The following is a 72,089-nucleotide window of genomic DNA, read 5'->3' as shown; positions in this document are numbered from 1 at the left end:
ACCCCTTCTTCCACAAAGTGCTAAGTCATTGTGATGCCTGATCATGGAAGGGCTCACCCTCAGGTTCACTGCTCACGATGCCAGCAAGTGACAGTCACCAGCGACCTAATTCTTGACTTTGAAAAAAAGATTGTTCAAGGAAAGCTGAAAGCTGTTTAGTGCTAATTGTTTCTAACAAGGCAAACAACAATTTTATGTGCACGTGGCTATGGCTATGGACATAAACTGTTCACATTCTGTTAATGGGAGAGGATCCTAGTCAGTTGTTATTTCACCATTTACATAAGTATGACTTACTTTTCTCATGCTGTGACAAAAGCTCCTGGAGGAAGAAGGGCTTCTTATTTTGAATGGTCCTTCTCTGCTCCCAACTCCTTTTTTTTTGTCCTCCTCTTCCCAACTCTGGATACCCAGCCCCTACAACATTATCACCCACCTTCTTGGTGCTTTTCTCACCTCAAATAATCTAATCTAGAAATTTCCACACAGGCATACCCAGAGATATTTTTTGCATGTTAGTTTCAAATTTCTTCAAGTTGGCAATCAAGATTAATTGTCACATTATGTATAGTTGTTGAAGATTTTAAGATAAGCAAACTTATATTAGTGATTAATTGGGTGTCTCTAAATGTATAATTGAATTCTGATTATAGCAAATACATACTATAGAAAACATTTTGAGTGTATGAAGTCCATAGGAAGGTACCCATTGGAGATCCTAAAAGACAGGCCCATCAGCTCAAACTGTTTCCAACCAGAGTATACAATAATAAACAAAAAATTCGCTCCTTTTTCCTCAGCCCCATATTTTCTACCCTTTTAGGGTATGTCTCAGAAACCTAGCTGCTGATTTGCATTGGGATACTACCTACTTGAGCCAGAATTTTCAGTTACTAACAGGTTGGGAGCACATCACATGCAGTGATGTATCAACATATAAAAACAGTAAACATAAAATATTATTATTCAACAGAAAGGACAAAAATCCATCTTTTATTAGATTCAGAAAATGTACATGATAAAATTTAGCATCCTTTTATGGTCAAACACCTCAACAAAGTAACCATAGAAAATTGTTCCTCCACACATCAGACTCATAGGCAGCATCATTCTGAATGAGGACATTTGAATTCTGTCCTTTAAGAGAGGACACAAGCCAGGACGTTCACGTCTACTTCTCTCATTTTGTGACATATTGAAAGTCTTATCCAGAGCAGGGGCAAGCGAAAGAAATTATGGGTTTTAAGTAAAAAAAAAAAAAAAAAAAAAAGTAGAAGTCAAATTATCCCTATTTGTGAGCCCTATTTGTGAGTAACAAGATTTTTGTCAATTTCAAAACATAAAGACTTCACACACACACACACACACACACACACACACACACACACACACACACTGAAGTACAAATTCAGTCAAATTACAAGGTAAAAAACCATATGAACATCAGTCGCAACTTTCTATCATAATAAAGTTTCTGGAAAAAAAAATGTATTTACAAGAGTTAGATGATCTCAGACACTTTGGAAACTCACATAGTTACTGATTGCAGCCATTGACCTCTCTAGAAGGTACTATGCTTTCACATCCCTCTGGGTTTAGCAGCGTCAGTAAGCAGATAAACTTTCAGCAGTGCATGGGAACACTTATCAGATGTACTTTTGTGCTCCCTGGTCAGTACATAAACTTAGCTAACCTTTATTGTAAGGGTAATTCTTTTTTTTCATTTAATTTAATTTTATTTTACAATACCATTCAGTTCTACATAACAGCCACAGATTCCCTTGTTCTCCCCCTTCCTGTCCCCCTTCCCCTCCCCCCAGCCCAACCCCCATTCCCAACTCCCCCAGGGCAAAGCCTCCCCCGAGGACTGAGATTGACCTGGTAGACTGAGTCCACGCAGGTCCAGTCCCCTCCTCCCAGATTGAGTCAAGCATCCCTGCATAAGTCCCAGGTTTCAAACAGCTAACTCATGCAATGAGCCCAGGATCTGGTACCACTGCCTAGATGCCTCCCAAACAGATCGAGCCAATCAACTGTCTCACCTATTCAGAGGGCCTGATCCAGTTAGGGGCCCCTCAGCCTTTGGTTCATAGTTCATGTGTTTCCATTCGTTTGGCTATTTGTCCCTATGCTTTATCCAACCTTGGTTTCAACAATTCTCGCTCATATAAACCCTCCTCTTTCTCGCTAATTAGACTCCCGGCGCTCCACTAGGGCCGAGCCATGGATGTCTGCATCCAGATTCCTCAGTCCTTGGATGGGGTTTCTGGCACAACTATTAGGGTGTTTGGCCATCCCCTCACCAGAGTAGGTCAGTCCTGGCCATCTCTCGACCATTGCCAGCAGTCTTTTGTGGGGGTATCTTTGTGGATTTCTGTGGGCCTCCTTAGCACTTTGTTTCTTCCTTTTCTCATGTGGTCTTCATTTACCATGGTCTCCTATTCCTTGTTCTTCCTTTCTGTTCTTGATCCAGGTGGGATCTCCTGCTCTCTTTCCCTCGACCCTTGCCCTTCATTGCTCTCACTCATGTCCAGGTTGTTCATGAAGACCTCAGCCATTTCTCCGTCATTGGGCGATCCTCGTGTCTTTCTTGGGGTCCCATTTTCCAAGTAGCCTCACTGGTGATGTGAGTAGCAGTCTAGTCATCCTTGTTCCACATCTAGTATCCTCCTATGAGTGAGTACATACCATATTTGTATTTCTGAGTCTGGGTTACCTCACTCAGGATGATTTTTTCTAGATCCATCCATTTGCCTGCAAACCTCATGATGTCATTGTTTTTCTCTGCTGAGTAGTATTCCATTGTGTATATGTGCCACATTTTATTTATCCATTCTTCAGTTGAAGGGCATCTAGGTTGTTTCCAGGTTTTGGCTATTACAAACAATGCTGATATGAATATAGCTGAGCAAGTGCTCTTGTGGTATGATTGAGCATTTCTTGGGTATATGCCCAAGAGAGGTATAGCTGGATCCTGGGGGAGATTGATTCCCAATTTTCTAAGAAAGCACTATATTGATTTCCAAAGTGGTTGTACAAGCTTGCATTCCCACCAGCAGTGAAGGAGAGTTCCCCTAGTTCCACATGCTCTCCAGCATAAGGTGTCTTCAGTGTTTTTGATCTTAGCCATTCTGACAGGTGTAAGGTGGTATCTCAGAGTTGTTTTGATTTGCATTTCCCTGATGATTAGGGATGGTGAGCAATTCCTTAAATGTCTTTCAGCCATTTGAGTTTCCTCTGTTGAGAATTCTCTGTTTAGTTCTGTAGCCCATTTCTTAATTGGACTGTTGGTCGTTTTGTTGTCTAATTTCCTGAGTTCCTTATATATTCTGGATATCAGTCCTCTGTCAGATGTGGGGTTGGTGAAGATCTTTTCCCATTCTGTAGGCTGTCGTTTTGCCTTGTTGACCATATCCTTTGCTCTACAAAAGCTTCTCAGTTTCAAGAGATCCCACTGATTGATTGTTTCTCTCAGTGTCTCTGCTATTGGTGTTATATTTAGGAAGTGATCTCCTATGCCAAATGCATTCAAGACTACTTTCTACTTTCTCTTCTAGCAGGTTCAGAGTAGCTGGATTTATGTTGAGGTCCTTGATCCACTTGGACTTAAGTTTTGTGCATGGTGACAGATATGGATCTATTTGCAGCCTTCTACACGTTGATATCCAGTTATTCCAGCACCATTTGTTGAAGATGCTTTCTTTTTTTCCATTGTACACTTTTGGCTTCTTTGTCAAAAATTATATGTTCATAGGTGTGCGGGTTAATATCAGGGTCTTCAATTTGATTCCATTGGTCCACATGTCAGTTTTTATGCCAATACCAAGCTGTTTTTATTACTGTAGCTCTATAGTAGTGCTTGAAGTCAGGGATTGTGATGCCTCCAGTGTTTGTTTTATTGTACAGGATTCTTTTGACTATCCTGGGTTTTTTGTTTTTCTATATGAAGTTGAGTATTATTCTTTCCAGGTCTGTGAAGAATTGTGTTGGTATTTTGATGGGGATTGCATTGAATCTGTAGATTGCTTTTGGTAAAATTGCCATTTTTACTATGTTGGTCCAGCCTATCCATGAGCATGGGATGTCTTTCCATTTTCTGACATCTTCGATTTCTTTTTTCAGGGACTTAAAGTTCTTATCATATAGGTCCTTCATTTGCTTTGTTAGTGTTAACTCAAGGTATTTTATGTCATTTGTGGCTATTGTAAAGAGTGATGTATCTCTAATTGCCTTCTTTGTCCATTGTATATAGGAGGGCTACTGATTTTTTTTAGTTGATCTTGTATCCTGCTATGTTGCTGAAGGTGTTTATAAGCTGTATCAGTTCCTGGGTAGAATCTTTGAGGTCACTCAAGTATAGTATCAAGTCATCTGCAAATAAGTAAAGCTTGACTTCTTCCTTTCCAATTTGTATCCCCTTAATCTCCTTATGTTGTCTTATTGCTCTGGCTAGAAATTCAAGTACTATATTGAATAAGTATGGGGAGAGTGGACAGCCTTGCCTCATTCCTGATTTTAGTGGAATTGCTTTGAGTTTATCTCCATTTAATTTGATGTGGGCTGTTGGCCTGCTGTAAATTGCCTTTATTATGGTTAGGTATGTTCCCTGTATTCCTGATCACTCCAAGACTTTTATCATGAAGGGGTGTTGGATTTTTTTTCAAATGCCTTTTCTGCATCTAGTGAGATGATCATGTGGTATTTTTTTTTCTTTGAGTTTGTTTATATGGTGTATTACATTGACAGACTTTCATATGTTGAACCACCCTTGCATCCCTAGAATGAAGCCTACTTGATCATGGTGGATAATTGTTCTGATGTGTTCTTGGAGTCTGTTTGCCAGTATTTTATTGAGTATTTTTGCATCAATGTTCATGAGGGAGATCAGTCTGTAGTTCTCTTTCTTTGGAACAATTTAGAGAGTATTGGTATTAACTCTTCTTTGAAGATCTGGTAGAATTCTGCACTGAAACCATCTGGTCCTGGGCTTTTTTTGCTTGGGAGACTTTTAATGACTGTTTCTATTTCCTTAGGGGTTATTGGACTATTTAAATAGTTTATCTGGTCTTGATTTAACTTAGGTATGTGGTACCTATCCAGAAAATTGTCCATTTCTTTTAGGTTTTTCAGTTTTGCGGAGTAGAGGTTTTTGAAATATGAACTGATAATTCTCTGGATTTCCTCAATGTCTGTTTCTGATTTTGTTGATTTGGATTCTCTCTCTCTGTCTTTTGGTTAGTTTGGATAAGGGTTTGTCTATCTTGTTGATTTTCTCAAAGAACCAACTCTTTGTTTCATTAATTTTTCGTATTGTTCTCTTAGTTGCTATTTTATTAATTTCACCTCTCACTTTAATAATTTTCTGGCGTCTATTATTCCTGGGAGACTTTGTTTCTTCTTGTTCTAGAGATTTCAGGTGTGCTGTTAAGTCACTAGTGTGAGATTTCTCCAACTTCTTTATGTGGGCATTTAGTGCTATGAATTTCCCTCTTAGCACTGCTTTCATAGTGTCCCATAAGTTTGGGTATGTGGTGTCTTCATTTTCGTTGATCTCTAGGAAGTCTTTAGTTTCTTTCTTTATTTCTTCCTTAACCCATTGATGATTCAGTTGAGCATTATTCAGTTTCCATGAGATTGTAGGTTTTCTGTAGTTTTTGTTGTTGTTGAAATCTAACTTTAAACCATGGTGGTCTGATAGAACACAGGAGGTTATTCCAATTGTTTTGTATCTGTTGAGATTTGCTTTGTGGCCAAGTGTAGATGTAACCAACCGTCTTATTAAATAAGAAACACAGAACCAATGTAAAAGTGAAAGCCAAGAGGTCAGAGCTCAGAGCTAAAATCTTACCCTTCCTCTTGCGTGCTCCTAGCTTCCCAAAAGAGACCTATTTCCTGTGTGTATGTCTTTTCATAGTCTTTTGTTCTGCCTTCTCATTGGTTGTAAATCCAAACATGTGACTGCCTCGTTATCGTCTGTATGTACAACCCTCTAGGTCTTAAAGGTGTATGTCTCCAATGCTGGCTGTATCCCTGAACACACAGAGATCTATGGGATTAAAGGTGTGCACTACCACTGCCACACTCTGTCTATGGCTCTAATAGTTCTGACCCCTGGGCAACTTTATTTATTAACATACAATTAAAATCAAATTTCAGTACAATTAGATTACCACCACAGCCAAGTATGTGGTCGATTTTAGAGGAAGTTCCATGGGGTGCTGAGAAGAAGGTATATTTTTTTTGTTAGGATGGAATGTTCTGTAGATATCTATTAGGTCCAGTTGGGTCATGACATCAGTTAAGTCCTTTATTTCTCTGTTAAGTTTCGATTTGGGAGATCTGTCCAGTGGTGAAAGTGGGATGTTGAGATCTCCCACTATTAATGTGTGGGGTTTTATATGTGGTTTAAGCTTTAGTAATGTTTCTTTTATATGTGTGGGTGCAGCATGTAAAGACTGGTAAGCCACCAGCCACGTGGCAAGGTATAGATTTATAAAAATGGGTTAATTTAAGATAAAAGAACAGTTAGCAAGAAGCCTGCCATGGCCATACAGTTTATAAGTATTATAAGCGTCTGAGTGATTATTTTATAAGTGGATTGTGGGACTACGGGGTTTGGTTGGCTTGTCAAAGTGACTAAGTTGCTTAAAATGAACTTCCTGTTTACTTAGGTAATATTATATCCTTTGGGCTCTTTGATGTAGTTCAAGACTAGATAGTTATAATTATGGTTTTCCTTGGTTATGATAAAAAAGGGAGATATAAAACTTAAGGCTCACAAATATAGAATAGACAATTAAATATTTTCTTTAATTTTGCCAAATATAAATAGACTAGCTATTATAACTATAATCATTGCTTGATACCTGTTTGGTTATATGTAATTTTACTATGTTCAAGTTAAAACCTTCCTTTTAAATAGAAAGAAAAGGGGAAATGATAGGTGATACCACTCTGTATGCTGTGAATGTGTTGTTCTGATTGGTTGATAAATAAAATGCTGATTGACCAGTAGCCAGGCAGGAAGTATAGGCAGGATAAGCAGACTAGAAAAAATCTGGAAAGAGAAAAACTGAGTCAAGGGACACCAGCCCACTGTCCAGGGAGCAGCATGTAATGGCACATAGGTAAACCACGGAACACGTGGCAACATATAGATTAACAAAAATGGGCTGAGTTTAAGTGTAAGAGCTAGTCAGTGGTAGGCCTGAGCTAATGGTCAAGCAGTTATAATTAATATAATCTTCTGAGTGATTATTTTACAAGTGGTTGCAGGGTCCATGGGGCTGGGCATGACTGAAGAAAACTTCAGCTAAAAGTGACTTTCAACCGTCTTTATTGTTTACTCTTGAGAAGGAGGGGCCTGGTGAATCTGGTCAGTTTCAATAACTTCCCGAAGTCATATTGTCAGGTTTATCTTCTGTCTTAAGGAGATTTGAAGGATAGGGTTTCTAATTCACAGAGGAAACTGCTACACAATATCATAGACCAAAGAAAGTCACAAATCAAGGCTTTTTCAAATAAGTTGATGGGTATACCATGTAGGCAGTTGTAGCAAAGAGGGAAAGTGCTGCAATAGGTCTCAAAGCTATCTGATGAAGTTCTGAAATTTGGGTGGTTGGAAGACATAATACATTCTGAAAGATGTTACCTAAAAATTTCAAGACTGCCATGCTGTGGAATAATCCTCTTGTACACTGTAAAGATTTGTCACTTGAATTGGGTTAATAAAATGCTGATTGGCCAGTAGCCAGGCAGAATGTAAAGGCAGGGTGACCAAACTAAGGATGATGAGAAGGAGAAGGGTGGAGTCAGGAGTTGCCAGCTGCAGTGGGTGGCTGTTTGAGCCATGCACTGAAAGCACTATTGTAGCAGGAATCTTAAAAGTTCTTATTAATAAAATCAAACCTGAGGCGAGTTATTGGGGTCCATGCTGGTAGATCAGAGAGACAGAACAAGCCACATCTATTTCACCTCAACGGATCCTCAGCTGGTCTTGTCTCCTCAGACTGGAGGCCTCTGAGTACTCATCCGGAATGGGTCTCAGCTGAATTACTGCTCAAAAGCCTGAATGCTTAACCAGACAATATCTTCTATCTAGTTTCTGGTCCTCACGCCTTATATATCTTTCTGCTTTCTACCACCACTCCCTGGGATTAAAGGCTGGCTTTCTGGGATTAAAGGCATGTGTCACCATGCTTGGCTATTTCCAATGTGGCCTTGAACTCACAAGTAGTTCCTTTTTAAAAGTAGATTCCATAATCTCCCTTTTTATCTTATCATATCCATATTCTTTTTTTCTTTCATAATACATTCAGTAGTCTACCTTTTGTCATTTTTATATCTCCCCCTTTTCTTCAGTGTAGATTCAATGATCTACCTATTTATCTTATTATTTCTTTATCTTTTTTCTCAGAGTAGATTTGATGATCTATCTCACACTATCCCTAGTGAGGCAGCTGTAGCTGTTACACCTGCCTATAACTTTGAGTTACCTGTACCTACGGCATGGCCACAAGAGGAACCCAGGCAGAAGGATTGGGATCCATCCCTGGTGCATCGGCAGGCTTTTGGGAATTTGGTCCCTGTGGTGTGATGCCTTGCACAGCCTTGATGCAGTGGGAAGGGGCTTGGACCTGCCTAGACTCAGTGTGCCAGGCTCTGCTGACTCCCCATGGGAAACCTTGAATAGGGAAATGTGGAAAGGTGGGGTGGCTTGGGAGAGAGGGTTGGGGGGTGGGAGGAGGGATGAGGTGGGATCTGTGGGTGGTATGTAGAGTGAGTAGAAAATTTCTTAATAAAGAAAAATGAAAAAAAAGACTTGGCATACACATATGCAGCTCTCTCTTGGCTAACTCATGGTTTCAATGCTGAGTTCTTGGACCAGGCCAATCAGTATGGGATATAGCTCAGCTTTCCTGGATCCTACAATAAATCTCTCATGGTTGTGAGTTTACCCCCAAATAAATTCCCTTGATCATTAATTTGATTCCATGGATTGATAGTGATTTAATCACATTGACCAGCTAGGTGCAGAGAAAGCAAGATCAGAATGCTGTACTGAGAAGTTGTATTGTTGTGCCCAGGTCACAAGACTCCCAAGCAAGACCACCACAGAGCCATTATCCAATGCAAGCATACTGAAGTTTTTATTAAAAAAAAACAAAAAACAAGCAAGCTTGGTCCACAGTTCAGCATTCAACACAATCGGTAGAGGAGAACAGCCCCGAGCACTCACTTTAAGGAGTTTATATAGGAAAAGTTTACATGCAGCTTGAGATTAGACGAGGGGCTGTTCATTCCAGAAGCTGTTCTATCCTGGGAATCTGAGTCTAGTACTTAATATGTTCTAGCTAAGATATGAGAAGATTGTAACTGTAGCTATTAGTCTTCAACCCCATCAAAGACCTGAGAAAGAATATAATAATACCTGAGAAAATGGGAAATGCATGCAAGCAAATATTGGAAATCTTTTGAGAATAGTCAGAGACAGCTGGCAGCCTGGACAGTCACAAAAAGTTTGTCATCACCATTGGGGCATCCAATTTGGTGACAGGTCTAGAATATCTGACAGACTGTTTTCAAAAGCAGGAATTTTGAAAGGCCATCTTACCCTGCCTTGGCAAAGTTGAGTAGTCCCTTTTCCTTATGTCCTGCTTGTCCAGAAAGGACAACACTCATAGTGACAGCAATTGAAATAAGGGCAGTTCTTTGCCCAGTAGACCATTACACATCAGGAAGAAGACAAACTTCCAAACAGGGTGTCTTAAGTCCAATATTCTCTTGGGATCAGATTGATGCTGCCAGGAGCAATCGTGTCTCACATCAACAGAATTCCCGGTTATTTAAATGCCATATTCTCTAGGTCTATGAAGTGTTTGAAGATTACCTGTCCATCTGACCAATGTATCTGTAAATCTGGACATCTAACTTACATAACAATAGAGCTGAAAAGCATGGATAACTATAAATCTGTAAGTCTTATCTATCTAAATAATCTAAGGACTAAGGCTTCATATAAACAATGTAAACAACCTATAACAAATGCACAGTAAAATGACAATGACCTCAAAATTATGACAATATGAAAAATATCTTAAATGGTAGAAATGTATAGTGCAATATGACAACATGTATCAGTATACAAATATCTTAAACAGAAATAGAACATACATACAGTATGACAAATATCATTTACATTTGCACAAGATATTTTAAATAGGAGTAGAAATACATGCACAATACTCTAGTAGGACAGGCCCATAGGGTTGAGGAAATTGGCTCAGACCAGTAGCCAAGGCATGCACATAATATATTTTTTAAGAGCCAACCTGGAGTCTGCCTGAGGGCCTAGCAATAGGAACTGTCAGAGTTCCTGGTCACTGTCAGAGTTCCTGATTGTACCCTGCCAATGAGGGATGACTACACAGACTGAGTACTGGAAGGAGGTTATACAAGGCTTTCCTTGTTATTGAATAAATAAGTTTGCTATTTGCCTTCAACAGACTCCCAGTGTGTGTGCTGTTAACACTGCACCTTCTCACCCTCTCCCTGAAGGAGCTGTTAGAATCCAAGCCACATCTGGTGCTTAAATGTGGGGTTTCTCTTACTTTGTTTCTCCCAGTCCAGGTTCTGATAGGCTCCCTCTCTTCACTTGTGGTGCTTCATTGAGAAGGGCCCTCAGTGTTGTGTTCTTTTGGTCCCTTTGGCAGGTAAGCATTAGGATCCCCATTTCTTTCCTTCTTTTGTGTTGTCTGTCATGTTTGCCCATCCTGTTAGGAAGACACATTGTTTTTTTTCATTCTGGTTCTTCCAGCACTTCCACATATAAGGATTGATTCCCCTGGGAGGTGGAACCAAGCCTCGGCTTCCAATCACTGTCCCTCATCCAGAGACACAGTGTGGGCATATGGTCATGGCCTAAAAAACCCATGAAAGTCCCCCCACTAAGCACAGTTATAAAGGTCCAATACGAATTTTCATCCCATTGAAAAGATGAGTAATTTTTTTTATCACCCTCAACACTGCCCTGACAGATATCTCTATGATATCCGATCATGAAGGGACAATTTAGGCCCCATGAAATCTGTCAGTTTAAGTCCCAGGAAATTTGTAAAGGAAAAATGTAGCTCTCACTTTGGGCCTTGAGAAATCTGTCAAGGAGAAGGTAACTGTCAGTTTGGGTCCTGAGAAATCTGTCAAGGATTAGGTAATTGTCAGTTTGGACTCCCCGAGATAACTGTCAATTTGGGCCTAGACATATCTGTCCATTTGTGCCCCAGAAAATCTGTCATTTGGGCACTGAGATATCAGTCAGTTTGGGCCCTGAGAAATCTGTCAAGGAGAAAGTAACTGTCAGTTTGGGCCCCCTAAAATCTGTGAAGGTGAACATAGCTTTCAATATGGGCTCCCTAAAATCTGTTAAAAAGAAGGCAGATGTCATTAAGACATGAGCTGATGCCCCCTCTGCTCCACCACCACCACTGGCAGATACCCCTGTACCACAGTATTCTTGGGACAATCTACCCCAATACCAGCCTGCCTCAGGAGATGTCCACTCTTCTGCAGTGCCAGATGTCTTACAACCCTCACAACCTGTGCCACTGTCAGTCCAGAGGCCCATAGAAGGCGGCATGGGTAATATGTCCATCCTGTGTACCAGCCACACATTGGTTTGAATGCCTATTTTCAACATGTCTCAGACATGGCCCTCAAGGCCCTACAAGAAGCTCAGCCTGACCTACAACCACTAGGTGTCTATTCCAAGGAACAAACCTCTGCTCCTAGTGAGATGGAGAGATCCTATCTCCCTCCAGTGGCAGCTGCCAGCCCCTTTGCTAATCCATGAGAGAGAGTATGATTGTGTTTTTCCTCAGAGTGCCACTATGCCAATATGGATCCCAGCAAGAGATGTGTGCTTGGCCATAGATCAGCCTGCTTCCACCAAGGAGAATATCATTCAGGATGGGTAATGTATATACTCCCCTTTCTTGCTCTCATTGTCCCTCTAAAGACTGAAGACTTGTGGAGCCTTGCTTTTCCTCATTTTGTGTGATGCCTTTTGAGATGAGGAACGTTAGTTTAGCAGTCCAGGAACTAGCTAAATATATTAAGGGCCCATGGTCAGGTAAGTTTCTAGATTATCCATTACATCTAACACATGAAATTTTCCAATTAAATCAGACAAAAGCACAGGTTACAGCCTTTGACTCTATTTTTTGAAAAAGTTTGGCATGATATAAAGAGGCTGTTTGGTCCCTCCTGGATTTCACTTACGTTTTGATTGGTGGGGTGTTGCTTTTGGTCTTTCTCCTTTTTAAGTGTCTCCTATAGCACATCCAACAACAACAGGCATCCACTAAGACAACTCTATATGTATTAATGGCCCTTGGAAATCCAACTTATAGCCCTCCACAGGAGGTTATGCATGCCTGGCTTTCTGAAATTCAAAAGGCTATTGCCTGACACTCCCTACCAGGGGTGATTCCTGAGGGACGGATGCTCTTTGAGGGTTGGTGGTCAAAAATGAGTAAGAGCTTGTTTGGCAAGCCAACCTAAGACAGGCACAGTCCAGTTGCTGAGCCCCCCGCTCCCCTCCCCCTCTGTTAAAATGAAAGAGTTTTTTGCTTATTACAATATAAAGCATATTGCAGGTATACCATATAATCCTACAGGTCAACATTTGTAGAAAGATCATACAGAACTCTAAAGGGTTAAGTAAACAGAAAGGGGTAATAAAAACCCCCAGAAATGGACTGCATAATGCTCTATTAAGTTTGAATTTTCTGAATGCCAATGAGAAAGGAACAACAGCTTCAGAGAGTCATTGGATAATAGAAAAAAAACTACAGAATTAAATCAGCCTATATACTTTAAGGATGTGCTGACCTCAGAATGGAAACCAGGGTATGTGTTACATTGGGGATGAGGTTTTGCTTTTGTTTCTACAGGAGAAGATAAGCTGTGGGTACTATCAAAATTGATAAAGTTTTGATTTGAACAAGAGAGACCTCTTAATTAGAGGGGGTGATAGTTCAAACCAACATGAACATCCAATTTAAACTAACTTATACCAGTAACACATGCCTTTTCATTTAATCAGATAATAACTTTCAAAAAAGGAACATCCTCAAAATTAGTCTTGGGGAAAGGTTTTGTTTTTGTCTTTTAGGAGAATGAAGGTTAAGTAATCTGAAGAACACAGGACAAATGAGACAACTGAAGAAAAAGGAAAAATCATCAATCCCAGGAAACAGAGTGAAATGGCGTATGGGTATATCATCTAAAAAATTTTTATGTCTTCCTAAATGTTCTGCTCTTCTCTAAAGAAATTTAACACTATTGGTCTTCTTGTAGTCCCAGTTCAATTAAAATTTAAAGCTGACTTTGGAGTTGGAGAATGGCTCTCTCCTTCTTTAAACTCAAGCATGTTGCTAAAAGGAAAATGCAAACTCCCTGTATCATGTCAGAAGAAAAGAGCCATCTTCTGCTATGGGACAGGAGAAAAAAACAAATGATTTAAAGAACTATTCTATTACTAATTTCAAATATTTGATTATATTCCGATTCTTCAAACTTTTCTTAAAGTTTGAATTTTATATCAAAATTTACGTGATTAATATATATATATATACATATAGATAGATATAGATATATACACATTTTAAACTTTCTTAAGATATGAATGGTCATATAGAATGCTAACTAATTCTAGCAAGAAAAAAGGCTTCAATTAGCTGCATACATATGTCTTTGTGTTCGAGTCTCTTATCAGTTTTCTGTAGGAAATCACGGCTAGGCCTAACATCAACTGAAGTCTCCAGAAAGAAGATGGGGCCCCACAACAACAACAATTCCATGTGGGCAATAATAATATCACTAAGCTGACAAACATCATCTACAAATCAGCTTTGGACTACAATGTGCTCAGAGCAATTTTGAGAGTGCTAGCTGAGATGATCCCTTCTCAAAGACTACTTGAATAAGGACTTGAGATAAATCCTGAACTTTGGCAATATACACACAGACTAGATATAGAAGGATATAGTTACCTTTCCTAGAATTTGACATTTAACTAAAAATTTTTCTTTTCAGGATAAAGATACTTTCGCCCATACCCAGCAGGAAGCAATTTTAAGAATACGATGCCCACATTTCCAAAGAGGTGGTGTGGGATGGGTGTTTTTTTGGTCTTTAAATGGGTTTTGGGTCTGGGATAATTTTCATTGTTTACCGAGGTTGTTTATAAGTTGTTAAGGGTAAGGGAAAAGGCTAAGCAAAGGAGATTAGATTTAAGGTTTTTGTTTAAAAAAAGAAAAGAAAAAGGCAATTACTAATTTTAAATACTTTATATTGGATTGGATTGTTTTATACACAAATTATATATATTGAAATTGATATTTTTAGAAAATGCTATATGTATATTTCTAATTGTATTTTTACTGTTCATTTAACAAATAATGCAATTTTCTGATCCTTGAGTGTTATTATTACCAAATATTAGGATATAAAGAAATGAAAGGTAGTAGTTAAACATTATAATAGAACTTGTAGTCATATTAAGTATATTCTCAAGATTGAGCAGATATATTTTAGATAGACAGGTCATCTTCAAACCCTTCAGAGATCTACAGAATTAGGCATTAAACATGTTTTAATAACTTAGAAAATTTCTCTTTTTGTTATGACTATGAGACATGTCGGCTCCTGGCAGTACCAATCTACTTCAGAGAGTATATGGGCATTGAAGAAACTGCATATGGAGTTAACTTTCATTGTGGCAAAAGTTAGCCACTGGACAACAAAGTATCCTCAAATCAACTGCTGACAAACAGGAAAGACAGGACATGAAACAAAGGACTACCTATTCTTGCCAAAACAAATGTGGCTATGGCTTTATCAAAAGGCATCTTCTGAAGCCAGGATAATATGGCACCCTCCCTGACGTGGCCTTCGCAATCTGGAAAAGGTACAGTGCCCTTTTCTTTGAAGGCATCTGAACAGGCAGTGGGCCGATGGCTTCTGATGTGCAATGGAACAGCAGCTGAAACAGTTATTCTTGAAGAGTAACGAAGCTCTCTCCTCTCAATAGTAGACTGGCATTTAATAGAGGGATGTGGAGAAGAACGGAATACTGAGATGAAGCCATATATACACAGCCAAGAAGAATGGACAGCTGAATTAAAAAACCATCAACAATTTCCAGAATTTAAAATCCTGAATTATGACATGACACTAGTGGAATTTAGGTGTTTCTGGTTCTTGGACTGCTCTCACCCAATGTGAGGTTGAACTGTTGACCTTGTGTACATTCTACTTCACAAATGAGTTTGTCAGATATGCTAAGCCTATAGGCTGAAGATGATGCCCCAACACTACAGAGAAACCTCAGATCATCATAGTCCATTTACGCTACCACAACAGACAGAGACTGGATGTCTTTTTAAAAAGAGGTATTTACTGAATATCTTTTAAAGAAGAGGTCTGGAGGCTAAAAGTCAAATATCAGAGTTCTAGCTTGATCAGGCTGTGTGGGAACCCACTTCTTCATTGGAGACTCCTGACTTCTCCTTGGATCTTCACATAGAAGATGTCAACAGGAGAAGCTGGTGACATAGCTAGATATTAGAATACTTGCTTAGCATAGCTGAGGCTCTAGGTCCAATCCATGGTACCAGAAAAGAAAGAGAGAAGGAAAAACATGAAGCAATAAGTTGGAGAGTGGGGAAAAAAAAGAAATAAAAAAGGCTTTTCATATAAAGTCACTAATATCACTCCCAAGGGCTTCTTCTTCCTGACACATTTTCATCCCATAGACCTCACTTCTGACACCTCCACACTGAGGGTTATTATTTCAGCACAAGTATTTTGAGAGCAAGCAAACATTTGGTGCATTGCAGAAAAGTTCATTTCATGATTCAGTTATGTTTTATTACCTAATCTCATTTAATTTCTATTATTCATATTAGTAGGAGATTCAAATATCCATATAAGGAAGAGCTTTGATCTCATCTGAACTGCTTCTTGAATGGAGCTGTTCTGATGTGTTTCCTCTCAAGCTCAAGTTTCAGTGATGGTTGAAGTCATGGTCTATACATTTCTTGGTGTAACTACAGCTTTGACAAAAGTTATCTCCTAAATATTGTCCTGCATTTCTTTGTATGTATATGTGTATGAGTATGAAATTTAGCTAATCATCGAGAAGGAAGTGATTAAATATTCTTTGCCCAGGACCCTATGTTAAATAAGTACCAGCTTTGCCATCAAATGAAAACTCTGAGTCTGGTCTTGAGGAGGGCCTGCCCAGCTCCCATAATTTTATTAAAGCCTCATTTTCCTCTTTAAGGGGAAGAATGAAAGAAAAAGTCTTTGGCTTTTATAACCATCCCTAGAAATAATTTTGTATAAAGTAACTTTTGGGCTTGGCAACTGAACCCTCAGAAAGACTTGCTATGGCCCAGCAGGTATGGAGCAGAGAAAACCATTCTGGCAAACAGAGCAAAAGTTTAGGAATGCATACATGTATGTACTTGTTGAAAATTAATGTGCAGTCATGGTAACTGCCTCCCAAATTTCCTCTACTCTATGCAGTGATTGTTGGTTTAAGGAGTCATTCTTACAGAATTATCTAGTGAAAGACAGTAAATGAGGTACCCACTCAGAGAGTAAGATGAAATGCCAAGAATGTTTTACAACCCATATTTTTACTCTCTAGACATCAAATAATTAAGTTTTGATTCCACAAACAACTGTGACTCTGCAAAATGCAGCTGTTTGGGCATTGGCAAGAGCTCTTGTTTGCAAGTTAGGTAACAGCTGTTGAGCAATTGTGTGATTAACTCAAAAGGCCTTTGTAAAACAGGAAACAAGTTTCCAAAATGAAAAGGAGGCAGGAGTGAGGGAGGATTGGAAGAACAGAAGTTTCTATCCCAGTTCAAGCTATCCAAGTGAGCAGTACAAAGTACTCAAGGACATTCCAATGGTACTGCCTTAGAATATAGAATATTCTTTGTTCCAGACCTGACTTGCCTCCTGTTTTTTCTAAATACAATTAGTTTAAAAACATAATAACTCTTTCATTATCAGTTGTCTATTGCTCCTTTTAATCAGCATAGACTAAGTTACAACAGAATTGGTATGTCCCAGGAAGATGAAAGTATTTCCTATCTGATTCATGAGAAAAAGTTTGCCAATCCCTGCCAGGATGAATGAAAGGTTAAACATAATTTCTGTTTTTGTAACTATTCCTGAGGAGACCTCAAGCTGATCTTTAGCCTATGTGGGGATCATCTTGTGTCTATCAAGACAGAGCTGGAAAAGAGGAAACAAAAAGAGGCTATTAAAACAGACTGGAGATGCCTTGCCTGAAGTGAGGTTTCAGACTTATACTGTGAGGCCTATGATCATAAGCTGTATTCCTCTGTGTGTTTACAAAATGAGAAGCTTGGGTTAGGGTGGAAAGAGAAACAGGTTCCCAAACTCCTGTTCCTGCCCCTAGCTAAGTCCCCATGCAGGGGAGATGGCAACTGTACTACAAAGAAGTTGTCACTGTTCGTTCTTAATAACCAGAGTATCCAAAGAGTTTTATCTTGTTCCTTCTCTAAATTGTGCTAAAGCAGCAACATAGAGAAGCACTGTATTCAAAATGAAAATGCTACATTTAAATACTGCCCTTTACAACATTCCTGGCTCAAATTGTTCAGAATTTAAACTCTTAGGGAGTGCAATTTACAATCGTTCTTTGTACACTGCCTTGACTCTAGTGGGACTCAGTGGTTCTCAACCTTCCTAATGCTGTGAAACTTTAATACAGTTCCTCATGTTGTGGTGACCCACAACCATAAAATTATTTTGTTGCTACTGCATAACTGTGATTTTGCTACTGTTATGAATTGTTAAATAAATATCCGATATGCAGGATATCTGATACGTGACCCCCCCCCCAAGGGGTCAAGACCCACAGGTTGAAAACTGTAATTATTCACAAGTCCAGTCCCTTCCCAAAACTTCCATTACTTTCTCTTTCAAAGATTCTTCACTTTGAAAGAATATAATGCTCTCTGAGGGTCTGTGTATGAACATGAACTCTGACTGAAAAGGCCTGGACAATTTTTTGTTCCCACTGAAAAGACAAAGATAATTTGAGGATCTGATTTGATACTAGGACTGCTACTCAGACTGGAAATAGACCTGCTTGGCTGACTTTTTAAAGGTGGCCAAAAACAGTCTAGAGAGAGGGCCTTTCTCCCCAGCATCATTCTGACCTGGGACAAAGATGTGTATTCTGGCAGCCTTGACCTGAAGATTCATTGTCTTCTTCCTCCAGCTCCTATTGAGAACAAGAGCCTTTTCTTTTCCACTTCACTAATTCCCTGATTCCCAGTCTATCAGAGAACAAAAAGTTACAGGAGAACATAAATAGTCATGAAAGACCCAGAAAACAGTAACTGACTTCCAGTGTCAGGAGCAGCTGCACACACATACTTGGCACAGGTTTGGCTTCCTAAACTAATTCATCTGTAAATAGTGAGCAGTTTCCAGATGGAAGTTCAGGGCTGAGATGCAGGTTCCTTAAGGATTTTCATTTAAAGGCAAAGGCTCCCAGCCCTAAGCGTTAGAAGAGAGTTGTGTTCTTTCTGCCCTGCCCTGAGACTGCCCATTCAATCATATCCCAATATGCAAATGACCCTTCCTGCATGCAGATAAAAAGGATCAAGTGCTCTGTCAGAACCAAACTGCTGAGCCTGCCACCTGTTTTCCAGGAGCCAAACCAGCAATGTCTTCCCCTGCACAACCTCAAGTCCCTGCCCCGCTGGCCAACTTGAAGATCCAATATACCAAGGTAAGACACTTGCAAGTGGGCCTTTCCCTGGGGGCCTGGTTAAAGCATAGGTCGATTGCAGTTTCTGTTAGAGCTGTTTCCTACCATATAAATATAATGCTTGCTAAGTTAGTGGCCAGATTCAGTGATGAATTCTAAACCATAGCAGACAACCTCTCACGAGTTTATATCTTGACATATGTCCAAGGAAAAGAGATTTTCTTCTGTGCAAACAGTTCCTGTGGCAGAGTGCAGTGAACCAGAGTGAGCAGCAGTTCTATTAACCCTGTGCAGTGAGCGCTTATGGTAAGGCAGACAAATAGAGGAACTTACTGGAAAAAGCCAGACATGTGGAAAAGTGTCTTCCTCTCTCAAAATAACACCCTGAAGTAGGATAACATAACTATATGCATGTTGACATTGTTGAGGTTGGAGGACCTAAACCTGGACATTGAATGGAAGCTGCTGCCCAACCCCCCAAATGGACTTGAATTATTTTTCTTATTTTGAGATAGGCACAGTACTTGTTTATTTCTCCAGGCAAGTTTGCTGTTGTTGGAGAAAACATGCCATTGCTAGCTGCTAAATATTTAGAGGCACAAGAGGAGGAGGCTGACCCAGGCTTTGGAATCTGCAGCCAGGGAGAGCAAATGATTGGGCTGGGCTTGTCCTGAGGGACTCTTGTAATTGTGCCTACTAAGTAGTTTCATGCCTATTTCTTTAGCAGATCTTAAGATTCCAAAATTAAGAAATAAATATAACACACACACACACACACACACACACACACACACACACACACACACCTTCCCCCCACTGCAACACACACCCAAGTTATTAGAAAAGTCACTTAAACTTAGCTGTGTTTCAGTATAATGAAGAAAACAAAGTGAGAAATAAACTGTTCAACTCTGGAGAGAATCAGGCTCACTTCTAAACTAAATAATGAAATCCAAGAATGTTAAAGTTAATGAGAAGAGCCTGATACCCTCTCTCATGTATTTCTTTTTCCTTTTGAGCAAATGGATATGATTTGGAATATCTGAAAGCTTTTGCATTTTCCCAAGCACTTGAAGTGGTATATCTGCCTGGTTTAGGGGCTCTTTGCTTAGGACAAGTTCTGCAGAGAGAGTGAGCCTTGGCTGTGGCCCACAAACAGCTAGAAGTGCCCCCAGGCATGATTTCACATCGTTTTGATGGAGAGAAAAAAGCTTTCAATTTAGATTTAGAGTTTGACAAGTCAGAATATGCAAACTATAATGTGTCCACACTCTCCAACAGTTCACAGATGTCAAAGGTGTGTGCACACCATAGACATCCTCCACATACTTTCTCATTTGCAAGAAATTACTCTCACAATCTACAAACCAGGTAGTTCAAGAAGATGGGAATTGTTGACACTGCTTATATAGTTAGATTTGAATCATGAAAAAGAGTTTGGTTTGCATGATTCCAGTTGGAATGGTAATTTGGGCATCAAGATCCCCCTCTTCCTTTTGTTAATTTGTCATTTATGAATTTTGCTAAGACTTTGTGTGTGTGTGTGTGTGTGTGTGTGTGTGTGTGTGTGTGTGTGTGTGAAGGATGTTTTAAAGTGAACTGTCTTTCCTTTGAGTTATTTCATTTAGCACTTATTAATTAAAAATGAGGTGAAAGTACTAGAAAATTGAGGTATTCCTCAAAGTACCAAGTACAAGCACAGGACCAATAATTCCTTAACACAGATGTTTCTAGAATAAAACTTCTTCACTGAAAACATATTACATAACGACATTTGAGGAAGAATGATGGGCTTAAGTATTTTAGAGCCAAGAATGCATTTGTTTGGTGTTCAAATACTTCTCTAGTTAATAATAAACAATGCCACTCAGTGAATTTTGATTTTTCCATGTATCTTCTACATAATTCTGGTCTACTAAGTAAGCATTATATCTTTGATGTGCTGGTTATAGCATTTCACACATGGGAGAATACCAGTTATGTATGGAACTAAATCTCAATGGGGAGTTTTCTCTCTGCCTGTGAACATTCCTTTTACTGTGTCCCCTAGAGAACTGTATTTGATTTTCACTCTTAAAGGGCTTGAAACAATGGCTGTTAACTCATCTCCTGGTTGCAAAGCATGAAAGGGAGGGGTTAGCAATATTTGTCAAAAGGCTTTGCCTGAGCAGTGTCTCAATTTCTATATTATTTTCCTCACTGTTTTAATTTTATTCTTTATTATTGCAAGAGGAATATGCTATTGATATCAGGAAAATATCAGGTCATTTCTTGGGGTTCTCAGTCTCATTAGTGGAATAATCTATGAATGGAAGCAAATGAAATCTGGGGGACTATTATTGGAACTTAGAAGGAAAACTCCAGGGCAAGTCAGATGTAAATCCTCAGCAGCTGCCCACAGGATGAGACTAGAAAAGGAGGGGAATATTCCTGTCACTCAAACTGTCCTTGAAGTAGAACTCATGGCTGACTAGGAGCCACGTGGAGAGCAGGGAAGTTTTTAGGAAGGACTAAGCAAGTTCAAAATTTTGGCAGAAAAGATGAAACTGTTAAGAAAACCATTCTCAGAAGAGTGATAGTAAGAGGAAAAGGGAAAGTTATTCTTGTCTGAATAATTCAGAAAAGGGATCAGACTTATCTCCTCCAGTGCCGCAGTCCAAACTTCTGCAGTCGGAGTGGGGCTTCTGCGAAGGACAAGTACAGTATCTCATTAAAGGACTAATTATTCCACTTATTTCTTCAGTTTGACTTGAGGTGATCCCTGCTTCCTAGGAGCAGTCCCTTGTCCACAGTGATTGAACCAGTCCAACTGTATTGTAAAGTCTAACACCCAGGTGAGAGATTCTGTTCTCTTGCCCGGGAGATTTTTTTCTTCTCTAACAGTATTTGGGACACAAGAAAAGGAACAGACAAGCAGATTAATAACAAAAATAGAAAGAAAAACAAGTATAGTCAGAGAGTTGCATAATCTTAACTTTCAAAGTGTTTTTTTCTCCTCATTCTCTAGTTCAGTTCTCTTTGATGGAGATAGATCAAATGGAGTTTAACATTTAAGCCCCCCTTTTTTTTCTTTAAAAAAGGAAATACAAAATCTTTTGTATTGAAAGCCTCTGTTACTTTATCAATCACAGTGCACCCATCACATCCCTGTCTCCATAACTCCTTAGCTGTGAGTAAATGCCCCTGGTGTCCCCCTTCTTTGCTACTGAGCTTTTTCATGAAGAGCTCCTCTGAAAGTTACAGGGCCACTGCTCAAACTTTACCATCTCTACCTGCCTCTTCTCTCTTACAATTACAGTGGGATTATGAGGAGTCCCATTTCCTGAGGAGGTGTAAGCAGAGAGAGCATTCAATTGTTAAGTGGCACTTGAAGCAGGTTCTGGTTCATGGGGAATGATCAACATTAGCTATCTTGCCTGGTGTATTTTTTCTGAATAGTTTTCAACTTCTAAAATATTTTTACCTGATGTTCCCAAGATTTGTTTCCCATCATGTCATTCTTCTCTCATTTTCTCCTAATTTTCTGTCAGCCTGTCCTGCACACTCATGTCCTGTCTGACAAGGACTTCAGCAGAGAGAAGTTCTGAGGGTCTTCCAAGGGTCTCAGGGTTGAAGGATTTTGTTTCCAGGGATTTGGGGTCTTACTTCTCCTTTCTCATTTCACACACCTTGAACACTAGGAAGAACTGTCTGTAACTCCAGTTCCAAGGCAGCCAAGGCCTTCTGTCCTCAGACACCTGCGTGCATGTACTACACAGAAACTCACATAGGCAAACACATACTTGCAAATACAAATGCACATATCTTTAAAGAATTTATGTTATCAAGTGAAAATACTTTCCATACTCAAAAATATTTCATTAGCTAATAATATTTTTGTGCACACAAGAAATTAACTTCAATGCTTTTGTTAGCTTTCTCATAATGGCCATGTTACAAGGCTAAGATTTCCTTTATATAGAGGAAGGAATGGAGTCAAATGCACATAAAAATCTCAAATTCAGGGTGTGAATTCTGAAATTCAGACATTTTCCAGTGATGGAAGGGTGCCTCTTCTAATCGCTATGTCCTAATGACACACACCTGAATTCCCAATTGTCTAACCTCTATGTTTCTTTAGGAGTTAAATGACACACACATGAACCTTTTTTAGACAGATAAAGACACATAATATTTAGGCAACATTTAATACCTCAACTCTAGTTTATCAAGCCCTCTAATTTACTGCATATTTATATGCATTTTATCTGCCATTGCTGTATCTTCACAGATCTTCATAAACAATGAATGGCATGACTCAGTGAATGGCAAGAAATTTCCTGTCGTTAACCCGGCGACTGAGGAGGTCATCTGCCATGTGGAAGAAGGGGACAAGGTAAGTTTTCTAACACCCACAGGTCCAGTTGATGCCAGGATCTTTGCTTCTAACTGTTCTGAGTTCAAAGTCCACTGCAAGTTCAGTGAAAGACATGGACACATGATAGCTCAGGCAGATGGGTAAATGTTCTGTTGTCCTTGGCATAATAAAATTGGCCATATGTACATCTGGTAGACAATAAATAACCATGATACAAGAGAACTTAAAAAGGAACATAAGATCAAGTGAACAAGAAACAGTAAAAATCACGGGCTATAGATCAGATGTTAGCATTTCTAATGTTACCTGGGGATTTAGAATTTGGAGGTGGGGTCCAAAACTTCAGTGGTCTGAGACTACTATAACATAGTGAAGTATGAACTATTACATAACTTGTCTCATTTCTTAAGGGTTAGCATTAACATTTAATATGGGACATGGAATTTTAATATAGTCACATAGTTAGGGTGCATGTCAGCTAATCATGCCTTCTCCTTGATGACAAGAACGACACCCAGAAAGAAGACTACAAATCTGTAGATATCAGTTAACAAAAATCATGTTGTTGCTGCTTTAACACTGAAGCCTTGAATAGTTAGCTCCTAGGGGACATCTTGCTCTAACACAGGGCTTGGTTTCATCAGGAAAAAAAACCCTCTCTGCCTTGGTTCAGTAGAAACCTTGGCAGGTCAGGCAGGCTGAGGACTTTGCTGGGGGAATCAGTGAGGTTTATCTTCTTTCTCAGGCACAAAAGGGAAAGCTGGTGACCATGCCAGCAGCCTTGCCAGGGAGCACTGATCTGCTCTGTCCTTAGTGACAACTGCCCCTCCTGTAGAAAGATCAACAGGAAGAATTCATACCAGGCAAACTGCAAGCCAAGTCGCTGTGCCAAGCCGATCTGGTTGGTGGGACAAATGAGTCATCTAAGACAGTGCAGTGGTTCTCAGCTTATGGATAGTGATGCCTTTGTTCGGGGTGGGGGGTGGAGGGGTCAAATACCTCTTCCACAGGGGTGACCTAAGACCATGGGAAAACACAGATATTTACATTATGATTCTTAATAGTAGCAAAGTGACAGTTGTGAAGTAGCAACAAAAACACTTCTATGGTGGGAGTCACCACAGATGAGGAAAGGGTCACAGCATTAGGAAGGCTGAGAACAGCTGCTGTGATGAAATTGTTAGTGATATTATCTGTGATAAGCAAGAGCTTGCTTCACACCACAGTCCTGTATCTGTACCCTTTATTGTAATTGCTAAACAAATTGTCTGTTTAGAATTGTTGATGTTCAAACAATTTGTGAGGAATCTAATGAAGAGTGACTAGCATTGCTTAGAGAAAAGCTCTAACCTGGTAAAGATCACAGCAGAGTGTGATATTCTGGACTTCCTCATCAGGTCAAAGGCTAAAAATTTTGAAGATTCCATTTAGAAGCAGAATGGAGCTGCAAAGGGTTTATATCCCACCTTTCATGGTATCTTGAGTGTGGGGCAGAGACCAGAGCAAATACTTTTTTTTTTCACTTCAGTGGCTCTGACTTCAAAATTGTAACATTTTATTTTCCTTTGGCCACACGATTTGATGACAGTAAATCACAGTTAACCTAATCACTGTTTTCTGTTTAATTCCAAATTATCTTGGAAATGCCAGCCCCTGAATAAAAATTGATAATTCAGGAAGGTTGAAGTAAAAAAAACACTATCAAAAACATTTATGAGAATTGTAATGTTGGATAATGCAAAAACATTGTCACAAAATGGAAAATAATTATTTAAAGTATAATTTTTTTTTATAAATATCAACAAGAATAAGTCATAGGATATAGCTAGAGTTTTCCTGTCTGGCCCACGGTCAGGACAAATCTCTCTCACCTGCCAGTCCCACAGCCACTTAGACCCAACCAAGTAAACACACAGAGACTTATATTGCTTACAAACTGTATGGCCATGGCAGGCTTTTTTTTTTTTTTTTTTTTTTTTTTAACTGTTCTTATATCTTAAATTAACCCATTTCTATTCATCTATAAGTTGCCACATGGCTTGTGGCTTACCCGGTACCTTACATCTTGCTTGTCATGGCAGTGGCTGGCAGCATCTCTCTGCCTCAGCCTTCCACTTCCCAGAATTCTCTCCTCTGCTAGTCCTGCCTATACTTCCTGCCTGGCTATTGGCCAATCAGTGTTTTATTTATCAATCAATCATCCACAGCAATAGGAGGCTTATGTGTCATATCCAAAACAGATGAATGTATTTATGTCTTTCCATAATGTCTTACTGCATTGAATAGCAATAAATTCCCAAGATTTAGCCATTTAAATAACAGCAATTTGATAGAAAAGCCACCCACCTTGATCATCTGCTTGCAGAGAATGCCAATTCTTTATTCCAGTATTAATTACTAACATTAATTTTCATACCACACATCACAAAATAAGTGTATTTGTAGCGCTGTATATGCATATATGGGTTACTCAATGAATACAAGTTAAAGAGTCTTCAGCAGAGTTAAAGAGATTTCAGAAGTGGGTTAGAAAGAATCTCGAGTGGTAAGAAACCCATGCCTGGGCAGAGCTGGTGGAGGAGGGCTGGGATCATGTGGGAGAGAGAAGCTGCCAAGCTAAACTGCAAGATCAAAAGCCAAACTGGGTCTAGAACAGAAAATGGCAGTTCAGACGAGTGAACATCTATACAGACTGCCTGTCCAGTAGTCTGCTTCAATGGCAGGGACACAGCTGAGTAAAAGAGTCCTTGGCTCCTGACACAAACACCAGGTATCAGACAATAGCTTGTTCAGAGGCCATGCCATTACAGTGTTAGGTGTCCATCACAGACAAGGGAGTTGCACCATTTCCTGGGTGTCTGATAAGTTTTTTCTCTGCTTTCCTTGATTTGATTTTAATCTGCTTACTTGCCCACACACTTTTACTTCTCCCTAGTAGACTTACAGGATGGCCCACTTTCTAACCCCAGGAAGAAGTCATTTGATCAGACTGTGCTAGGTAGGTGGTACATGATAGACTTCCTGGGTCCACCTAGGGGCTACAATCATCTTTCTCCCTCCAAATGGAGTCAAAAGCTACTCATCAAATGGAGTCTCACAGGGTAATGAACAGACTGAAAAAAAAATCACTGTTCTATACATATGGAGTAACTAAACAAACAGCAGTGACTATTTAACAAAGTGCTATTGAGCATCCTTGCTGAGAAAATTGAATGTGGAGATCAGATGTAGCATCAAATATTGGTTCTAATTCTTCTGTGTTTTACTAGCATAAGGTAAGATTTCCTTGTTTATCACTAAAACAGGGTTCATGATACTTAAGTACAATAGTAACTTGTGGTAATAAAGAACTTGTCTTTCTTCTTGTAGCTTAACCAGTTCTTGAATATTATTTACCAGTGAGCTGGGTGTCTGGTGACTATAGAGATAGATTATTATATTAAAACAGGCCTTGAAAAATGTGTAAGATTTTGGAGGTAAATGGGCTTGCTGGTAGGACATTCTCTATGCAAAAAGAATTTCAGGAGCAAAGATGAGAAGGGCTGGCTCAGCTGGAGCAGGAGAAACATGAACAGGAAGTCGTTGGCAAGTGAAGTCTGTTCAGAAAATGTTAGACCTGAAAGCCAAATGGAGATCTTTGCTCTTTGCTCTTAGGATTGTAGATGAAGCCAGCAGTTTCAAACATGCAAAGGAATGTGATAAGATAAATTATGTGAAAGTTAACCTGGTAGCTTTAAAGAGAAAGTGGGAAGCAGAGAGAATGAATGGGAGGCTGTTTACAGTGTACAACAGTAAAAGCCTCTGTAGTAGAGGGTAGAGAAGCTGAAAGGATATGCTAGAATGGACTAGGATGCTGTGTAATCATTTTCATATTGGGTTGTCTTCTAGGACCACAGCTAACCCCATCTTGTGAGCGTTAAGCATATATGCCACATAGAGTGTGAGATAGCTGTGAGTTTAAAGATAAGGAAAATGAACTTCAAACAAGTTGTAGAACAACTTCAGTTAGAGTAGAGTGAACCATCTGCATCCTCAGATTCCACACTGCTGAATTCAACCCTGGGATCTGAACTGTGTAGCTGCTAACATAGATGATGTAATGAGGCCTGCTACAGCTCTGTACACACTGAGTGGGCAGACAATTTTGGCCATTATTCTTGAAGCAGTATAGTTTATCTACTACTTACCTAGCATTTGTACTCAGCATCAGAAGCATAGTTATTGAAAAGATGTCTGATGGGTAATATATAAATAGTACATCATAAGTTTAGCATTCATGAATTTAAATTATCTTTTGCTGATTTGGGGAACAATTCTTCCTGGATACTAAGAGAAGGGAAGCATGTGTTTACTTAGAATTCCCATTCCCAGAATTCCTTCAGTTTATGCTTTCTTTATTGCTTCTATTTCCATTTCTGGTCTTGAATAGGTTCCTTTACCTATTTTTTATTTTTTTATTTTATTTATTTATTTATTTATTTATTTATTTATTTATTTATTTATTTTGTGTGTTTGTGTGTTTGTGTGTGTGTGTGTGTGTGTCTTGGCTTGGCTTTCTAAAAGTATGCAATGCTTCATGAATTTGTGTGTCATCCTTGCACAGGGGCCATGCTAATCTTTTCTGTATCATTCCAATTTTAGTATATGTGCTGCTGAAGTTAGCACGAGGCCTGTGTTTACAATGATAATGTGATGTTCAGTTGTGTGTTCTTCCCATCTAATGAATGTTTCAGAAGAAAGTCTACCCCACTGTCCTATTGTTAGTCAACTGATAGAATGCCATACAGTGGATGGATATTAGGGTGCTTCAACACTAAAAAGGAGAACTCAGAATCCATTTTTTTTTCAAATTAAAAATTCACGTCTTTATTTTATTTCTAGTCCTGTAAGATTAAATATCTGGCTTGAGAAAAGGAGAGTCATAACCCAAATGACAAAACCACAAAAACAAATTTACTAATAACAGTTTTCTAGAGGCAGGGTTTTGTTGTTTGATTTTTTTTTTTTTTTTGCATGTGTGGTTACATGATGTCTCAAAGTCATTTCTCTTCATCCCTCGGTGTGATCAGGGAGCTCTTATTAAGCAAAGGCCAATGACAGAACACTGAGCAGAGGGATCCACACAGAGCTGTGTCTCACTAGTTTAAAATGTGTGGTTTAAAAAGCACAGCATTCTCATTTTCAAGGTTCATCACAACAAGCTGAAGCCCACTGTCGTTTTGATCATCTGGTTTACGGGGTTCCATGAGTTAGTGAGTCCTGTAGATGAATAGTTGTGGAATAGTCCTTACATACATACTATTTGCAGTTGACTTGATGAAGGTAAAAAAGCACATGGAGTAGAAATGGAAGGAGCAGTGATGCTTTCAGCAGGTGAAGTAGAAGAGACTAGAGGAAGTGTGAATAGGGATCTGCAGAGGAATGGAGTGACCCTGGCAAAGTTTGGAAGGGAAGTGGCTTAGGAAATTTAAAGGAGTAAATTAGAGGAAAAATGCAGTGGTGATAAAAGTACATGAGCAAAAACAAGAAAGCTAAACAATATGAGTGTGACTTTCTTATTCTGTTTCAATTAATGAGGTTAAAAGCAGTATATTAATAAAAGAAACTGTCTTCTCTACTTACTTAGGGACTAGAGTGAATAACTTTGTATGCCAGGGGCTTATCATACACACAAGGCTTCAGTTTGAATGTGAAACATTGAACACTAGGAGATAAATTTATCCAGTTGTCACCCAGGTGGTACCACTGTTATGAGTGACGATGAAAGAATATGGGCATGAGGGTCTAAGTGGCAGATGTAGAGCAATGAGCAGGACACATAACTTACAGCTACTCTATTTGTCCTGAGATAGCCTTTCTCTTTTTGCTTTAATTTCTTTATCTGTAAAGTGAGGAATAGGTTTTTCTTAGAGCATTTTCTGTATCAAATGAGATAAAGTGTGTAAATTCACTAGAAACTTATTTCAAATAAAATAAACACTGTGTTCTACTACAATGGGATAATGTAACAACTATTAAAACAGCACTTCTGTTCTAGGAGTTTAACTATTTGAAAAGGATACAGAGCTTGTTTGAAATATTGCTCTAGAGAAACAATTCCAGCATACTGTGGGGCCGAGTGTGTGGAATGTTCTGGACTTTGGGCTAATGGAGAGCTAGATTCTGTTTGTGAGGACTGTGTCCTAGTTTATAAGGGTGCGATGTTGTTCTTGCTCATCTAGTGTTTTGAACATCCTGAATTGAATGCTGTGTGATTTCCAGGCAGATGTTGACAAGGCTGTGAAGGCTGCAAGACAGGCTTTTCAGATTGGCTCCCCATGGCGCACCATGGATGCTTCAGAGAGGGGGCGCCTGCTGAACAAGCTGGCTGACTTAATGGAAAGAGATCGCCTGCTGCTGACTGTGAGTATTAACCCAAAACAATGGGAGACAGTGAGGAAACTTCTGAGAGCACTCATTGCTCCAAGTGGCTGGTCAGTTTGATTTAGAGCCAGATCCACAAACTACCACCTGCCTTTTCTCTAGAACTTCTCAGAGTCCAGAATCCAGTTTTGCTATTCTCATTAAAGCTCTTTATGCTCTCAGGACCTATATTTTCTAATTTCAATAGTTAGATAAGTCAGTATAGAACATGGATGGATGGTACATTTCCTTGTCTTTTCAGTTTTGAATTTTAGTAAAGCCAACTGAAAACAAAGTGGTATACAAGTAACAATTGAGAATAAATGTTATCAGCTTTAGAATCTTAGGTGAAAATAAGATTCAGCTTTTATTAAAAAATCTGCAATTCAGCAATTATTGAGAATCATTCATTCCTTAAGGATTCTGCATTGTTCAAAACATGCCAAAATAGAATTGATAGCTCTGAAATAAATGTATACTAACTGAAATGTTCTATTGAAAGTCATCAGCATTTCCCAAAGCTTAGCTTTTTTCATTTGTCTTATTGAAAAGTGCTAACTTCCTCTGTTAGCATGAGAGCCACAGGGAAAAAGAATAGATATAAAGTCATATTTGAGTTAACTTAAGATAGTGGGCAATATCAAACCTGTGCATCTTGCCAGGTGGCCACTCAGTGGATTGTATGATTTCAACGCATCCTTAAAGTCTTCATGAAAAGGGGAGGAGAAGATACTGACTGCTAAGATAGGAAAATGTGGAGCTTCATAATCTTTATTTTTCCTTTTATGAAAAATAGATTCTTTTTCTCATACAATGTATCCTAATTATATTTCCCTTCCCTCTACTCCTCCCAGTTCTTCCCCCCCCCCATGGATCCACTCCCTTTTGGTCTGTCATTAGAAAAGAACAGCCTTCTAAGAGATAACAACCAAACATGATAAAATAAAATATAATTAGATAAAGTAAAAGCCATCATATTGAAGTTGAACACAGCAAACAATCAGAAGAAAAGTACCCCCAAGAGTGGGCACAAGAGTGAGAATCCCACCTGTTCTCATGGTCAGGGGGTCTCATAGAAACACTAAGCTAAAACCTTTAATATATCTGCAGAGGATCTGGTGCAGACCCGTGCAGGCCCTATCCTTGCTGCTTCAGTCTCTGTAAGTTCATGTGTACCTTGCTTAGTTGATTCACAGGGCCTTGTTCTCCTGGAGTCTTCCATCTTCTCTGGCTCCTACACTCTTTCTGCCTTCTCTTCCATGGTGTTCACTGAGCTCTGAGAGAAGGGATTACTGAAATCATTATGACAATATTTCCCAAACAGGCGATTTATAGTTAAAATCTCTGCTATGGCAAATCCCTGTTGAAAGATACAGTTGTTACAATTATGTGAACATACAATTAGAATTGTATGAGCAGATTGTTTATACATGAGAGGAATATGATGATTATTGTGAATAGTTGCAAACACTAAATTGTTGCTACAGTGAGATGACAAGTGCAAACTTGTTGGAACTCCATTGGGACGTGGAGACTAAGAATAATTTTTACAGCTGTGTGCTTACGAAACCAGCTCTTAGACAGTGCTTAGCCAGAGGTACTTAGTGTCTGACAGAAAGATTTGCGAGGTTAGGCAATCAGAATCTCACTACCTCTCCCACCAGGATCTTGTTATGTGACCACAGACAAGTCATTTGATACTTTCTTAAAAGGAACATTAGATTTAAGAATCCTTATATTTCCCAAACTCTCTTGTACATAAGTACTAAAAACATTGATTGTATATTCTTGATCTAATTTTTATTGCTGAAAGTTTAGACTTTGATATTACTATCTTATTTCAGACAATGGAGTCAATGAATGCTGGGAAAGTCTTTCCCCACGCATACATGATGGATTTAGACGTCAGCATAAAAACATTAAAGTATTATGCAGGCTGGGCTGACAAGATCCATGGCCAAACAATACCAAGTGGTAAGTACCTTTGGGAAATTGCCAATGTAATGGTAGAGGTGAGGCCATTAGTGAAGAACTGGATACCTTCAAATTCTGCCTGATAGATATACCCATCAATTAGGTAAATAATTATTTTCCTCTTCACATTGACCCAATACAGTCTGATGCTGGAAGTTCTATTAAGAGTCAACATTGTGGACAGTTTATACAGAATTAAATTAAGAATATTCTCATAGACTCAACTACTAATTTGAGTGATATATCTCAGGTTTCACACTTTTCAAAGCTGGCCACAGAAATTATTTATTTGAGTTCCATTCCCACAATGCCATTCACATCTCTTCTGTGATATTATTACTTAAGACTTTGCATGTCCAGGATGAGTAAACTGTGCAAATCTCTGCCCATTCAAGCTCAGTATGCTTAGCTCAGTGTACTTCAACAACCCAATTTACACTAATGCTTTTCAAAAGTGTCAAAGCAAGATGAAGCTATGATTACCAGTCGAGTTAAGAATCTTTTTATGGAAATGTTGTATGTTACTTAGTGAGGAAATTTGGTAGTATTTTATCTGTATACCCTAATAAAACTTATCGGGGGTCAGAGAACAGAACGACCACTTGATTAGACATAGAGGCCAGATAGAAGTGGAACACACCTTTAATCCCAGCACTTGAGATCTCATGTCTTGCTTGGGAAAGACACATGCCTTTAATCTCAGGAAGTGATGGCAGAAAGCAGAAAGGTATATACGGCATGAGGACCAAGAACTAGAAGCTTTTTAGGCATTTTAAGATTTTAGCAGCAGTTAAGCTGAGATCCATTTGGATGAGGACTCAGAGACTTCCAGTTTGAGGAAACAGGATTGTCTGAGATGTTGCTAAGGTAAGATTAGCTGTGGCTCATTTTGTTTCTCTCATCTTTCAGCATTCACCCCTATACCTGGCTCCTGGGTTTGTTTTTATTAATAAGAACATATAGGATTCGTGCTACAGTGAGGTATGCAGGTAGCATAACAGACACATGATGAATATTTCATGTGAGAAAGGAATCAGTTTTGGATGGGTTGGAGGCAGTTTCACTTCTCTAACTGTAATGACTTTAGGAACTCAAATAACTCACTTCAAATTCTGTCTTTGATGTGCACTTCCAATCTTACTGGAGGATACAGTATAAGAGGTATTAGCCAAGAAGTTAGAAAATGAGGAGACAACAAATGTACTATGAAGGGAGCTATTCTGTGCCTCTTAACTCTACTCTTAGGAATCATAGAATGATCCATTCAAAGTATCTGTAGATATTGACAGGAAAAGTGGTTGTGTGGTAGCAGTAGGTTCCTGTGGCAGCCAGAACAAAACATACATCAACAAAACTCCAAATGGGACCACATCAAAGTGAGTATTTGCTGTGATAAAACACCATGATCAAAAGCAGCTGGTGAAGGAAAGGGTCTTTTTCACTTGTATTTCTACACTATATTCCATCTCTGAAGGAAATGAAGGCATATTCAGGGCAGAAACCTGGAGAAAGTAGCTGAAGCAGAGGCCATGAAGAAATATGGCTTCCTGTAGGCTTGCTTGTTATGGTTTGCTCAGCCTGATTTCTTATACAATCTAGGATCATCTGCCCAAGGATGACGCTGTTCACAGTGGGTTGGGCAATCCTATTCAATCATTAACTGAGAAAATGCAGCATAGATTTGTCTACAGAACAATCTGATGGCAGCATTTTCTCTATTAAGATTTCCTCTTCCAACGAACATTTACGTGTGTGTTGATAGTGAGGCATGCGAGTTAGTCAAATCAAGACAGAAAAGAATGGTATTTCACTTCAGATATTTTGTTCATGGAATAAGAGATTACGTTTATGTTAGGTAGGAAAAAGGAAGCCTCAAAGCTAGAATAAGTCTGTAGAAAGACTTCTTATTTGTTGGAGATGTTTTACTATTTAAAATCATTTGCTTTCTTGAGAGTTGTTGCTCCTGGGAGATTTGAGATGCTGTCAACATTTGCACATCACTCCGCCTTTACCCAGAGAAAAATCTCACCTCCAAGCTCCTTTCTGCACAATTCTGTGAATGATGGTGATGTAGAAGGCAGCCATCTTGGAATATGAGGAATGGTGTTAACTTCTTGTCAAATCTTACCCCACCTGATAACTTATTTTCATGTACCTTGGTCTTTGGATTCAAATTGCTGTTTGAGGCCCCATCGTGTATGTCATTAACCTTGTAGAGAGGATATTTTGTTTCCCTTTTGCTATTCACTGTGGGGCTCTTCTCATATCAATCTCACATCTCCCTGCCATGCATGCCCACCACATTCTAACTTCATAGAAGCTGTGTCTGCTCTGTTTTTCAGATGGAGATATTTTCACTTATACAAGACGTGAACCTATTGGGGTGTGTGGCCAAATCATCCCTGTAAGTTCTCCTCATGACTGCCAAAGTGGGGAAAAAGCTGTAATTCCATTTGATCTGAAGCCCATTACCACATGAGTGAAGCATATATGGTGGTTATGTGTGAAGGAAATTCAGTAAGCATGACAGCCTGTAACTGAGCTTCTTGGATATGAGCTAGCTGGTCCAGAACCCCCTCAATACACTGCTGTACCCTTTGAGAGTATTTTAATGTTGCCTAATAAGCCCTAAGTGTGTGTTTACTGCATAGGCTGTTTTGGAAATTGTGCTGTGTTCTTGTTTTTTTTTTTTTTTCTTTTTTTCTTTCTTTTTTTTATGAGCTGTGATTTATAAGTATATGACAAAAGTTTGTCATGGCTCATCTGTGTTGGGAATCTTTCAATGGGACACAGCAGGGCTCATTGCTCCCAATAGTTTTGACTCCTTCTTGAGACTTCCCACCATGGACAGTAGCAACAGCAAGATTGTTCAAATCCTGGAAAACAACTTTTGATTTAAACGGAAGTAATAATTTCCATGACAACTGGAAGAGTATGTGGCCTGTATTGTACCTTTAAATAGCAAGTTTGGGTACTCAAAATTCTTCTGCCTAAAAATCATGTGCTAAATGTAACCAGATTTCCTCAAAGGTTAACACAGGACACTGGCCACATACAGCTGATATAATTTAAAAGGCTAAAGGAAAACACAATGAAGTGTCCTGAATTTTTCTGAATGACAATGACTCTCATTTAGGAAGACTGAACATACTAATGTATATAATGGAACTCTTCAGTACTTCAAAGGCTTAAAAAACACTCATACACACCTACATCACTCTAACAGCTAGCACTGTTGGATAAGTATCCACATTAACTTCTCCTGTTTTGTTCTGTTGTTCTGAGGATTAAACCCTGGGTTTTATACATGCTAGATAGGTGTGTGCTATGCCATAGCCATCATTTTTTTAATTACTCCTGAGGACATTCATCTAAAGTAGAGAGGACTGTTTTCACCACTCATGAGTGGTGAATGTGTAAGTAAAGAAATGGTCATACATTTGACTTCTTACAGCTGTTTTGCTGGGATCAGAACTCACTTTGTGAATGTGACACTTCTTTGCCTCTAACAATGTTGTTTTCCCTTAGCTGAACCTAACTCACTGGTGTGGAGAACACATTCAATATGCTTAAATCCCTGAGATTACTCTCTAACACATATAGACACACAATCTCCTGTTTATAAATTTTTCCAAGTTATAATATTGGATAAAATACAATAAGTGCCTTCCAGGGAGAAAGAGGAAGAGGATTTTACATTTTTAAAATGCAAATAAATTATAATGTGCTTAACTATAGGTGAAACCAAGCAGTAGCATTTTCTTGTAAAATAAGAATTCAAAATAACAGGACTTGATTGAATTTGGTAGCTCTTTCCTTTTCTCTTCTCCTATATAGTTTGTCCTGAGCTTTTTATCATTTGCTAGTTTCTTTTGTGAACTTTAGTAAAATAAACTAGATAATTACACACAACTTCTGAAATGTTAGCCAACTTGTTCATGGTAGCAGGCATCATTAACAAATATAGTTTTGAGTGATGCAAAGAGTCCATTGTTCAATTTTGCTCTCTAGTGGAATGGTCCCTTGCTTGTGTTCACTTGGAAGATAGGCCCCGCCCTTTGCTGTGGGAATACCGTGATTGTCAAGCCAGCAGAGCAAACTCCTCTCACTGCTCTTCACATGGCATCTTTAATAAAAGAGGTGAGTCTCCAGAGTCTAAACATGCAGGCAAATTAGAGTCCCCTGTTTACCTTACAGGCCTCATTCGCACTACTGTGAGCGTCATTGTTCACACATGGCTCCTGCCCAGTCATGCAGATGAAAGCAGCAGGACTACAGGCTGGGACTTCTGTCAGCCAGCACAATCTTGTCTCCACCTAAATAATGACAGAGGCTTCTAGTGAGTTACCTTGTAACCCATTACTTATTGAGCTCTATCTTCATCATCCAGCTTACAACTGGCCTGGTTGCTCCTGTGAACTTTTTTGCAGTTATTTTAGTTTTATTATCTCTAAAAGTTGGAGGCTTGTATATGACAATATGCCTGCTGTGCCAATATCCTATCAATTTGAATTCCTTTTATAAAATTGACACAGTTAATCATTGGAGTGACGATCAGTTGTCACAGTTTTGTTATCAACTTGACATACCTAGAAATTTCCTTCCTCAGATTGGCCTGTGCCTATGCCTGTGGGGTATTTTCTTGATCACTGATTGATGTATTAAGACTCAGTCCACTGTGGGCGGTGCTACCCCTAGGCAGGTAGACCTGGTTGTATAAGAAAGGTAGATGAGCTAATTAGAGAAATTAAGGGAGTATGTAGCATTTCTCCATGGTCTGTGCTTTAGTTCCTAGCTCCAGGTTCCCCCTTGGCTTCCCTCAACAATAGATGTAACCTATAAACCAAATAAACGCCTTCCTTCCCAAGTTTGTTTTGGTCAATGTTTTATCATAGCAAATGAGAAGCAACCAATACACCAGTGTTGACAAATTTGTACTTAGAACATTGTGTTCTAAGGGGTTACCACCTTTAGAGATAGTTTCATGTGGATAAGAAATTAAAAACAGCAATGAATAAAGGACAGATACACTTAGATGAGTTTTCCTGATAGAAGAACTTCCAAGGCAATCACAATGAAACAGCACCTGTCTCCCACTCAGGTCTATTATGAATTGAATTCTTGATCTATTAACTGCTTGCTTCTTAACTTGTAGGCAGGATTTCCTCCTGGCGTGGTCAATGTTGTGCCTGGTTATGGGCCAACTGCAGGGGCAGCCATCTCCTCACACATGGATATTGACAAAGTATCCTTCACGGGATCAACAGAGGTAGTCCCATTTTCTGAAAATCTCATCTCTAACAAGCAGAAACATGCTCTGTGAAGCTGTCTTGTTAGCCAAATTTTCTTTAAAAAAGTTGTTTTGGTGGTTTGTTACTTATTTTAGACTCCAAATATGTTTATCAAGCATAAGTTGATGAATTTTGGACAGAAAAAAATACTTTTTACTAATTCAGAAAGAGTATAGTAAACAATTTTTAGTGTAATCATTACCATTTCTTAGGAGTAATGAAGCCTTTGAGACTGTCAGATGATTAGTAAAGTGTGTGGTAGGAAATACAAATTAGGCCACAGTGAGAAATGAGGAAGACACTGTGAAAGAATAAGTGGGTATAAGTTAATTTTTAGCCAGGGTTTCCCTAAGCATACATACTTACTATTTATTTATTTCTGTTGATCTTATTTCAGAGTTAAATTTATTCATATAATATTTAAAAGATTCAAAGTCTAGGCAACTTAATTCTCTACTGTCTAAATGCACAATAGCAGTTCAGTCTTCATATAGACCTAGACAATTACCTTATATTTCTGATGAAGTCAAAACCTTTCATTACATTCTAGCATGTGGAGTAGGAAAAAAAAGGCCTGACTATGAGAGAGAGAGAGAGAGAGAGAGAGAGAGAGAGAGAGAGAGAGAGAGAGAGACTCAATAATAATTTAAACTGGATTCAAAAGTCAAAACCAACAATGATCCTAGATAATATTCTAGACAGGAAAGGATCCACAGAAAAATAAAATAAAACAAAAGCAATGTATATTTCTTCAAAGAAACAACTAGAATTAGAGAAGAAATGATAATGGTGGGATTCCAACTACGTATGGTAGCAACAAAGAGCTCAGAGCCAGTTTCTTTTTTTCTGTGCAAAGTGACATGTGTTTGAAAAGGGGAAGAGTGGTAAGGCAGGTAGAGGGAGAGAGAAAGAAAGAAAGAAATAGAGGGAGGTGATTAAGAGTGAGACCACTGTGATAAATCAGCAGGGAAATAGGCAGTGACTGTGTAGTTAGGAGATTTACACAGACATACATGACGCCATTTGAGGCTGACTCAGGAACATCTTTATGAGATTTAGAAGATCAGTGAAAAAGAATCAGACTCATGTCCATCTCATCAGAACTAGGTTCAAGGAGGATGTTTGCTAAGAGCTGATCTCAAAGGACCAACCTGAAAGCAATCTGGCCTGGGAGGGTGTAGAAAGAGAAGAAGAGAGTTGAAATTTAGATGAAGGAAAGAATACTAGTTTGGCTGGACAGAGTTGTCTGAATGTCACCAGAGGGGTGGGAAGTCAATACCTTAGGTGCTTGGGGAGTATTTCTGATCAAATACAAAGAGGAAGTTGTGATGAAAATGAAAAATAACTCTTACCTGTAGCATGAATCTTAACATTTCTTATTAATAAAATCAAACTCGGAGCCAAGTATTGGGGTGAACTGGAAGATCAGAGAACAAAACAAGCCACAGCTAACCTCACCTGGTCAACTTATCAGCTGGTCTTGTTTCCTCAGACTGGAAGCTTCTGTGTCCTCATTCCAATGGCTCTCAGCTAAACTGCTGCTTGAAAGCCTGAAGCTTAACCAGCCACATGCTTAAGCAGCCAAATGCTTAACCAGCCAAATGCTTCTAGTTTCTGGTCCTCACGCCTTATATACCTTTCTGCTTTCTAAAGGCTTGCTTCCTGGGATTAAAGGCTTGAGTCACCATGCCTGGCTGTTTCCAATGTGGCCTTGAACTCACAGAGATCCAGAGGGATTTCTGTCTCTGGAATGCTAGGATTAAAGGCGTGTGCTATCACTGCCTAACTAGTGGCTTTTCTCTTCTCTGACCCCAGATAAGTTTATTAAGGTACACAATATTTTGGGGTAACACAATACCACCACACTTACCTGTCCACACATTAAAGTCAGCTCTCATATCTGTCCACGGGCATTTTCTGACTTGCCTCATGTTTGCAGACTTTATCGCGGAGGCTTTTGCACCTGAAGGTGCCAGATCTTGAACAACACCATTTCATGTTTCTTCTAAATAAAATTAAATGGTGGTACAAATGTCTTGTAAATGGAAAGTATTAAATGAACCTATCTACACGAGAACAAACTAAGCCTCCTCTTCTGTGATGTTTGAATTCAGGTTGGCAAATTAATCAAGGAAGCTGCAGGGAAAAGCAATCTGAAGAGGGTCACCCTGGAGCTTGGGGGAAAGAGTCCTTGCATTGTGTTTGCAGATGCTGACTGTGAGTAAGAGTCCCTTGTTAGCATCTCACTTTCTTCCTCCTGATGCCTGATAATATCACAGTCACCTCAAGTCTCAAAAGTCACTTTGTCTCAAGGTGTAAGGAAGTAGAGTCCATGGTGATTCTGGAAAGCTTTTCAATTGTTCCCATAGCATACAGTCCATAAATTAAAAAAGATAAGATTTTTGTCCTGGGTTGGAATAGCTTGCTACTTCCCAGTGTCAATCTGAGGTAGTACAAATGGACTGTGTCTAGGATCTGTGTTGTTGTTTTGGTAATTCCATATCTTCAGTTGTGTTGAGGACATGTGATACTTGAGACATTTGTGACCAAAAGGAGCCTGGCTGCCAGCAAGTTCCTGTTTTTTTTTTTTTTTTTTTTTTTTTCTGCCTTCACTCTGGACTATTCATCTAGAGAGGTCCAGAAGAAACTTGAACCTATCAAATTTCTCTCTCTCTCTCTCTCTCTCTCTCTCTCTCTCTCTCTCTCTCTCTCTCTCTCTCTCTCTCTCTCCCCCTCTCTCCTTCCCTCCCTCCCTGCCTCCCTCCCCCTCTCTCATACTAAGGGTAGTTAAGTTTATTGTTTTCTGTGACCCTATCCATAATGATTCAGATCATTTTCATTTTATTGTCAAATGAAATCCTCATGTTATTTCCTAAACAGTAGGGCTTTAGCTGAAATTTGTGATAGAAATTCCTTTGTCTCGTCCTTCAGTGGCTTCATACATAGAATGAGGCTATAAGCAAAGAGTCCATAGAAGTTGCTGTTGTAACTATTGGAATCTTTACTAGAAATATTAGAAGTGACTACTTGGTTAGCAAAATTCCTAGTTTGTTACCCTGCAAACTCTCCTCACTACACTTTCAATACCTACTCTTAGCTCACAGATTCACACCCAACTTCTACAATCATAAACTGAGCATTCCTCATTTATAAAATTAACACACACACACACACACACACACACACACACACACACACTCATGTCTTTTTGTTTAGAATCAACAATATTCTAATAAAATCTAGGTACATTGGACCATCTAAACTAAGCAAAGAGTTTTTTTGTTTGTTTGTTTGTTTTGTTTTTTGCCAACATGCATGTCTGTGTGAGAGTTCCAGATCCCTTGGAAGTGGAGTTATATAGACAATATCAAGCTGCCATGTGGTTGCTGGGAATTGTGGTTCCAGGTCCTCTGGAAAAGCAGTGCTCTTAACCAATGAGCCATCTCACCAGCCCTAAGCAAAGAGTTTGTATGCTTGCATGACTTAGGCTTTAGTTAGATTTTGGAATGTTTTTCCTAGAGTAGGGTGGGAGGGTGAATTGTTTTGATGTAGTGATTTTTAGTTGTTTGAGTCTCATTTTCAAAAAGCTAACATTTTTCTGTTAACCAAAGTATTCAATAATGTTTTGAAATTATTAAAGGCAATGGGCTTTTTTTAAAAAAAAATTTATTTATTTATTTTTCTATTATCAGCTTGATACAGTATAAATTCTTATCCTAATAGTGAAATGTTTCATTGAGGCTTTCCCAGTAATTGAGTAAACACAAAACTTATTATAAGCCACAGTCATCCTAGGGTCCCCCCTTCTATATAGCCTCCCTGCTTCTGTGGGATGCAGTCTATTTGTTCTTTGCTTTATATCTAGTATCCACTTATGAGTGAGTACATACCATGTTTGTCCTTCTGGGTTTGGGTTACCTCACTCAGGATGATATTTTCTAGTTCCATCCATTTGCCTGCAAATTTCATGCTGTCATTGTTTTTCTCTGCTGAGTAGTACTCCATTGTGTATATGGACCACATTTTCTTTTTTTTTTTGTTTTGTTTTGTTTTTTTTTTTTTTTTTAGATCCTACAAAAATTTTATTTTCTTTCTGCTTCCTTTGTATAATTAGGACTCATTCAATCTAACTCTTTACTCCATGATTTTCATTCATTTATATCAATTACAATGGCGACAATAATGAGAAATTCAGGAAGATTTTGGTATTTTCAATGTTCAAATGATCAGAGAATATAAGGCAACAACAAAACCACAACACAACATAAAAATATAACTCCCCTAAGAGAGATAACATTGTTAGAATAGACGCTGTCAATCAGATTATTCATTAAACAAACAAAATTAGCATAACCAAAAACTGTGTGGTAAAGAATTATCTACTCAATCAAAATTCTTACATTTCTTTAAATGGTCCACTCTTCAGAGTGAAGATGTTGAAAGATGACAAGACAGAGATATATGAGCCTGTGTCCTTGGTTTTTTTCCCTATGGACCACATTTTCTTAATCCATTCTTCAGTTGAAGGTCATCTAGGTTGTTTCCAGGTTCTGGCTATTATGAATAGTGCTGCTATGAACATAGTTGAGCATGTATCTTTGTGGTATGATTGAGGGAATGGGCAATTCAGATTTATCTTGTCAGCTACTTCAAACCTGACACCTAAAGAAATACAATTGCCTGAAGAATTTAAAATGGAAGTAGTTATAAAGTTATTTGCAATGATATTTGATCTTCTAACCAAATTTACATTCCTTAGAAGTCATAAGAGACACCATCTTTTCAGGGTTCTTTTGTCATCATTATTTCCATGGTAAGTATAGGATCAACAAGTCTAATTTGTTTTCTGGCTTCTAAGCAGTGGAATATATTGAGTCTATGTCTCATCAGATGATTGATGGTTTTTCCTGTTACCATATTGCATCTGAGAAATATATGTGTGTTGGTGTATTCTGTAGAAAATGTTCCTTCTCTCCTGTGAATGTTTCCTTTGCAGTGGACAGTGCTGTTGAGTTTGCACACCAAGGAGTGTTCTTCCACCAGGGTCAGGTTTGTGTCGCAGCATCCAGGCTTTTCGTTGAGGAGTCCATTTATGATGAGTTTGTGAAAAGGAGTGTTGAGCGGGCTCAGAAATATGTTCTTGGAAATCCTCTGAACTCAGGAATAAGTCAAGGTCCTCAGGTGAGTAAACATTAGGAAGCAAGCATTTTGGATGTAAAAATAATCTTTTTAGGCCTAATTTTGGTAAAGCAAGATTAACTTCTTAAAAATGCTTGTTGGTAGCTGATATTATCTTGATCTGGCAATTTAATGAATCTAACTTCAAACAACAAAGACATCATTCTGTTTTGTGTTGGCCATTTTTTTCTTTCTATATAGAAACTAGGAGCCATGGTTGGAATGATGCATGGAAAGAAGGGCTGGGTAGATGGATTAACATATAAAACATTTGTCACACAACCCTACAAACCAGAGTTCTGATTCCAGCTCCCACATAAAAGCAGACGTGTGTAGGAGCCCATCAGTAATTTCAGTGTTAAGAAGGGTGAGCTGGCCAGTTAGACTGGAGCTATGAGTTTTGTGAGAAAGCCTCCCTCAGCAGAAAAATTGAAAATGAAAAAAAAAAAAAGAAAAATTGAAAACCATTAAGGAAGACACACAATATCAACCTTTGTCATCCATACACATGTGCATATATGTACAGGCACCTGTACACACTTCCTCATGCAGGTGCACACATAGGTACATGCATTTGCTCTTACCTCAACCCACATGCATGCAAATGTACACACCTGCACACTACACTCACATAGACATTCAAAGAAAAAAGAAAAAAGAAAAAAGAATGCTATCATTTCTTGCATTCTTTAATTGATAAAACTCTTAATTCCTACATATATTTTTTTAGTCTAGAAGTTTGTAACCTATCTGTAAATTCTCCCTCATGATCAATCCTTCATCTCAGCTGCCATTCTATAAGTGGTAAAGCACTCCCCAACCCTCTGCAGGGTCCTCAGTTTCTCTAACAATACCATAAGTGTTCTTGAAGGACCTGGTTTCTGGGCTTCAGAGAAGCTTCTCATTTTAGTTATTTAAAGCCAGGCATTCCCTGGGCGGGGGGTCTGTGTTTCTTCTATATAGTTAGATCTACTGTAAATATGAATGCCTTTGTCTCTCTTATCCGATGGTAATCTTTTGCTCTTGCACAACTTCTGTTCATGGTCCATTGGTCAAGCTATTGGACCTTCTGCATTCAATCCTCACTCTGGATCCTTCTTTAAAACAGTGATCCTCAACCTGAGACAGTTGTGCCCAACCCCCACAATAGAAGACACTAACCTTATTCAACACAAATGAAATTGTCACAACAAGGTGAGAAGGATCTGCTCACATCTGGTGAGCAGAGGAAGGGACGCTGGTGAACATCCAACAGAGAACAGGAGAACATCACAACAATGAGCTTCCTGTCCCCAAGAGCCAGTAGAGCTGTTCCTGAGAGCTGTGCTCTAGGGACTGGACATTGACTTTGGGGCTGTTATTCTTTCATATTAACTATGATACATTGTTTTCCTACTATTTAGCTGGAACAAAACTTCATTCTTGAATTATTTAATAAGTATAGCTTAAAATTCAATTAACAAAAACTTAGAGTACATTGCTACCAGCTATACCCTGAGAAAGAAGTCTGGCAAAGCAATAATCACAAGGGAGACATGGTCACTGGTTTCCCTGGATTTAATTAGCTTGCAAAGAGGTCTTGGAATTTTCTACTTATCACAAATATAAATAGAAAAACTTTAGGACAAAAACAATGCTGAGTAGTGAAGTACCAAAGCCATAAGGTAACTATGAAGTGAAGGAATTATAGTTTTGCTTCAGTATCGTTGTACTTTTTAATCATTGAGTTCAGAGATTATGTAGAAGTAGTTGATGACTTTTTTATTACATTTGGTAATTTTTCAAATTTCTATTTGTGTGTCTCATTGTCTAGAAAAAAAAGTATAATCCCGAGTGGTTTTGTTGTTACTGTTCTTCATTCTAAGTATCTCTTGGTTTGTATGCATAAGCATAAAATATGTTTATCATTAGATATATGAATGAGAACATAGATTGGGAGAGTAGATGAGTGGAAGACAGATAGATGCTAGACTGATGACAGGTAGGTGCATACTAGGAGGACAGTAAGGAAAAAGAGAAGCTATGGGTACATATAGTACATAATTCTGAACAAGAACTAATATTTTCCTTCACCAGGAGAGAAATCAATATCCTCAGAAAACTAAGTTTCAGTATTTTATAAAAAACTAAGTTTCAATATTTTATAACTTATAAGGGGAGTACGTTAAAATAGATTTAATTATTGAATCATAGAAGTTGAAATCACACAATCCCATTTTCTAGCCGATTATCACCGGGCTTCACTCTTTTCGTAGGTGCTTGTGGCAGGTAACACTGTAAGTAGAACAGAGAGGCATGCTGAGAATTTGACCAATACAAGGGGCAAGTCCCAGGTGTCTTGATACTTCTCTCTCTCTCTCCCTTTCTCTTTGTCATTTGTCTGTGTATCTATCTATCTGTAATAAGAAAGAGCTTATGGGAAGAGGCATTTACTAAGCACTTGCCTAGTATCTCATCCACTGCTCATTGAATCACCAAATCATTTAAACAGAGTTTGGGAATTCATTCTATATCACAACCAAATAAATATGGAGAAAATGAAGGCGATATATATTTGTATAGGAAAAATAATTTTTACAAGTTTGAGAGTTCTTACTTTAAGATTACCAACTTAATGCATTTGAGTTTTTCAGCAGTTATAATAGGTATGTTACTTATTTTATATTTCATATTAGTGTTCACATAAGGATAGTTCATTTTTAAAGTGTTTTCTGCTTGACTTTACTCATGTATACATATAAAAGCATATACATACATATGCTTAGAATTATCAGTATTTTAGTTTGAAAAGAAATTAGACCTTTCCTTTACTCAATTTTCTTGCCAATAATGAGGATATAGTAATATCAATCTCGAGTATTCACTACACACTGAAATGAGACAAATTGTGTGGTACATTTCTGCTTCTCCCTTTTCTCTCCTCCATTTAGTCCCTTCTCCCCCCTCAAGTCAATGACATATTCTTTAATTATTGCTGCACATATATCTATAATTATGTATAAATATAGCCTGCTGAGTTCATTTGGTGTGGCTTGTATGTTGATGGTTTACTGCTTGGGATTGGGTATCCTGTCAGGGGTTTTTTTTTGGCAAAAATGATTCTCTCTGTCATCAGCTATTTATTTCCTGGTTCTTCCACTGGTGTAGAATCTTGTGAGATTTTCCATATCCATGTTGGCTTGTTAACTGCTTTCATCATTGTATGGGTCTTGTTTAGGTAAACATATTTTTGAGATATGGGTCATGTATATGGCTTCCCTGTTATATATAGAAGACACTCTCTTACAGCAAACATGCTGATTCTCTGGTTCTTTTTTTTTTTTTTACATTATTTAAAGTGCTTGGCCATTAGCTCAAGCCTATCATTGTCTAGCTTTTACTCTTATATTTAGCCCATTTCTGTTATTCTTTACTTTGCCACATGGCTCATGGCTTACCAGTACTTTACATCTTCCTTGTCCTGGCGATGGCTCCAGGCAGTCTCTCCTTTTCCTTCCTCCTTCCTCAATTCTCCTCTCTCCTTGTCCTGCCTATGCTTCCTACCTGGTCTCTGGCCAATCAGTGCTTGTGATTTCTTTCGATTAGATTGACAAGGAGCAACATGATAAAATACTTGGTCTCATTGAGAGTGGGAAGAAAGAAGGAGCCAAACTGGAGTGTGGTGGTGGACGCTGGGGGAACAAAGGCTTCTTCGTTCAGCCCACAGTCTTCTCCAATGTTACTGATGAGATGCGCATTGCCAAAGAAGAGGTAACGCTTCCATGTGGTTCTGTTTCTGGGCTTGCCTTCTTCTTCTGTGTTTAACTTTTGTGTGCTCCTAAAACTCTCAGCTCCTTGAACAGTATTCCCTTGAAATGGTTGTTGATAAAATCTTAAGTAATTTGTGATCAAGACTAATTAATCAATGAGGAATCCAATGGGCCTACAAATAGTTTGTATCAAACACGGAACAAAGCCCACAGAGGGTTTTATTGGTGCTCCATTCACATCCTTAAAGGAATGTGAAAGGACCCTGTCATCTGTAAAAATAGGAATAAATGTGCACATATTGTGTTACAAATGCCAGGCACTGAACAGCATGCATTGAATGATCTCAGTTATGAAAGAACATAAAAAAGTCAGCCTCACAGAGATAGAGTGAACTGTCTGTAAGGGAAGTGAGGATGAGTCCTGGAGAGTGTAATCTAAGTAGCATCAATTGTTATCCAGATATTCAATGTATAATTAAGAGGAATAAGTTTGTGATGAAAGTGGTAGCTAATATACTTTCCCAGTCAGAGGACTTTTAATATGCAGAGATATGAGCACTTGCTTGGACAGTAAAAGTGTCATGTGCTATACTACAATAAGAATATATAATGACACCACTGTGGAAATCAGTATGGTGGTTTCTCAGAAAATTAGGAATCGAACTACCTCAAGACCCAGCCATCCTACTCTTGGGCATATACCCAAGGAATGCTGATTCATACCATAAAGATACATGCTCAGCTATGTTCATAGCAGCACTATTTGTAATAGCCAGAACCTGGAAACAACCTAGATGCCCATCAATGGAAGAATGGATAAAAAAATGTGGTACATATACACAATGGAGTATTACTCACCAGAGAAAAACAATGAAAGCATGAAATTTGCAGGCAAATGGATGGAACTAGAAAAAAAATCATCCTGAGTGAGGTAACCCAAACCCAGAAAGACAGTCATGGTATGTACTCACTCAGAGTGGATTCTAGATATAAAATAAAGAACAATCAGACCACAACCCATAGAACCATGGAGGCTATATATATAGCATGGAGGTCCCTAGGACGACTGTGGCTTATAATAAATTTCGGTTTTACTCAATTATTGAAAAAAAATAGCCAAATGAATAGAAACACATGAACTATGAACCAAAGGCTGAGGGGCCCCCAGCTGGATCAGGCCTTCTGAATAGGTGAGACAGTTGATTGGCTTGATCAGTTTGGGAGGCAACTAGGCAGTGGGACCAAGTCCTGTGCTCATTGCATGAGTTGGCTGCTTGAAACCTGGAGCTTATGCAGGGATACTTGGCTCAGTCTGGTAGGAGGGGACAGGACCTGCCTGGACTGAGTCTACCAGGTTGATTGCAGTCCTCGGGGGAGGCTTTGCCCTGGAGAAGGTGGGAATGGGGGGTGGGCTGGGGTAAGTAGAGGGCGTGGGAGGGGGGAGAATAGGGGAACCCATGGCTGATATGTAGAACTGAATGGTATTGTAAAATAAAATAAAATAAAATAAATATAATGACTCAAAGGCACTGAGTCATAATTTAAACATTCAATATATCTATACTCATGTCCCTGACAAAGGATCTGAGAGGTTGTTTTCTTTACTTCCATAATATAATCAAATAAAGAGGAAAAGGTAATATTCAGCTTTGCGGGGAGAGGAAATAAATATAAGGAACAGAAATAAAAATCAAATGTATGTGGATCAACCAACATAGGTAGGTTGTCTGTATTCACTCCTCAACTGCTTTTGAATTTCTATGCTTATTGGTCAGTTCTTCTTTGACCCGATCTATTGTTCTTATAGATTTTTTAAATTTAATTTAATTTTATTTTACAATACAATTCAATACTACATATCAGCCACCTATTCCCTTGTTCTCCCCCCTCTGGCTCCCTCCCTTTCCCCCCAGCCTACCCCCATTCCCACACTCTCCAGGGCAAAGCCTCCCCCAAGGACTGAGATCAACCTGGTAGACTCAGTCCAGGCAGGTTTAGTCCCTTCCTCCCAGGCCGAGCCAAGGGACCCTGCATAAGCCCCAGGGTTTCAAACAGCCAACTTATGCGATGAGCACAGGACCCAGTCCCACTGCCTGGATGCCTCCCAAACAGATCAAGCCAATCAACTGTCTCACCCATTCAGAGGGCATGATCCAGGTGGGGGCCCCTCAGCCATTGGTTCATAGTTTATGTGTTCCCATTCATTTGGCTATTTGTCCCTGTGCTTTATCTAACCTTGGTCTCAACAATTCCTGCTCATATAAACCCTCCTCTTTCTCGCTAATTGGACTCCCGGAGCTTTACCCAAGGCCTAGCCAGTCATTGGATGGGGTTTCTAGCATGACAATTAGGGTGTTTAGCCATCCCATTACCAGAGTAGGTCAGTTTGGGCTGTCTCTCGACCATTGCCAGCAGTCTTTTGTGGGGGTATCTTTGTGGATTTCTGTGGGCCTCTCTAGCACTTTGCTTCTTCCTATTCTCATGTAGTCTTCATTTCCCATTATCTCCTATTCCTTGTTCAACCTCTCTGTTCTTCATCCAGCTGGGATCTCCTGCTCCCCCAAGCTCTCTTTCACTTGACCCTCGCCCTTCATTACCCCCACTCATGTCCAGGCTGTTCATGTAGATCTCATCCATTTCTCTGTCATTGGGTGATCTCCGTGTCTTTCTTGGGGTCCTGTTTTCCAGGTAGCCACCCTGGTAATATGAGTAGCAGTCCAGTCATCTTTGTTCCACATCTAGTATCCTCCTATGAGTGAGTACATACCATGTTTGTCTTTTTGAGTCTGGGTTACCTCACTCAGGATTATTTTTTTCTAGATCCATCCATTTGCCTGCAAACCTCATGATGTCATTGTTTTTCTCTGCTGAGTAGTATTCCACTGTGTATATGTACCACATTTTATTTATCCATTCTTCTGTTGAAGGGCATCTAGGTTGTTTCCAGGTTTTGGCTATTACAAACAATGCTGATATGAACATGGCTGAGCAAGTGCTCTTATGGTATGATTGAGCATACCTTGGGTATATGCCCAAGAGTGGTATAGCTGGATCTTGGGAGAGATTGATTCCCAATTTTCCAAGAAAGCGCAATATTGATTTCCAAATGCATTCCCACCAGCAGTGGAGGAGAGTTCCCCAGCTCCACATCCTCTCGAGCATGAGGTGTCTTCAGTGTTTTTGATCTTAGCCATTCTGACAGGCATAAGTTGGTATCTCAGAGTTGTTTTGTTCTTGTAGATTTTGATTAACATGTATACAAAGGACAATAAAGAAGAAAGTAATCTCCATTCAAGGAAGCATTTATTGTGTCCTATAATGCCCTCAGTGGGATTTTTTTGATCTGCTACTTCAGAACTGGAACCTGGGAGCTCATTTTGTGTCAGCTAAATTCCTGCAACTCTGAGCGAACCCCCTGCCTTCCTCTGCCACCTGCTTCTGCTTGCACTGTTCACACTGTTATGCCTCCCAGTTACAGGGTCATGACAGAATTTAGAACCCCAGGGTCTGCCCCCAGACTTCAGCGAGTGGACACTAACTGCCCCATGACACTCAAATTGACTTGGAACCAGAAAACCATTTAAATCTTGAGGGTTTTCGCCAACCCATGTTCACATTTCCCAGGAAATTGTCCTAGCATTCAGAAAATCCTTTTATTTAATTTTGATGAACACCTTACCAAAATGTAGTTGTTTAGTATCTATGAGAAAATCCAGGTGTTTCCTATTACCCAGTGGGGCATGTGAGACACAGACTGGGTTCTGTGTGGGTTTTATTGACTAGATTCCAGTAGAAATGAAGGACTGACTCACTAAATTAGACATGTTCTTGTTCCCTGTCCTGTGACTCTAGCCACTGCCAGAGGCCTCAGATTTTGGTTAGTATAGGATGGTTCTGGAGTTAGGCTTCCAGTAATAAGTATTTCTTATTATTATTATTATTTTCTTTGGTAATTCTGTATATGATTGGGTGACTAGTAGAATCTGGATTAAAAAAAATTGTGCTGTTTTAGCTAATTTTTATAATTATAAAAGTATCCAAATATAACCTAATGTATGATTTTTAAATCAATGATACACTGATGTTTAAAGAATAAACACTGTTCTCAATCATTGTTCATTTATTACTCTTATAGCAAAGGACTGCTTTCTTGATCTTTCTGTCTTGTGCAGTAACTTGAAAAAAGAAGAAAACTAGGCTTAGGGTTTAAGATGTTTGCAAGATTTTCATGCACTTAATGATTTGAAGTTTGGTCCTTACATTTCAGGTTGTTCTTTTACAAGAAGTAAGAATAAATGCTCCCACGATGATTGGTGTCTGCATCACAGAGAATGTCATACATGATCACATGTTTCCATGTTCATTGGCCATGGCCATCTGTTTTGATTCTTACACGTAGGTCTGAAGTGAGAGATAAGACCTTAGTTCATATAGAGAGGCTTCTATGGAAGCATATGTAGTGTATTTAAAGCATATGTAGTTTATGTACTGTTAACCTATTTTTGTGTCATTCTTGTGTAGATATTTGGACCAGTGCAACAAATCATGAAGTTTAAATCTATAGATGATGTGATCAAGAGAGCAAACAATACTACCTATGGCCTAGCAGCAGGAGTCTTCACGAAAGACCTGGATAAGGCCATAACTATGTCTTCTGCTCTGCAGGCTGGGATAGTATGGTAAGTGCATCTGACGTAAAGGGTGCCCTTCCTGTATCAGTCACATGGGCAGGCTGAGTTGACCTCCTCCAGACTTGAATATTCACTTGAAATTTTCTGATCTGTTTGCAAAATAATTTCAGTGAATAACAAAAACAAATTATCCTCTTCCACCTTTTCAAGTTACTTGTGTAGAACATTGTCTATTTTATGGCTGTTTGATTTATATAATATACGTGTTGTTAGATAATTTCAGGGCATTTGGCTCTGTGCTATAAAGAAGTGAGATGAAAGAAAAATTCTGTTATAATCAACCATATATTAGATAATGTGTATTGGTACTGTATATCCACTAGACACTATTGCTGTTATTATCATTTGCCATATTTGAAATTGAACCTAAGGTGTTACATTAGCTGAGCACATGGCCTAGTCATGAGCTCTATCCTAGTCTGATTTATACTTTTTCATATGAGACAGGAACTCGGTTTCTGAATTTGGCCATGAACTCACTCTGTGGCCCACACTAGCCTTGGACTTCTCATCCTCCTACAACATGCTCCTGAGAGGCTAGGATCACAGGTCTACATCCTAAACATAGTGATATTTAATTATTTTTTAAAAAAATAATTTATGCATATAGGTTTGTATGTATGTCAGTCCACCATGTGAGTTCCTAATGCATGAAGAAACCAGAAGAAGGTATGAGCTCTGCTGGGATTGGAGTCTAGGGAGTTGTAAGCCATAGGATGTGGGTGCTGGGAAGCAACTGAAGTCCTCTGTAAAAGCAGCAAGGACTGTGAACTCTGAGGCAACTCTCCAGCACTTTCTCTAGCTTTTCACTTAGTCTGTTCTTTGATTTTTGTAATCTAGCTTTAATACAAATTCTCAGGCTGTTCCTCTCTAACTGAGGTTCTGCCCAGGCAGCTCCATTCCCTGGACTCTTTCCTCCGCAGCCTTTTTCTCCTCCTTTCCCCCAGTCCTGATAATGGCACAAGCTATTTTCATTCTCTCACCTAGTCCAGTTAAAGAAATTTAGGCACTTAAAAGCATCCTAAGGAACACAACCAGGCAGTTCTTGACCCTCTGGATCATTTGATATACCGTTTCCTCCCATGAAAGTGAGAGTCATCAGCTAGTTACCATTGGTTTGAAGTTGCAATGTATTTCTTGCACTCATCATTTTACTTACCCAACAACTACTACTTGATATCACAAACCTTGTCTTGTATAAAAACCAGGAGCTTGCTGAGATTTAGAAACTTATTAAGACCACACAGTGTATGCGTTTAGCCAGCTTGACACTAAAATGACAAATCCAAAATGCTTTGAAATAAGCCAATGTAATGTTAAAAATGTTTGTATTTTGGAACATTTCAAATTTTGTATTTTCAAATATGGATTTTCTACCAGTAAAACCTATGTGAATACTCCAAGACTTAAAAACCCAAACTGAAAGATTGCTAGTCCCCTACATTTCACATAAGGAATACACAGACTGTATTATTGAGAGCTTAAATACATATAACATGGGTCTGGAGAAATGAATCAGCAAGGAAAGTGATTGGTGTGCAAACATAAGAGACTGAATTTCACTCTGGCTTCTATGTGGAAGCCAGATGTGATGGCCTGTGCTTGGAAGTTTACCTCTGTGGCTAGAGGCAGAAGCATCCCTATATTTTACTGGCTAGGAAATTTAGCTAAATTGGTGAGCCTTAGGCTCCGTGGGAGATGTAGTCCCAAAGGGTAAGATGGAGAGCAATTGAAAAAAAAAAGATAAAAAGAAAAGGGCGTTTATCTCGTCTCTGGTTTCCTTGTATCTTCCCTGTGCGTGCACACACATGTGTGTGCATAAACACACACACACACACACACACACACACACACACACACACACAAACACACACACGTTAGATTAATGAAAAAATTATATAAGCAACTAAATGAGGGATGAGATTGAGAACCAAAAATCTCAATCATAATATGTCTCTGTGATTTACTCTGGGTATAGGTCTGTTATTCAATGAAACTTTTTAAAACTGCTGTAAAATCTTAATAGCATTAAACACAAGCGCTCAAATGCCTGATGTTAGTTTTTTTATAGTGGCATTTCCCCTCAAGTCTCTAAAAGAAATCAAAGTCTCATCTAATTAGTATAACTAATTATCAACACAGATTTTTTTCTATGATAAAAGTATTAGTAAATTCAATGTTACTAACTCACAGATGTTCATATTCTACATTTACTAAAGACTTACTGTGTCCATGTATTTTTATAAATCATCTGTCAGAGGCCAACAGCTGCTCTTTAAAATATAGAACATCATTCTCTCTGCATGAGCATTACAATAATTGTGCATGCCCTGCAGAACTGCACTCCAGTCAGCACTCTCCCATTGCCTTCATCTACTACCGAGTTTCTCTTTAGTTCTGGTCACATTTTTTACTGTATTTTTCTGTAGAAACATCTTCGATATATTTCTGAAAGCTGATTACCAGATTGATAATTGGGCCCAATTTCTGCTACCACTTCTGTTTAATCTATCTGTTGACCAATGAGTGAAACAAGTACTGACACATATAATAATTGCTAAAGAGAGTTGATTTTGGATGGCTAAGTGTGTGAACTTGAAAAACACCAAAAGCTTCATGCATATAAGGCATTAAAGAACGCCATTCCAATCCAGCTACAGCTGCTTCTTTTGATGGCACCTTTATGGCACATTGATTCTTCCCTCTGTTATGATTCAAGCTAACCATAATATATCAATATTCATAGTTGTATCAGTTATTTCTAGGTAATACATGAATGCTTTGTGCATTCCAAATTACAGTGCTGCTTTTTAATCTCAGTGATCATATTAGATTGAAACAAAGGAGTTCTTAAAAGGATTTCTGAGTTTTTTAAATTTCCTGCTTAGAAATTATGGGGTGAGTTAAGTATGATCTATAGTAGCCACCTCTTCTTTGTTTTAGGGTGAACTGCTATTTGACTGTGGCCATCCAGTGCCCCTTTGGTGGATTCAAGATGTCTGGAAATGGGCGAGAACTGTAAGTTAAACTTTATATTACAATAAATACATATTTTGTGATAAGGATTGACACTCCCAGAAAATTGTTCTATTTTCACTACTTTGGGTGTAAACTCCACCTACTTTTAGTACCAAATAGTTTTTAAATGTTGGAAGTACTTCCTTACTGCAGAGAAGGGATGTACTTTATTAAGCTTTTACTATGCAAACAGGGCCATGCTAAGTACGCTACCTTGGTAACTACATTTTTGCCTGTTTATAGGATTGCCTATGGTATATATGAATAGAAGCTATTTGGGAAATATTTTTAGAAAGCAGGTAAAAGCGTAAGTTGGTGACATTGAGAATCATGTAAATAAATATTGAAACATTATAGATATTTGAATATGCCTTTTAAATTATACTTGCCTTATCTCACTTAAGCTGATATGCTTCTAGTGAAGTCTACCTAATAATTATGATGCATCTGTTAAGTAAGGCATTTGCTGGAAAATGTCCACAAAGAATCACTGATTTGACTACCTCTAATGACTCTTTCCAAGAGTTATGAGTTATTTTCAAAGGCAAAAAAGCAGAATTAACAAATTTGGAATCAGGGTTCCCAAAGAATCCCAAATAGTGAACTCAGATGAATTTTTATTGTCTTGACTCTGTTTGTCAAGTCACTTTAGCAAACTTTTCCCTGAACCTTCATTAAGGCTCATTTCTTGGCACTAAGCAGACATAGCTTAGTCTCATACTGTTTTATGTGTTGTGTAGAATGTCATGGTAAGCAAGAGTGCTATGTGCAGGTTTACTAGAGCTCATCAATATCCACTGAATCAGAATCAACATTCGATGAAGGGCCCAGGAGATTTGTATACAGAATATTTAGAAATGAGAGACAATAATATATAGATTTTTCTTAGCTAAGGAGAAATGTAAAGGGATAGAGGCTCTTGTGGTCTTTGTTAAAATAATATATGTACAGTTTTCTTAGGAAGATGATTTAGGTCAGCCTTGACACATCAAGACAATACAAATTGAACTCTCCAGAGAGTGTCCAGTTCCACAGTAACCCTAAATACAAAGGGGAAGCAACGTGGTCAACATTATGGGCTAATTTGTCTGCCTCCTTGATAGGAACTACTTATTTAAACAGTACATTTTAATGTATTTTAGAAAGCTGGGTCAAGCCCTTTACATATGTTGAAAAACATGCTTTTGAGGTTTTCAAGAGCTAGTTTCAGAAGTTTAAATTATTCACAAAACAATCAATACTATGGGATTATTGATTGCTCAGGAGAAGAAGACATTGTCTACATTTATAACTGAATCAGGAGCAGTGCTGGTAGAGAAGTACCAAAATCCAGCTCCTTTGCAAACCTGTGTGTTATAGGTTTTATATCCTGGGAATAGTCCTGTAATGTGATCTTCTTATCCAAACAATACAGAACAGAACTGATTGCAGTCCTTCTAAATTAAATCATCCACCAGGTATAATGAAATCAAGGTTTCCAAAATTAGCCTTAGGTAGAACCCTAATAAGTCACCATGGTATCTACAGATGGGCTCAATTCAGCTTCTGGTTACTTGGGGTTGACTGGAAAAGTTTTATTGTATTATAGGATGTTGAATATTAGAGAAGACCAATATCCGCTAAAATCTGAAAGTCTAAATAAGGTCAATCTTTAGGTTTTTTTCCTCCTTAAAAGGTATACAAGCAATTCGAAACTAAAATAAAACAAAACCAAAATAAACAAACAAAGGAACCAAAATACCACCTACAAAGTTTAGGTGTTTGTTTTGCCCAGAGACAAAAGACCCTGTTAAATCTCCAGCTTCAGAAGAACAGAGCACCCTGAATGAAGGTGGATCTTGGTCATTCTCTAGCTGCACACCACTTCTGCGACAATGCAGATGATGAATTCAGGCTCTGGTGCAGATGGTGGATGGTCTATTGATCTTCAGTGACCATACAGTACAACGTGAACTACACCTCTCTTACATATTGATCTGATAAAATATGACCAGGTTGAATTATGACTTCGGTAAATAGTTATATGGTCAAGTAGAATAATGTAAACAAAGGATATTGTCTATGAAAATAAACAGTGCAGAATTATTTAAAATAAAAGACATTTTAGAATATTGCTCTCCATTGGTGAGTTTATATTTGGTCATGAAGCTTATGGTTAGCTAGCAACTATATGAACTACTATTTATTCAGTAAATATTTTCCAATGTTACTACTCAGATAAGCAAGAAAAAACTTTCACCAAATTACCAGGGATTATATTTGACTGACACTACAGTATGCAATCGTGTTTATATGCAATTTTTCTTCCATCTCTAGGGGAGAGCATGGTATTTATGAATACACTGAGCTCAAGACAGTCGCAATAAAAATATCTCAGAAGAACTCATAAAGAAAACAGCAGAGTGAAGAGAACCCCTTCAGCAATGACTACACATCTCCTGTAGTCACCAGTATAGGGGTGTTTACCTGTAACTCCTTGTTTTACTGATTTTTTTTTTTTTTTGGTTTTATGATACAGGGTTTCTGTGTAGTTTTGGTTCTTATCCTGGATCTCACTCTATAGACCAGGCTGGCCTCAAACTCATAGAGATCTGCCTATCTCTGAGTCCTGAGTGCTGGGATTAAAGGCCTGCACCACCACTGCCTGGCCTTCTATTGTTATATTGAACGTAAGTGATTCATTAATATTAATTTCACACATAGAAAATCTACAGCTTAATCTGAAAGAAACATTAGCCTCCTAATATGTGACCCCAATTTGTATCCTAGATTGAAAGGGTAGATTTAGGTACAAGCTCTCTGTGACTGTCATGATCACGTGCTTTCCACTGTAGCTACTTGCTTAGAAAATTTACTTGGTAAGGAGGACCAGTCATGATATTGTCTCTGTCTTTTAGTGACTGCATGCATTACTCAATGTGCATAATGACTGCAGAGTAAGTTACTCTGTGGTTATCCCCTCTGAGTGTTTTGAAATATTTTCTAGAATGTCATGCCTGCTTGTCAAATGAAGTGCCAAATGGAAATTAGAAAGTAAAGATTAATAAAGGCACTTTTACATGATTTTGTTCAAACTTGAATTTTTAAAATATATATTTATTCTTTGAAAATTTCATATATGTATGTGTGTGTGTGTGTGTGTGTGTGTGTGTGTGTGTGTGTATGTGTATGGTGTATGTGTGAGTGATATCATATTTAAACCCGTTCTCCCCTATGACTCCTCCCAGATCTGCATCCATTTACATCCTCCTCCAAATTTCAGGTACTTTTAAATTTATTGTGACCCACTTAATCCAGTTACTGCTGCCCACATACACATGAGAGTGGAGCCATTGGTGGGGCATGGTCAGTCTATGAGGAGCTATACTTCTGGGGAAAACTGACTTTCCTTCCACCAGCAGCCATCGACTGCTGATAGCTCCTCTTAGGAAGGTGAATTCTGTGCTCCTGCATCATATTGTAATGCTGACTGGATTTTTCTTGTCCACGTCTTATGTAGTTAACCACAATCATCATGAGTTCACAAGTACAATGAACCTTTCATGTTCAGAAACCTATTTTGTGACATTCTTCCCTGATCTCTGGCCCTTGCAATATTTTTACCCTTCTTCCATGATGTTCCCTGGGCCTGGGTGAGTGGGGTGGTATTATAGAATTCCCATTTATTATTGAACTTTCCACAGAGATTTATTTTCTGCATTTTAGCCAGGTGTGAATCTCTATGTTAATCATCCTCTTTAAAAGCAAATTCTTTAGAAGACTGAGACATGCAATAGTCTATGTCTAAAGATTTACATATTTGGAGGAAGTTTGATATACCCTATTATTTTAGTTTGTTCTTGTAGCTCATGTGATTCACACCAATGTTCATAGCACCTTCTGTTACTTCCAAAGCAAGACAGTAGGAAGAAGGCTCCTTTTTTAAAAATTGTTTTAGCTTGGAATGAGACACAGACAGTTGCTCAGTTTATTCAGGAATACAGTGGACATCCCCTCCCCCCTTTTTAAAAAGGTCACACAGATGGGTGTAACCTTAACCATAGAATACAATGTGATTTGATAACTGAAGGAGAGTGCTTCCTCTTCTTCCACAAAACATTCCGACCACCATATGAGGTGAACAAGTATTTACAGTAGCCTAGGTACAAAATCATATTACACTTAGACTCGGTTTCTAAAAGAGAAGAGAAATGGTTCAGAAGTGAAAACGAAGTATATAGAGCTCATATAGAGCATCTTGATCTGCTAGCATGACTTTTCAATTATGAATGAGAAACTGAAAAGAAAAAAACGCTGAACACCAGGGTAATGTTCAAAGTAATCTGTTCCTGAGGTCCATATAATTTATAGGAGGATTTCACTCCCCATTACCATTCTACCTTTATGTTCACCCATGGATAGACTAACGTTGTCATGAGGTACTATTTGAAGTTTATAACAAGGATTTCTCCAATTTGATTTAACAACTATGTCACACTTCAGATGAGTGTTAGTATTGGTTCCATCCTGATACTAATAGGAAGAAAGAAGGAAAATTAGGTCATCACCAGCTTAGTATAGATTATAAATTGACTTGGAATTGAGTGAATCACATAAGTACATTCAAAATGATCATATAGATCAGAACACACCAGCATGTCCTAGCTTTTTTTTTTTTTTTTTTTGGTTTTTCGAGACAGGGTTTCTCTGCGTAGTTTTGCGCCTTTCCTGGAGCTCACTTGGTAGCCCAGGCTGGCCTCGAACTCACAGCAATCCGCCTGGCTCTGCCTCCCGAGTGCTGGGATTAAAGGCATGTGCCACCACCACCCGGCAGTCCTATCTTCTTTTCACTTCTGAAATACAGGAAGCTGGTACTCAGCTTCTCAAAACACAGTGGGACTCTCTGTACCTCACTGTGCATGACCACATCCTTGGTGCAAAATTAATCCTAAAATGAGCCAAATTCTTTTCCACTCTTCCCACCAATGGGCCCTGGACTTCCCTGTGGAATCATGTGGACTTAATCCATATTGTAGCTTTTCAGTTGTTTGCAAAGTAATGCTCTGTCTCCATCATGAGTCTTCTCTTCTTTCACATATTTTAAATGTGGAGAATTCACCAGGAATCATAGAGCTAAGTAGTTGGTCAGAAGCTGCTACCTGGCACTGACTTGGCTGATTATATGAATGAGAGATTTGTCTATGAGTCTTGACCCTAAAAATTAGTGAAACAATATTATACTTCCATCCTATAGCAGAACATTAGAGTGTTTTTTGAGTTACTGTCCTCTTTGCAGCAACAAAATAATTAACTATGTGACATAAATATGAAAGGTACATTATAGATTATAGTTATAGGGGGAAATACTCCCATATGTCTGGAAAGATTTGGGAAGAGTATTGGGAGTCTAGCTCTAGAACAAAGTTTATGGTCAGTAGTCAGAGAGCAAATAGGAATTTCTTTTTTTTTTTTTTTTTGGTTTTTCGAGACAGGGTTTCTCTGTGTAGCTTTGCGCCTCTCCTGGGACTCACTTGGTAGTCCAGGCTGGCCTCGAACTCACAGAGATCCACCTGGCTCTGCCTCCCGAGTGCTGGGATTAAAGGCGTGCGCCACCACCGCCCGGCACAAATAGGAATATCTGATGGGTATAAAACTTGAATACTCCACAGCAATCCATTTCTCAAAGGAGGCTTCATTTCCTAAAGATTGCACTACTGCAAAATATCACTGGCAGCTTGGGATCCAGGGTTCAAACTCATGAATTGTGGTGGATATTTCACATTCAAATAATAAATGTGTATTCTGCAGTAAAATATTAGTGACAGCGATTAAGGAATACAGATTAGATTAAGACAAATTTTCAGTGGAAAGGAAAAGAGGTCAACCATCAAGGTAAGATTTATTATTAGTTTATTGAATATAAAGTATAGGAAACAGAGACATGTAGAAATGGAAATAATAGAGGTCAAGGCAAAAGAAAGAGTGAATATGTTGGCATCTTGGACAGCAGTTGGCTAATAAGAAGGGGTAAGATCTGTATCTAGGTATCATAAACAAGGTTCATTTCTGGTATTTGGAAGACGTAGTACTAAGAGGAAGGGTACGGATAAGAGAAAGGAAAGAAAGAAGGCAGAGTTGGAGAGACAGTACAATTCAGAGAAAGGTGTGAACTGGAGCGAACAGTGTTAGCTTGCTACAATTGATGTTATAGCAGGGACCGAGAGCTGAGTGAAAAATATAATAAAATGAGATAACTGGCTTGGATGTTGTTTCTGTGTCTTTGGAAGATCTACTATATTATCTCCCACTTTCAGTCCAGGGCGGGCTGGGTGCTGGTTTCTGTAAGGGATATTCTTCTCTTGTCAACTCCAGGACAGCTTAGGCAAAGTTTGCAGAGTCACAGTTGATGTGCCCTTGGCTGGCTGGCAGCAAGGGCACATCAACTGTGCCCTTGCTGTGTGGTGCCTAAAACAAGGGTTAGAACTCAGGCTTAGTTTCCACAGTTTCAGGATCGATTGTTAGGAGGGTACAGCAGTCACTGCAGACCTCTCTGTGAAATCACCGCAGGCAGAGCCTTTGCAGATTTCATGGTGTAGGTCTTTCCAGTTAGCTTGATAGAGTCTACCCTTTATTCTATCATTTCTATATCTTCTTTTTTTTAGAGTAGATTCAAAAATTTACCTTTGATCTTATTATATATATATCCTCTCTTTTCTCTTTAGAGTAGTTTCAATAATCTACTTTGTATGTTATATGTACATCCTCTTTTTTCTTTTCTTTTCAAATAAGAATCCCAAATATCACTTCCCTGACCATTAACAACTTGTAGCCAACCATCCTAAACAATGACAATTATCCAGAACACATTGAATGACCAAAAACCCACTCACCCCACCTCTTGGATGTGTGCATTTTGTTTTTAAAATTACTTTCTGCTGTCTGGGAGCAAAGACATATTTAGGAGATCCTGAAAAGAAACATTTTAGGTAAATTGTCAAGTCCTGAGAGAGTTAGCTGTATCATTTATCTAGTTTCTGCACAATGGGAAAATGCAGGGCTTATCTGAAGTCCTTGTTCAAGTAGTCTGTCAGGCTGGAGCTTCTCAGTTAGCCATCTCAAAATTGTCCTGAGCAGTTTGTAGTCCAAATTTGATCTTTGGGTAGTTTTTGTCAGTTTAGTTTTTTTTCTTAGTGGTATTATCATCATCCTGATGGAGTCATCATTTTGGGGCCCATCATCTTTTTAGAGACTTCAAAGTCTGTTAGGCATGGTCATGGTTCCCTGCAGAAAACTGATAGAGACTCAAACCTGAAATCATGTACAGGAAGTTAGATTAAGTCTTTCTAGGATTAGTTAGTACTATATGAAGATTAATATCATGACAAAAAGTTCAATATAAATCTTATAAATTTTAATGTAAAATTTATACTTTAAGAACAGTTTTAAAAAGTTAAAATAAAACCAAAGAATTATGAGATTAGTGGCAATAGAATAGTCCTTTTATTTTGGCTTTTCTTCTGTCCCATATCAGGTGACTTTTCTGCAATGATACAGACAGAGATTTTTCATTTTCTTTTAACAAGCATGCTTGTGTTTAGAGAAGGAGAGAGGTATACTCCAACTCCAAAGCCAGCTTTAATTTTTAATTGAACTGGGACTACATAAAGACCATTTGTGTTATATGTCTGCAGAGAACAGCAGAGACAAATATTGAGAAAGACATATGAAATTTTATTTTATTTTTTTTTTAGATAAGTGATATACCATTAGGCCAATTTACTCTTTTTCTTAGGACATTTTTTTTTTCTGGATGATATTTCCTTTTTCTTCAGATGTCTCATTTATCCAGTGTTCTTTAGATTCCTTAGCCTTTATTCTCCTGAAAGACAAAAACAAATCCCTTCCCCAACCCTAACTTTGGTGAGATTCCCTTTTGGCAAGTTATATCTGATTAAATGAAAAGCATCTGTTAGTTGTATATGTTAGTTTAAATTAAATGGTCATGCTCGTTGATGAACTCTCACAAATATAAGATAGAAGATAAAATATTTTCATTATTTTTGTCAAATACAAATAGAGTAGATATGAAAACTGTCATTCTTATTTGTTAACTATTTTGTTATATATAATTTACTATGTTAAAGTTAAAACCTACCTTTATATTAGACAGAAAAGGGAAAGTGCTGTGGGATGTTTTTCTATATGCTATGAATATGTGTTGCTCCTATTGCTAACAAATGAAGTTGCTTTGGCCTATGGCAAGGCAGCTTAGAGGCAGGTGAGAAATCAAAGGAAAGAGAAAAGAGGGAAGAAAGGAAAGGAGAGGGAGATGACAACCATCACCAAAGGAACAATAAGATGCCAGCAGGTTGTTAATGCCACGGCCTCATGGCAAGTTGTAGATTAAAAGAAATGGGTTAAGTTGAAGAACTCAGTGGCAAGAAACCTGCCATAGGCCATACAACTGGTTATTAGAGTTATGCTTTGAAAGAGCTCACTCATCACAAAGAGAACTCAAGTATGATGGTAAAGTAAGGAAATCTATTCAGGCCTCTATGGTGATATTTTAATTGTACTGAAATGTGATTTTATTTGTATGTTAATAAATAAAGTTGCCTGGGGGTCAGAGCTAATACCAAGCCATAGCAGAGCTGGGCATTGGTGGCGCATGTCTTTAATCCCAGCACTTGGTAGGCAGAGCTAGGTAGATCTCTGTGTGTTCAGGGATACAGTCGGCATTGGAGACACACGCCTTTAATTTCAATACCATAGAAGACCTGGAGAGCTGTACAACAGAAAGTGACAAGGCAGTCATGTGGTTGGTTTTACAACCAACGAGAAGGCAGAACAGAAAGTCTATATAAGGACGAACAGACAGGAAGTAGCTCTCTTTCTGTGAGGTCTCGGCTTAAGAGGCTAGCTGCAGCAGGCGGGTAAGGCTCTTAGCTCTGATCTCTTGGCTTTCTTCTTTGCATTGGTTCTGTGTTTCCTATTTAATAAGACAATTGATTACATCTACAGGCCTCCAATAAGAAAAAAAGTAGAGTAAGTTAACTGATTGATAATTTAGAAAAACATTCAAAAGTAAGAAAAAACTTCATTAGGGTTTTGAAATTCTCCAAAAATAACAACAGAAGTATAAGAATTGAAAATCATGCAATTAAGTTAAAAACACAATGAAATCATTAACACATAAGACCAAGCACAAGGATAAGTTTCAGAAATGGAGGTCTTGGTTAAGATAATAATGTGTTCAGATATACATAAAAAACAAACAATAAGAATGACCAAAACCCCAAGACTCTGGGATGCATTAAAGACTGTAAAGCTAATATTTCATGGAACAGAAGATGTCACTGATATAAACAGTAAAAGCATCATCAATGTATCCAATAAAATTATGGCACACTATTTCACAAAATTAGAGGAGTTATTTATCACTCCAAATAAACATAATCTGTGAAGAATCTTTCCATGACCTGTGATGAACCTCTCAATGATATAATGCCATAGTTAACATGTCAAAATTACAACATGAAATTAATTGTTAGTTAACAAAAAAAAGACCTATAATGGAAAAATGTCAGTTCACATACAAAAAGTAAACGTATCAAAAATAACATCAGGTTTCTCATAAGCAGCCCCAAACTAGGAAAGCACACAATGATCCACCTTAAGTCCTGAAAGTAAACAATTGAGAACAAAAATGACTATATCTGGAAAAAATGATATCTTAAAACTTACAGTGAAACATGACCAGTTCAAGCCAAGTACATGTAATAAAGCAATTAATGAGAACCAAGTCAATCCAACAGAAATTTCTTAAATAAATACCATATGTAGAAAAAGTTCCAACACAAGAACACTGGGGAAACTATTTTATATGAAGATTAGATTAACAAAGTAGGGTTGGGAGGAAGTCCACTATGTTGAACAGAATTAAGCCAACACAACCTTAAAATATTAGTATTGACATGGATAAATTGGCAGTAATTTGGAAGTAAACTTTAAAAGCATGGAGAAAAAATTTCATCAAGGAAGCTGAGATTCTCAAAAGCAAGCATAGAGCTAGAAAGGACTCAATCAAATAAAAAGTGTAAAGGAAGACATCACCAACAGAGAAAACATAGGAGAAGAGCCCAATTTAGAGACCTCAACAGACATCTATGAAATCCACAGGGTCATCCTGTAATAAAAGAACTTGGAATAATATAACCAACTGGCAAAATAACAACAAACCCATAGGAAATGACAAATCCCTCTCAATAATAACATTAAATACAAATGGCCTCCATTTTCTTTTAAAAGATGCAGACTGACAGACTGAATTACAAAATAAGATTCAATTGTTGTGTCCAAGAAACATATATCCCTCACTGGTCAAGGTATTTACAATCTAAAGAAAAAAGGATAGAAACACACACACACACACACACACACACACACACACACACACACACACTCAAGATGAAGCCAGCATAGTCTCTTATTTAATAAAGTAGATATCAAACCAAAATTAGTCTGAACAGACAAGCAAGTCCATTACAGATTAATAAAGAAAACAATTCTTCAAGAAAGTATAATTGTAGCACAAATCTTAAAAGGTATTATTAATAAAAGAAAACTGGGAGCCAGATATTGGGGTAAATGATGAAAGACCAGAGAAACAGAACAAGCCACAGCTAACCTCACTTTGCCAGTTCCTCAGCTGATCCTGTTTCCTCAGACTGGAAGCCTCTGTATCTTCATCCTAATAGATCTAGGCTGAACTACTGCTAAAAGCTAAAAGCTTAAAAAAGGCTTTAGTTCCTGGTCCTCATGCCTTATATACCTTTCTGCTTCCTGCCATCATTTCCTGGGATTAAAGGCATGTGTCACTATGCCTGGCTGTTTCCAGTGTGACTTTGAACTCAGAGATCCAGACAGATCTCTGACTCCAGAATGCTAGGATTAAAGCCATGTGTTACCACTGCCTAAACCTATGTTTAATACAGTGGCTGTTCTGCTCTCTGAGCCCCAGATATGTTTATTGGGGTGCATAGTATATCAATCACATATAATGATCATAAATATTTATCCACTGGTGTTTAGAATAAGACTCAGAATTTGATAAAATAAACATTAAAAGCCTAAAAGTTTAGATATGTTCAGATATAATAATATTTGAAAGCATCAGTATCCCACTCTCATAGTGAGATAATTCCCACAAATTAGAAATCAGCAAAGAAACTTCAGAGGTAATCTATAGCATAAATCAATTGGATTTAACAGATAACTATAGAATATTTCATCCAACATGTAGGTAATACACTGATTTCAGCAGTCCATGGAGCCTTCACTAAAATGATCATAGTAAAGGCCACAATACAAACTTTAACAAATAAAACAAACCCAGACAAAGTAGATGATAAACAGAGATTAGCACAGATAGTATTGAAGTGGAACACAGAATCAAGGAGATGATGAATTGCTTCTTTGAAGAAATAATCTATATTGAAAACCCCTTGACCAAACTTAAGAAAAATGAGACACAAACGGATAAAAGTGAAAAAGAATGTTTATAACAAAATCCAATGATGAAAGATCTGTGAGGAATATTTAAATAATGTAATTCTGAAAGATGGAAATTTTAAAAGAAGTGGATATAATCCTATGCACATATGAACTACTGAAACAAGCAGCAGATTAGAAACTCTAGTTATTGCTATGCAAATAAATGCCCACAAGCACAGTACTTCACCGATAAATGACAGCAAATGTTTAAGGGAAGATCATTGAATTAATACTGCTGAAATAGTTTCACAAGAGTGTTGTGTGATATTTTGTTTATGTTCTGAAAAATAAAGCTTGTCTGGAGATCAGAGAGCAGAGCTAGCCCCTAGTCAACTATAGAGGTCTAGAGTTCTGTACAGACAGGAAACAGGAAGTGATGAGACTATATGGAGAGAGGAATTGATAAACAGGACTGAGCAAGGATCTAGGCCCTTTTTGGTTGGAGGATTCCCAGAGGTAAGAAGTCTCTAGTGGCTGTTGCTCTGCTTCTGTGATCTTTCAGCTTTCATCCCGATATCTGACTCCTGGTTTTTATTGATAAGACTAATTAGGATCATGCTTCATTTGGCACCCGACTTTGAGGGCATGAATTCATGAAAAAGCTGCCTGCCTATGGCTTTGCACAAAAGAGTTGTAAATGGAGATCCTACTAGAGTCACCACCCTGTTGGCAAGGATTCCTCTTTTCCCCCCAAGCACTCTGAGCTAGTTTGGGATTTTTCTCTTGCAGCTCTCTATAGCAACCTCCACAGGTGCTTGGGTTCCAAATGCCATTGGAGTCAGCCCCTCACCACTGGCCAGGTCTGCCTTCATGCAGCTCCCACCACACGAACTTCTTCCCCACGACCCCCTGTGTGCATTTTTCAGATAGCCAGCTCCCTTTCCTGGTGGGATGTGGGTTTTCCCTGGACCCCCTCCTTGGGCTGCTGCACCACTAAGTGCTGCCTTGACACCCACTCAGGCTTCTACTGTGGTACACAGCAGCAGTCAGCCTCACATTTCAAATTCACCATCAATGTCAGCAGAGTTGGTGAGACAATTGGGAACTCCTAAATGGGGGAATTAATAAAAGTTTATTTCCCCATGTTAAAAAATGGGAAACAATATTATGAGTGAGGGAGTTAAGTCTCTGTATGATTATACAATGGATGGTTTAAAAAGTGGAACAATTAATTGAAGGGATAATTATCTTAGATGGGACTTACATACTATCATTTGTAATCATTATCAGTTTGATAATTCTTGTTTTATCCCTTAAAATATTGGTTGATATGAGTGCCAAGATATAGGCCTTAGAAAAGGCTACTATTGATAATATGCATGCCTTACTAATAATTACTAGGGAGAATAGCCTTACTAATAATTACTAGGGAGAATAATACAATTTTGACCAGTAAGATAAACACTCTAGATATATTTACTGCTGAAGAAAGCAAAAAGGTAATTGATAATATGCAAACCTTAGAAAAATTTACTATTAAAAAGTCACAAGTCTTAGAAAAACTTATTAAAACAGATAATAGAGATATTTGGACACAGACAGAGGAGTTGATAGGAGAAGCAACCTCACCATTACATCATAAAATCAGAGAAAAACAACCCAAGGTTATCAAACAACCATCCTTAATTTATCCAGCCTCCTTATGTGATCAACTGCCAAAGGACAAGCATTGCCAAGGCTATGTAGGAGCTGACTGGACTCCTATGGAAATGTTAGATTTGAGGAGATTAAGGAAGCAATAGTCTTATGTGGCATGCATTCATCTTTTGTGAAGAAGATGTTAAATTCATGGTCAAGTAGTAACAGAATTGTCCCACAAGCCTGGAGAGATCGTGAAGAATGCAGATGAACTGTAGATTTAGAGGTTTGGAAAGATTTCCTACAATTAAGACTGAAACCTGAAGTTGTAGTTAACACAGTAAAGATATAGAACACATAGGTAGATACAGATAGAAGCAACCTCTATCACTAAGCATTCAGACCAAGTAGAGAGGCATGTTAAAGTAACAAACACATTCATTTTTAACTTACATGACCCCAGTCATTGTGTCTTAATAAAGCAGATTGAATGCAGCATTGCTCAAGGCTATACCGGAGCAAGGTTTTCCCATTAAGCAATCATTGGTGCTATCAGACATTGCAAAGGTCAGGTAATCAGCTTCCCACCCCTTCTTCCACAAAGTGCTAAGTCATTGTGATGCCTGATCATGGAAGGGCTCACCCTCAGGTTCACTGCTCACAATGCCAGCAAGTGACAGTCACCAGGGACCTAATTCTTGACTTTGAAACAAAGATTGTTCAAGGAAAGCTGAAAGCTGTTTAGTGCTAATTGTTTCTAACAAGGCAAACAACAATTTTATGTGCACGTGGCTATGGCTATGGACATAAACTGTTCACATCCTGTTAATGGGAGAGGATCCTAGTCAGTTGTTATTTCACCATTTACATAAGTATGACTTACATTTCTCATGCTGTGATAGAAGCTCCTGGAGGAAGAAGGGCTTCTTATTTTGACTCCAATTTCCTTCACATTAAGGAAGCAGATAGTGATGAATGGTGCTTCTCTGCCCCCAACTCTTTTGTTTTGACCCCTGCTCCCCAACTCTGGATACCCAGGCCCTGCAACATTATCACCCACCTTCTTGGTGCTTTTCACCTCAAATAATCCAATCTAGAAATTTCCACACAGGCATACCCAGAGATATTTTTTGCATGTTAGTTTCAAATTGCCTCAAGTTGGCAATCAAGATTAATAGTCACATTATGTATAGTAGTTGAAGATTTTTAGATGAGAAAATCTTATATTAATGCTTAATAGGTGTCTCTAAAAGTATAATTGAATTCTCATTATAGCAAATACATACTATAAAAAACATTTTGAGTATATGATGTCCACAGGAAGGTACCCATTGGAGATCTCAAAAGACAGGATCATCAGCTCAAACTGTTTCCAACCAGAGCATACAATAATAAACAACAAATTTACTCCTTTTTCCTCAGCCCCATATTTTCTACCCTTTTAGGGTATGTCTCAGAAACCTAGATGCTGATTTTTATTGCAATACTACCTACTTGAGCCAGAATTTTCAGCTACTGAAAGGTTGGACACACATCACATGCAGTGATATATCAACATATAAAAACAGTAAACATAAAATATTATTATTCAACAGAAAGGACAAAAATCCATCTTTTATTAGATTCAGAAAATGTACATGATAAAATTTATCATTCTTTAATGATCAAACAGCTCAACAAAATAAGAATAGAAAATTGTTCCTCTACACATCAGACCATAGGCACCATCACTCTGAATGGGTACATTTGAATTCTGTCCTTTGGAAGAGGATACAAACCAGGATGTTCACTTCTTCTTCTATCATTTTGTGTCATATTGAAAGTCTTATCCAGAGCAGGGGCAAGCGAAAGAAATTATAGGTTTTAAGTAAAAAAAAAAAAAAAAGTAGAAGTCAAATTATCTCTATTTGTAACAAGATTTTTGTCAATTTCAAAATAAAGACTTCACACACACACACACACACACACACACACACACACAATGAAGGACAACTTCAGTCAAATTACAAGGTAAAAAAATCATATGAACATCAGTAGCAACTTTCTATCATAATAAACTTTCTGAAAAAGAAAAAGAAATTGTTTTTACAAGAGTTAGATGATCTCAAGCACTTTGGAAATTCACATAGTTACTGATTGCAGCCTCTAGAAGGTATTGTGCTTTCTCATCCCTCTCTGTTTAGCAGCATCAGTAAGTAGATAAACTTTCAGCAGTGCATGGGGACATTTATCAGATGTACTTTTGTGCTCCCTGGTCAGTACATAAACTTAGCTAACCTTTATTGTAAGGGTAATTCTGAAAATAATTAATTTTGATATAATCTTTCCAGGATTATTGTTTGAATAGTGTGTGATTCCTGGGAAATATTAACCAAGTTGTCCATGCAGTCATTTTCTAATCAATAGGCAGTATCTAAATCAAGGATAATTAATTATTCTTCTCAAAGTTCTTTGAAAAAAAACAGCCAGGGTTGATTCACAATAGGTTCAGACATGAGATTACATAGGAACCTAGAAAATAAGTCTGTGAATGTTGATGACTTGCAGCATCAGTATGAGCTGGGTGGAGAAAAGACTCAAAAGAAGCTTATGATTCTGATGCTGGGACTGATTCTCTAAGAACACAACATTGATGAGAACTCTTTCCATCAAATGTTTCACTGTGAGATTTGTAGACATAACAGATCTTTATGAACCTGTCTCCATGGTTGAAAAGTTGTAAATTTTCCAGAACACCATATTGATCATGGATCTCTGACATTCCTCTCTAGAAATTTCCTAAATGGAAATTTCTCTTAAATCCTACTCTGGTATTAATCAACTTGACATTTAGTTTCCAGAGATTATGACTTCCAGTAACTTTATTTCCAACAAATAATTATCGAGATAGTGTATAAGGTGTATATTTTCATGTCATCTTTAATATAATATATACTTAATATGACACATGACACATATCATCTTTAGAAGTCTATTTGAAGAAAAAGTTCATGAAATGATATTGATATACAGTACATGCAATGCACAGCTACATATTATATTCTATTGTATTTTATTTTTCAAAATGCTGTTCTTAAACCATTATACTAATTTGATCCTTTGAGGAAAAACTTGAGTTTGATAATTACTTTGATTATTAGATTGTTCATTTAAAAATAATGAACACTCAGTGTAAAATGAAATAATATCTAACTAGCTCAGGATAAACTTATAGTCTCCCTACAAAAACAAAGGAATAACTAGGCCCCAGAGATGACTTCCCAACCCAACACCACAAGACAAGACAGTGTGCTCCTCTGTGCACAAATGTTTTATTCTGGTGACTGTGCCAATACAACTCTCATGGACAAGGTGCATTGCATTGTCATCAAAACTCTTAACTCAAAATATCTCTCACTTCAAATAAAAAGATATAGGTTATTCTTAAGTAAAGCATGAATGACCATGGCCTAGGATCATGGATTCAATTTGCCCCAAATAACAAGCCCCAATATGAAAATGCTTTCATAAACTTTTTATAGATATATGTTGTAGGGAGCCCATGACAGACCAAAGTACAGCTACTAGTAAACTCCAACTTGGGGAACCAATGAGTTTTATTGGGGTCACATATGGGAATATGAGTGAGGGGTTTCTTACAGAAGCACATATGACCTGAAGACAGATGTATCACTGAAATGTACCCTAGCATGGGTGACAGCTCACAAACCTGGAACCTGGAACACACTGCATAGCCTGTAGGCAGCTCAATAGGTTGAAAAGTGTCCTTTCCACATGATTCCATTGGTCTACATCTCTTCCAGGCAGCTCTGCTAGTTGATAGTCCTTCCAGGCAGCTGGTCTTGTCTCAAAGTCTTCTTTGCAGCTTGTCTCATCTGATAGTCTTCTTTGCAGGTTGGCTTGTCAGAGTGACTAAGTTGCTTAAAATGAACTTCCTGTTTACTTAGGTAATATTATATCCTTTGGGGTCTTTGATGTAGTTCAAGACTAGATAGTTATAATTATGGTTTTCCTTGGTTATGATAAAAAAGGAGATATAAAACTTTAGGCTCACAAATATAGAATAGACAATTAAATATTTTCTTTAATTTTGCCAAATTCAAATAGACTAGCTATTATAACTATAATCATTGCTTGATACCTGTTTGGTTATATGTAATTTTACTATGTTCAAGTTAAAACCTTCCTTTTAAATAGAAAGAAAAGGGGAAATGATAGGTGATACCACTCTGTATGTTGTGAATGTGTTGTTCTGATTGGTTGATAAATAAAATGCTGATTGGCCAGTAGCCAGGCAGGATAAACAGACAAGAAAAATTCTGGAAAGAGAAAAACTGAGTCAAGGGACACCAGCCCACTATCCAGGGAGCAGCACATAATAGCACACAGGTAAACCACAGAATAGGTGGGAAAATATAGATTAACAAAAATGGGCTGAGTTTAAATGTAAGAGCTAGTCAGTGGTAGGCCTGAGCTAATGGTCAAGCAGTTATAATTAATATAATCTTCTGAGTGATTATTTTATAAGTGGTTACAGGGTCCATGGGGCTGGGCATGACTGGAGAAAACTTCAGCTAAAAGTGACTTTCAACCGTCATTATTGTATACTCTTGGGAGGGAGGGGCCTGGTGAATCTGGTTGGATTCAATAACTTCCTGAAGCCATTTTGTCAGGTTTATCTTCTGTCTTAAGGAGATTACTTGAAGGATAGGATGTCTAATTCACAGAGGAAACTGCTACACAATATCATAGACCAAAGAAAGTCACAAATCAAGGCATTTTCAAAAAAGTTGATGGGTATACCATGTAGGCAGTTGCAGCAAAGAGGGAAAGTGCTGCAATAGGTCTCAAAGCTATCTGATGAAGTTCTGAAATTTGGGTGGTTGGAAGACATAATACATTCTGAAAGATGTTACCTAAAAATTTCAAGACTGCCATGCAGTGGAATAATCCTCTTGTACACTGTAAAGATTTGCCACTTGAATTGGTTTAATAAAATGCTGATTGGCCAGTAGCCAGGCAGAATGTAAAGGCAGGGTGACCAAACTAAGGATGATGAGAAGGAGAAGGGTGGAGTCAGGAGTTGCCAGCTGCAGTGGGTGGCTGTTTGAGCCATGCACTGAAAGCACTATCCCTAGTGAGGCAGCTGTAGCTGTTACACCTGCCTATGACTTTGAGGTACCTGTCCCTATGGCATGGCCACCAGGGGAACCCAGGCAGGAGGATTGGGATCCATCCCTGGTGCATCGGCAGGCTTTTGGGAATTTGGTGCTTGTGGTGTGATGCCTTGCACAGCCTTGGTGCAGTGAAAAGGGGCTTGGACCTGCCTAGACTCAGTGTGCTGGGCTCTGCTGACTCCCCATGAGAGACCTTGGTTTGGGAAATGTGGGAAGGTGGGGTGGCTTGGGAGAGAGGGCTGGGGGTGGGAGAAGGGAGGACGTGGGATCTGTGGGTGGTATGTAGAGTGAGTAGAAAATTTCTTAATAAAGAAAAATGAAA

At 38.4% G+C, this 72,089-nt stretch overlaps 1 protein-coding gene and 1 non-coding gene across 2 annotated transcripts; one reads left to right on the top strand and one right to left on the bottom strand.

Annotated features, from left to right (window-relative positions):
* Positions 1 to 18,712: 18,712 nt before the first annotated feature.
* On the top strand, positions 18,713 to 56,543 carry LOC114709833 (aldehyde dehydrogenase, cytosolic 1). Its single transcript, XM_028893809.2, has 13 exons — positions 18,713 to 18,841; positions 23,091 to 23,195; positions 29,439 to 29,579; positions 31,424 to 31,553; positions 33,896 to 33,957; positions 35,565 to 35,693; positions 36,709 to 36,822; positions 38,959 to 39,061; positions 41,841 to 42,025; positions 45,608 to 45,772; positions 50,293 to 50,450; positions 53,406 to 53,480; positions 55,797 to 56,543. The coding sequence occupies exons 1-13, from the start codon at positions 18,776 to 18,778 to the stop codon at positions 55,867 to 55,869; spliced, it is 1,506 nt and encodes a 501-aa protein (XP_028749642.1). The 5' UTR covers positions 18,713 to 18,775; the 3' UTR covers positions 55,870 to 56,543.
* Positions 27,736 to 27,842, bottom strand: LOC114680601. Its single transcript, XR_003732799.1, has one exon. It is a non-coding gene; the product is annotated as a U6 spliceosomal RNA (small nuclear RNA).
* Positions 56,544 to 72,089: the final 15,546 nt, after the last annotated feature.

The sequence above is a fragment of the Peromyscus leucopus genome, chromosome 1 (assembly GCF_004664715.2).
Source record: "Peromyscus leucopus breed LL Stock chromosome 1, UCI_PerLeu_2.1, whole genome shotgun sequence".
Taxonomy (NCBI): Eukaryota; Metazoa; Chordata; class Mammalia; order Rodentia; family Cricetidae; genus Peromyscus; species Peromyscus leucopus.
This window is presented reverse-complemented; position numbering and strand designations above follow the sequence as displayed.

Coding starts and splice junctions, on each gene's coding strand:
- LOC114709833 (XM_028893809.2), top strand. CDS start 18,776: ATGTCTTCCCCTGCACAACCTCAAGTCCCTGCCCCGCTGGCCAACTTG. Junction 35,694..36,708: donor TGGCATCTTTAATAAAAGAG/GTGAGTCTCCAG, acceptor CTTAACTTGTAG/GCAGGATTTCCTCCTGGCGT. Junction 42,026..45,607: donor GAATAAGTCAAGGTCCTCAG/GTGAGTAAACAT, acceptor TCTTTCGATTAG/ATTGACAAGGAGCAACATGA.